At 35.9% G+C, this 72,089-nt stretch overlaps 1 long non-coding RNA gene across 1 annotated transcript; it reads right to left on the bottom strand.

Annotated features, from left to right (window-relative positions):
• Positions 1 to 14,002: 14,002 nt before the first annotated feature.
• LOC131202275 (uncharacterized) lies at positions 14,003 to 60,816 on the bottom strand. Its single transcript, XR_009156118.1, has 4 exons — positions 60,704 to 60,816; positions 20,740 to 20,896; positions 20,452 to 20,632; positions 14,003 to 14,913 (listed from the first exon to the last, which is right to left on the bottom strand). It is a non-coding gene; the product is annotated as an uncharacterized LOC131202275 (long non-coding RNA).
• Between the last annotated feature and the right edge of the window lie 11,273 nt (positions 60,817 to 72,089).

The raw sequence follows: 72,089 nt of genomic DNA, 5'->3' as shown, positions 1-72,089 counted from the left end.
AAAAAGGATTCTGCACTTGAAATGGAAGAATAAACAGGTATTCACTTTTTTAATTCAGCAGCTGATTTTTAAATTATGTTGCTAATTGTTCCTGACATAAGAGCCATCAATATGAGTAATTTTTTTATAAATGCTTGTTGGATATATATATTTTTTATAAATGCTTGTTGGATATATACCATGTCATAATATTATTTAGACCTTACATTAATCTGGCACAATTCTTCCCATTCCTGCAGGTATGTTTTACCAATTCCATTAGGCAGTATACTTAGTGTTAATGCCACTGTGATATTATGTGCCACTAAAATTTATTAAAGCAAATTATGGAAGACAAAATCAAGGGTTATATGAATGGTATTATATATCATGCATCAACATTATTTGGCATGAATGTTAATTGTCCAGGATTGATGTTCGGTTTTTTAAAGCAGAATGACACTGAAAAAGAATTACAAACATTACTAATACTTTGTGATGTATGGACAGTGCCTTATAATATAGAAAATATTTTTAAATTTATGATTAGCACTATTATTTGTAATTGATAAAGTAATGTCCTATATAAACTGCCTATTTTCATAATCATCAATAAATATTCCATCAGTAATTGTGATTTTTTTTTAAAGGTGTATTTGAGCTTGGAAAAAACTTTCTGAAGTAAATGAACACTTTAAAAATTTATGTGAACAAGATTTTTTTAAAAAAAGGAAATGTATAGTTTTATAATCTACTAGGAACTATGTGTTTTCATCCATTGCCATCATATAATGCAACTAAATCAAACTTGATCAGCAACTTGATTGTTATTTTAGATGAATCTCTGTTGGCTGGAAGTAGAAGCCCTTAGCACCCAGTCTTTATATCTTGGCCATTGAAAAAAATAGGACTTGATGTCATTAAATTCATTAGTCTGAAGAAATTTACTATACCTATGTGTTGAATTGTAAGTATTGTTTGTTTCAGCCAATGAGGCATTAAAAAGAAACCAAAGTTCATTGGTTTGAAACAATCTATCTTATCTCTTTTGTATTATGCTAAAACATATTTTTATCTGACAAACAATTCTTAATCATTGAGTTTTTAAAATGTAAATTATGCAATCCACATTCATACATCTTGCTAATATGATATTTTAGTCCTCTAAATCATAACAGTCATGAAAAATATAAATATAATTCCTGAATTATTACATCTTATTAAGAATCTATATTTCTATACTAAATGAGAACATATGCAGTGTATCTTTAGGTAACAATTCAATTGCTTTCAAAATTCAATAGATTCACTGCATGCTATAGCCATATAACTGCCTCAAGAGATTTTTCAAAGCACTTCTAATTATGTGTACATTGCAATGTACTAGAATACAGTAAATTCTACGATCGCTTTTGTTATCTATTGATTAAAAAGTCTAACAGCTGATCCAATGTTCATCGTGTATATCCATAAACATATAAACAATAAATCCTTTTCAAAACTGACTTCACATTTGACAGTAAGGTCATATGAAAAAATAATTACCTTAGTTTTAGCGAAGCCTACGTTAGCTTCACAATAAATAAATAGCCTAAACTTAATTAAATAATAATTCCTTAGGTGCTTTTGAGGTCTATCGATACTGAATAATTTGAAAAAACAAAACATCTTTTAAATCTGATATCTATCCTATTTAAGGGCTGATTTACATCCAATCTAATTTGTTTTCTAAATTATTACAGTTGAACATACAATAATGCTTGCATTCTTATGCCAAGGACTGTTGTCCAGGCCCTTCTATCTGATTCCAACCTCTATTATTAAGTTTTAGTCTCTTTTGCTGTATCCAATATTTACCCGTTCACAATATTTTCTTCTTATTTAAAGAATGTATCTCTGTTATTTTTTCATAAAAACATTTTCAAAGAATGTCACTTATTCAATATGCTACCAAGGGTAGACCAAATGAGCTGCAAAATTTGTAAAAATAAAATCTATACACTACGTAGGCCTTTCTAAGATATAAGATTCACAAAGGCTTAACCACCCTTAAGCGTTTAGTGTTTACAAATTCTGAGTAGGAGGTTATACTGTATATCTTTGTTAGTCTATGGTGCCCCCCCCCCCAAAAAATCAAGAGTCTGGTAGTACCTTTTCCAACTAACACATTTTATTAAAAGGCATAACCTTTAATGAACTGCAGTTTATTTATCAGTCCAATAATTGGGCTGAAGTAGGATTTAAATTGGGAGGGAAGGAGAGAAGGCAAGTTGGTTATGCAGATGCAAATTATATGTACTACCAGTAGTACCATATAGTCACTCTTTTACTGAGACAATTTATCTAAATTCAGATCTAACATTTCATATCCATTCCATTCACATATCTAACGGCAAATCTTTCTGATTCTTCCAATTCTATTAACTTTTGAGAAATTCTTTTGTAGCATTATTATTCTTTATATTTAAAGTACAGCTAGAGGCCAAGATTATTATTTTGTCTTCTTTCTAGAGTTTTAAAATTAAGATCCACCTTGTTTTGGGAGTTTGGGAGATTGAAGTACTGCTGTTCATTCCACCATTTATTCTGCATAAACTAAAGCAACATATCCATTATAACAGAATATGAATTCATTCCAAACAGTTAATTTTAATGTTATGCTGTAGCTAATATCTGAAGCAGTTTCTTCTCTATATATCTCTATATATCTATATCTCAAAATACTTCACAAGCATTTTCTTATATAAAGATTATGGGATAACTCAGTGAAGTGCTTACTTAAACTAATACATCATCTAGTTTATGATTTGGCAGTGCTTGATTCAAATAGCAATGGTTATTAATAACGCATTTTCACTGTGTTCAGAATACCCAAAAGATTGCAAGCAATTAAAGAATTTTTAGTTTTCATGTAGTGCCTTCTCTAAAATAAGATGGTTTACTGAGGGTGCCATGACTTCAACTCAGTCATTAAGTGAATTGACTCTAGCAGAAACAGCTGTTCCTTTAATACTCACAACAGGCTTACTAGGAAGCAAGTCCAAACACACTAAATTTGGATGCTGAGCATTACATTCTTGAACACGTCAACATCTCCCAAGATTTATTTTATCTATTCATTTTTCCATGTCTATACTTTTAAATAAACTTATGGATACCTTAAAATACACTTTATATCTACCTGACATCATTAGAAGGATTCCGAAGCAGAAATACAAAGTCCAATTTAATTCAATATCTGTATCTTGAATAAGGGTTGGAAAAATGGAAGCTCATTCACCAATAGATTAACCTGGGGAAATATCAGTGTTTTTGTTATTTTTCAGCAGAATGGGATGAAATTATTGTTATGAGTGTATGGTGTGATATATGAGTTTCTGAACATAATGCAAGAGGGTCTCAGTGTGTCCCATGTGATAGAGATGATTATGAGGTCTGAGGCAATCAGCTTTGCTTTCCCACAAATAAATCAGTCACTGGGAGTTTTCAGCTACTAAAACAACTCACAAAACATTGCACAATCACTCAGGGTGAAATACTAGCTGGCACTGAGGAAATGGTAAAATTAAGGATGTTTTTCAATTGGGATCTTTCTACTTTCAAGACACTGTGGTTGGGATGTTTAATGCTGACCTAATCACAAGAATTACTGTCATTCCACCTACCTCCTGTCCTCACAATGGCAATAAGATAAATGATCCCCCTCCACACCTCAAACCCATTTCTGGCAAAACTGGCATTCTTAGCACAACACAGCTGCAGTAAAGCAAATGAAAAATGAAGTTGCATGGAAGCTCATGCCTGGAATGGAATAAGTTCAGACCTAGTTAATGGAAATTATCACCATAATGTTGTCTGAGCTTTGGAGGATATGTAGCATTAATAAAAATTCACGCTGCAAGTCTTCCTTCAAGCATTTTAAATGTATAAATGCACTACTATTGTTCAAGAAAGAACCAGTTTGGTGTTGTTAAAGATGGTTAAAAATATCAAGCTAGAATTGTAGGTACAAGTCTCCTGCTTTAGGCAGAGAGCAAGGCTAAGTGACCTTGAGTATGATGGTCAAACTGTTTCTGAAAAATGTATCATATATATTTATGTGGATAAGCCAAGACTTCAGGTTTCAAAATATACTCATTGAATGGGGTTCCATTTATCACACTTGGAATACTACATTCAGGTTTGGTCGCCACGATATAAAAAAGATGTGGAGATTCTAGAAAGAGTGCAGAGAAGAGCAACAAAGATGATTAGGGGACTGGAGACTAGAACACACGAGGAATGGCTGCAGGAACTGGGTATGTCCAGTTTAATGAAAAGAAGGACTAGGGGAGACATGAAAGCAGTGTTCCAATATCTCAGGGGTTTCCACAAAGAAGAGGGAGTCAAACTATTCTCCAAAGCACCTGAGGGTAGAACAAGAAGCAATGGGTGGAAACTAATCAAGGAGAGAAGCAACTTAGAACTAAGGAGAAATTTCCTGACAGAACAATTAATCAATGGACAACTTGCCTCCAGAAGTTGTGAATGCTCAACACTGGCAGTTTTTAAGAAGATGTTGGATAACCATTTGCCTGAAGTGGTGTAGGGTTTTCTGCCTGGGCAGGGGGTTGGACTAGAAAATCTCCAGAGTCCCTTCCAACTCTGTTATTTTATTCTATTTGCAGATGAGCTTATCTGCAAGTATATATGGTAACACATTTTTAAAAAGTACCTCTACATTACTATCTCTAAAGTATCTCTTATCTGATCTCATATAAACTCATTAAAATACAGAATAATAAAGTTGAAAGGATCTTGAAGGTTTTCTAGTCCAACCCCCTGCTCAGGCAGGAGACCCACTACCATTTTACACAGGTGGCTGCTCAGTGACTTCTTAAAAGCTTCCAGCAGTGATGTATCCAGAATTTCTGAACGCAAGCTGTTCCACTGGTTAATTGTTCTCACTGTTAGGAAATGTCTCCTTAATTCTAGTTTGCTTCTCTCCTTGATTAGTTTCCATCCATTGGTTCTTGTCTTGCCTTCTGGTGTGCATGTATGTAGGTAACTTTGTAAAATGGCAAAATTAATCTCATAATATAATGCTGCAGAAGAGTGAGAAAAAAATTAAAATCTCTAAAGGGATACATAACTGAGTTCTAATTTCAGAATTACCCAAACTGGATTTAAATGGATTGAAAAGCCAATATTGCACAAGAAACATGGATTAAAATAATAATGTTTCAAAAGAAAGGAAATCCGTTAAATCAAGAAGAAACAAGAGATGAGAAAACAGCCAATAGATAACTTGTATAGCACAGGAACTGGACCCAAACAGTTGATTATATAGATGTTGTATTAAATTCTCTCTGTCTTAAATAATCCTAGGTTTAGAAAACTTGGAACTCCGTCGCCTTCGACAAGACTTAAGTTTAACTCATAGAATCAACTATTGTAATGTCCTTCCTGTTAAAGACTACTTCAGTTTTAATTGCAATAATACAAGAGCAACCAATAGATTTAAACTTAATGTTAACTGCTTTAATCTAGATTGCAGAAAACACGACTTCAGTAACAGAATCATCAGTGCTTGGAATACTTTACCTGACTCTGTGGTCTCTTCCCATAATCCCAAAAGCTTTAACCAAAAACTTTCTAATATTGATCTCACCCCATTCCTAAGAGGACCATAAGAGGCGTGCATAAGAGCACAAACGTGCCTACTGTTCTTGTCTTATTGTTTTGCTTTTTCTTCTTCTTATATATATATATATGCTTATTCCTCCTATTATTTACTCATATATATGTTTATACACTGTATAATCTTTTCTGTATGATACTTATATATATTGTTGTGACAAAATAAATAAATAAATAAGTAAGTAAATAAATAAATAAATAAAACTTATCTGGAAACTGAGGTGGCCACTAGAGGGGAAAAAATCCACCCAAAACAAATCTCTTAATATGGAATATAATCTCATTTTCCTTTGCTTTCAGGAACGTTTATGCAGAAATATTCTTTTTTCCCAACATGGCATCTTCAAATGCCTTGAATTACAGATCATATATATTTATTTAAAACGTTTATATGGTCACCCATTTTAAGCAACCCTCGGCAGTTTACAAGAACCATAAAACCAATAAATAAAATAATCGTAAAAACAATAAAATAATAAAAACCCTGCACTGTAATTATCCCCCTTGGGGTGTCCCACTGCAGGCTCAGCAGCTCACTCTCAGTCTCTTTCCATGCCTTCTCCACATCCAATCCCAAAGCCTCAGTAAAAAGCCAGATCTTAATGGCTTCTAAAAAAACCTAGAACGCTAATTGGCCATAGCATTGGCCATGCTGATTGCCATTAATGGGAACTGGAGTCCCATACATCTGGAAGGCATCACTTGGAGAAAACTATTTAGTGCTATAAGTAGTATAAGGAATGAAGGGTTGTTCAATCAACTTCTTTTCTAGGGCTGGGCCAAAGAATTGTCTTAGTACTCACAGTAGCATTCAGCATGAAATGATGTACCAGATTTTATAGGAACTTCTCTTTTGGCTTGCATCATGTGTCTCTTTTCTGCACTCCAAGGTCTTTTTGCTTGTAATATCCTATGATTTGAATTTGGTAATTTATAAGATGCTAATGGATTGATGATTATTTTTATATGCACTGAAGTTGAATAACGTGACCTATGGTCCTCTTTTGCAGTTCTATTATCCTTTTAATGTCAGTGTTGCTTTGGTCTGAATGAGTTGTATAATGACTGGTGCAGCATTCCCAGTTCTTTGATTGATCTACATAGTGGTAGCAATTTCTCATTTCCTGAGCAACAAATAGACAGCAGAATTTGAGAAAAAATAGCACACTGAAAAGGATTTCAAGGACATAAATGCTTAATTTGAAAGAGAAGACTCTTAAATATAAATAATGTTTGTCGACTTGGCATTTAAATTTCTCTTTGCCTGTGCTCTGCTGGAAGGGAAGTATTTCTGTAGAATTAATGACAGGTCATTATTTTAAAAAACTTTTAAAATGTCTCTTGAGCGCCTCTAAGTAGCAAGTTAGGCAAGTTACACAAAGTATCATTACATAGATGATAAATCATTGAGAATGGCTGAATTGTTTTTTACTAAAATTACCTTTGCTTGCCAGATTTGAACTTTGTTCAAAACTGTAAAGACTGCAGTGAAAATGCTCTTTAAAATAGCCCTTGCTTACACTATTGGACTTACATCTGTACCTCATATTGAAGCATAAATTTACATTATTCACTGAAGGTTAATCCTACTATTATGTCTATGCCTTTGTGTCATAGCGCTTTAGCTGAGATCCAATTACTTTAACTTCACTCTTTGTACTGCTCATTCTTTGTATTGTTTCACCCTGAGGAAAAAATAATGCAGCTTTAAAGAGATGTTATGCTTGTTCTCCCATGCATTGGGAAGTATCAGTTTGAATTATTTCCAAAGAGCTGCATAATTTTAATACTTATTTGCAATGAGAAGCATAAGCATTAATCTCCTTCAATATTAAAATAACGATCAAATCAACAATTTTGGATATTTCAGAAAAAGTTTAATAATAGTTGGTTACCATTTCCTTGGTATTAGAAATGATGTTCAGGAACATTAAGTTATGTGATCCAGACTTGTTTCATAATTTCCTAAATTTGGGTCTTAAATCCACAAGACTGAAATATAAATAATATTGCATTTTTAAAATGTTTATATTCTTTGATTATGCATATCCCAGCATTTGGCATCTATCAAGAATGGTGAAGTTTACATCCATGGGGTTGACCAAAATAATTATGAGACAGTAAATGATTTGCAGTAATATATTGCTGACTTGTGCTTTTTGTATTGGCTTTTTGTCCTTTCCTTTCCTTTTCCTTTTGATACAATGACAAGGAAGAGAATGTTTTAGCTATTTGACTTCTAACTTTAGAGTTTACATAAGATAAGCCCATGGAATTGATAAGACGGAAGCAGACATGTTTCTGGACATATTTGGACTTATGAGTTAATAAAACAGAAACTAGAGTCATAAATTGTATTGACTCATTATAGGCATTATTTCTCTCTTAGAGTAAACATATTAAAAACAAGAAAAAAGTCAAGGAAACAGTTGGTCCATTGCTGGGAGAAATTGGCAAGAAGGTGACAAGCAGCAGGGAGAAAGCAGAATTACTTAATTCGTTTTTTGCATCTGTCTTTACACAAAGGGAAAAAACAGTCCAACCTATCAAAAACAGCACCACAAAAAACAGATTAGGAACACAAGTTAAAATAGAGAAGAAAATGTAAGTGAACATCAGTCTACCCTAGATGAATTCAAATCACCAGGACCGGATGGATTACATGCCAAGGTTCTGAAGGAATTGACAGATGAGACCTCAGAACCACTGAATCAGATCTTTCAAAGATCCTGGAGCACAGGGGAACTGCCAGAGGACTGGAAAAGACTGGAAAAGAATATGTAGTTCCCATATTCAAGAAAGGAAAAAAAAATAGATCCAGGAAACTTCAGACCTATCAGCCTGACCTCAATACCAGGGAAGATTCTGGAAAACATAATCAAGCAATGAATCACCAAACACCTAGAAGCAAACAAAGTAATAACCAAAAGCCAACATAGGTTTGTCAAAAACAGATCATGCCAGACTAATCTTATTGCATTCTTTGACAAAGTGACAAAATTAGTGGACCAGAGGAATGCTGTCAATATAATTTACTTGCACTTCAGTAAGGCAGTTGATAAAGTAGACCATAACCCACTACTAGATAAAGTAGAAAACTGTGGGTTAGACAGCATCATCACCAAATGGATTTGTAACTGGCTGATCAACCGCACTCAACATGTAGTCCTCAATGGAACTGCATCTACATGGAGTACCACGGGGGAGAACGCTACCCCTCCCCATTTTGGGCCTAGTTGGCCTCCCTGCAGCTTCCTGGGAGCAAAAATGGGCCGCGGGGGGCACCACACACACTCTGTGCCTCATTTTGGGCCTAGTAGGGCTTCCTGCACTTACCTGGGGGCCAAAACGGGGTACGTGGTAACTCCTGGAAAGGGGAGGGGCAGGGGCAGCCAGCAATTTAACAACCAGTTGTCCCAAACTGGCCCAAACCTACCACTGACTAGGGGAGACATGATAGCAGTGTTCCAATATCTCAGGGGCTGCCACAAAGAAGAGGGAGTCAAGCTATTCTCCAAAGCACCTGAGGGTAGGACAAGAAGCAATGGGTGGAAACTAATCAAGGAGAGAAGCAACTTAGAACTAAGGAGAAATATCCTGACAGTTAGAACAATTAATCAGTGGACAACTTGCCTCCAGAAGTTGTGAATGCTCCAACACTGAAAGTTTTAAAAAAGATGTTGGATAATAGACCATTTGTCTGAAGTGGCGTAGGGTTTCCTGCCTAAAGAGGGGATTGGACTAGAAGACTTCCAAGGTCCCTTCCAACTCTGTTATTCTAAAAAGAAGTACATTATTAAAAAAGTAGTTCAAATTAACATTTTTGTGAATCATAGTTTATAGCATGATTTAGACAGATTTAAAGAAAAGCAAGAAGGAAAAGAAAAGAAAAGTCTTCATACTCACACAACTAGGTAATTATTCTCCTTTCCATTATTTGAAAATGCCTATCTAGTTGATAAGATCTTGATGGCCTCACATTTGCATTTCAGTTTTAAGAATACTGTTAATGTTTGGTACTTTCTTTGCTCTTGCTATATATGGATGTAGTAAATACTGTATATCATATTGGGGAATTAAACTTTTAGGTTATCCCAAGATCACATTATGTAGGCTGAATTGTTAGATGTAGCTTTGTCTTCATTGTCTGTTTTTACCAATCGGAATTCTACAATTATATGCACTCCAATTGCTTTTCATTACCTGTACATTACATTTTATTCAATGTATTCCAAAGATGCATCAGTGTCAAAATGGTGAAAACCAATGACCTCCAAATACCAGCTGGCACCTTCTCCCCTGGACCATTAAGTTGTCTACATAAATACCAAGCATCAAATCATTTGCTTTTCCCATTGACAACAGTGGACCATAGAAAATTGAAGTTAAAGATTGTGATTAGCCTTCCAGATATTATAGGCATACACATATAACCATTCAAGCATTCATTTGTTTAGAAAATGCCAGCAACCAAGTGTTAAAAACATTTTCGTTAGAAATGTTCATATGGCTCAATTCTTCCATCATTATTGAGTGATGTAGGTTTGCCTTTCAGATGTAATCGCCTTCATACTTTGTATGGTTACATTGGGAAATTTTATTTAAGCCACAGTAATTCCTTTATATGTATGTATGTGTGTGTGTATTAGCATTGTAAATAACTATGTAAACAAAACAACAACTATTATTATTATTATTATTATTATTATTATTATTATTATTATTATTATTATTATTATTATTATTATTATTATTATTATTATTATTATTATTGACATAGCAGTACCAGGAGATGCCAGAGTCGAAGAAAAAGAACTGGGAAAATCACAAAATATCATGACCTGGCCATCGAAACTATGTGATTATGGATGAAACATGTAACAGTGATATCCATTGTCTTCGGGGCACTTGGTACCATGTCCAAGAATTTTATGAGATATATCAACAAAGTGCAGCTTCCTGCAATAACACCAGCAGAACTGCAAAAAACTGCGCTGCCTGGAACATCGTACATCTTAAGAAGGTACTTGGTTGATACCTAGGAAGCTGGAAGCAACCCGTATCAACCATTAGCACCAGTCAATGGTATTTGTGATGCATTTTAATGCCTTTCCAATCTTGATGAGATGTGGTTTTCTCCTACATAGTTCCTAACAAAAAAAGTTGGTTCATTAAGAGAAAAAAAATGATTTATCTAACCCAGTGGTAGTCAACCTGGTTCCTACCGCCCACTAGTGGCAGTTCCATCTTTCATGGTGGGCGGTAGGGGTTTTGTCCGATACTGAAGCACTATCCCATTTTTTAATTTAATTGACTTTTTAAAAAAATTTCATAACATTATTTAAAAACATTTTCATTAGGTTTTCATAAAATTCCCCGTGACAATTTAAATTTCTGAAAATATATTATTTGTATTGCCCACACATAAGTTTAGTATACGTTACGTAAGTAAAACTAAATGGTGCTATAGTGCGACCGCAAACAAAAGAGCTTCATCCCAGAATAGCTCATGCATCTCCCCCCACACCACCCAGCTGTAACATATAAGCAGAAATGGTAGCCGGCGCCCCCCCCCCCAACCCAATCAACAATGTGCAAGAGGCATGCGCAGATGACGTAACATGGCGCATTACTGTGGAACCGGTGGGTGGTTAGAAAATGTTACTACTAACAGAGATACAAAAGCAAGTAGGTAGGTATAAAAAGGTTGACTACCCCTGATCAAACCTGTAAATACTTGTTTCCATCCTTATATCTGAAAGTGGCAAAGCAGGAATCATATGCACTACAATAGGGTAGTGGAGGTATAGAATTTGAGATTGTGTGAAGTCCCTGAAAACCTTGATTGCAGTTCTCAGGATATTTCTAAAAATGCCAGTAAATAGCAATTTAAATGTAACAGGAGGAATGGATTAAATGTAACCATACAAACCAGGTGCTTCTTAACGATTCCTTTAACTGATTTCCAAGAAAGTGTTAAAATGAAGTATTATTGCACATATTCATAATGTGTGCAAGTTCATGGCTTGACAGCTCCTTGGTACAGGACATTTCTTTAATCAGTTTTCATATTGTGTGGAATCTCTTGAAGCACAGCTGGCAGCAATGAGAAACAATATCTTACAGTAGAAGTAATCTGTCAAATTGTATTGAATCTTTGCCATCTGTTGAACCCCAACTGCTTTCTTTCAGTCTTTCAAGTGATCTTTCTACAATTGCAGAAGAAAACCCCAATAGTGGAGTATTTGTAAAGTTTAATGAAAGCAAAGCTCAAGAGTTAAAATGTACATCCAAGTTACTTCACAATCCAAGCTAGTGTGAGTGACGGAAAAGATTGTTATTCCAACTTTCAGTCATATACTTTAAAAACAAGTGAGAGGACATGTGCAATAGTTATTTCATGGCATTAGCAAATGTCAGTTTAAGACATTTTATCTCTAAACACAAACTAGTCAAATGGTTGTAACTCTTCTGGAAATTTTTAATATAATTCCTAAAACTATATGGAAGTTTTCACAAAAAATTCAAGTATAAAAATAAAGACAGTTCGGACTAGTTGCTAAGGTGAGGATTAGGCTTAGGGTTGGGCTAGAAAACAGAAAACCATGATTTTAAATTCTCCCTTAGCCATGATGAAAGCCATCTGTGTGGTATTTGTCAGTCACTATTTCTCAGCCCAACCTACCTCACAGGGTTGTTGTTGTGGGAAAAATAGGAGGAGGAAGGTGTGTTGGATATTTCGCCTTGTTATTTGTAAAATACAAAATGAATGAATGAATGAATAAATAAATAAATATCACATCATTTCCTCATTTTTCCTCATATTCTTCTTCAATTCTTTCCCTCCCCCCAAAAAACTGGAAGCAATCTCTGTTTGGATATTCCACTTTCATTTTAAGCATGAGATATACTATAGATTTTTGAATAAAGATCTTCACAGAAGTGACTATACCTACTTGAATGTTTAATAATAGGATTGAAGTGAAAATATAACAGAAGGACAATGCAGAAGGGAGAAGGGTATGATTGAAGGAACAACTGCTCTACCACCTCTTCCTCTACTGTTGGCCCCAAGTCAGCTTTTGCCCTAACTGTGGTCTTTTGCAATGGCTGCTTCAACTGGAAGAACTGACTTTAGCAGCCCTGGCACTTTCCCTGGCATCACTGCTGGTTACATTTTTGTCTCCTACCTCCTGTCTATGGAGGCATAAAAGGAAGGGGAATATATTACATGTGCCTATTGAATATGCAATTTTTTTATACTTCACAGATACCCCATTTTAATAAATGTATTTGACTAGAGTATAAAATAATCCTAGTCTCTTGAATAGGGCAAACTTGTGTAACTTGCAGAAGAACACAATATTAATATTATATTAATATTAATGTTATATTCATATTAATGGCTAGGTAAGTCATTTTACACTTGGGCTCATCATTCTGGCTGAGAGATGTCAGGAGAAAGACACAGGAATGGTTTTCTACAGATACCTTTGGAATCGCCTACCTCACAAAGTTCTGCTTATATAATTAAGCTTAACAATAATACATTGTCTGTATTTAATAGAAATATTATTTATTGTAATAATACACTGGCTGGATTTCATAAAAATACATTTATTTCAAAGTTATAAGTTATTACATAATTAAAGATAATGGGAGAAAATAGTTTACAATTCAAAAGTCAACAATAGCTGCATTTATTAAATAAATAAGAGAACAGACAGTATTTTAGAGAAGAGAATTTAGAAAACTGAAAAACAACCTGAGCTTTAAAACCTGGCTCACAAGAGAGGGATCTAGGCTTTGAATATTATGCATTTTTTTCCAATCACAAGTAGTACATATTAGAGATGTTTCCTTAATTGGTATAATACCTATAATATCCATTTACAACAGCTTATAGTAATTGTGGTAATTTGGGCTTTCTTCATAATTCTAAAACCTTTTTTTCAAAATAATATTATCTCATATAGCTTGGCCGAATTAAAACTCCTTGCATTTCTTGAATATAGGTAGAGTTGATGGCTTTGCATTTGCATTTATTTCTTCAAAAAGAATATTGCTCGCACTCTCTCAGTCCTTCAAGGTCATTGCACAGCTAAGTTCCATGGTCATAAATTATTGTGATTCACTATGATATTAAATAACAAGTGAATAGTGCTATAAAGTATGGTTCCTTGTTATACCTGCTATTCTCAGAACAGATTGTACTGCTGTATTTCACTTACTGGTGTTCCTGACTTACACTTATTCAGTTTAAACAAACAAACTGCAGGATAAGTTATACTCATGATGCAATGTTGAAATTTAAGCCTTTTCAACTAATTTCCTTTTGAAAGCATGCACATCCTTAGAGCACTTCCAGAGAGTATCTCCTGATAAAATACCATAGTTGCAAATTCTGTTCTAAACCATACAGAAGGAATTTTAACTATATGCACAGATGTTATAAGGGAAAAGAAGAAAATGAAAAAATGAAAAATGACTCTGATTTCAGAAGAGTCTTTACTAAAATATAATAGTAATATACTATTATTGATATTAATATATAATAAACTATAGTTTTAGCTGTGGGAGGGTAAGTCAAGCAGACATTTGCCAAGTGTTCAGAACAAGGCACAGTGGAAACTAGTCATCTGTGCTGCTTTATACCTGGCTCTCAATGCCTCATTGAGAAGAAGTATTTGGAGCAAGGAATTTCAGCCTGGAAAAGGATGAAAGGAATATCACTGCCTAGTTTGTCATTCTAGAACAAAACACTGACCTTAGCAGAGAGTGTGGGAGGAACCTGTTAGCAAATGCCAGTCTGCTGCTGGCTGGTAGATAAACCAAGTAAACAAATGATCTTGGTTTTGGAGCTATCTAGCTATCCCCATCCTTCCTCACAATCACCTGAAATGATCAGATCAATCAGTCTAATGGCAAGGCCCGTCCTGGTTCCTCCCATCATTCTATGCAACTATAAAAAGTAATAAATTAGTGGATGGCCACGAAAACCTCTGTGGTGGTGATTTTCTGTTATGCATTCCAGAAATTACTTTGATGGCATATAAATTGCATGGTATCTTTATCTTCAGGTGAATTAAACAGTTTCAAAGATGAAAGGCAACATGGTGAAGTAAAGATGTGTCCTTGAATATTGTGCAGCATAACTCTTAATACTGACAAAAGTAGACAGTTCATCTGTAATTTGATACCTAGTTCACTTAACTGGAGCAATTCCGTCTCAGGTTTTGTTGAGAGTCAATGGATCTAAATTAAAAAGAGAGAAAAGAAAAAAAAAAGAGCTTGAGAATATTCACAGGTAAATTGAGACGGAGAAGCTTCTATTATTTCTTCATGCAAATACTTGCATTCTTCTATGCTAAAATCTTCCTATTTCTCTGAATTATACTTTGGCTGTCGAAACAGAAAGGATAATGGCTGCTTAATTTCCACTATTGTGTAACTGGAATAGAATCAACTGGTTACAAAGTCACTTTTGCTTCACAGAAAATGACAGCATTAGGGCACTTTAGTCCTAAAAGACTTACAGCCACACTTCTAAACAGTTTTACAATTATTGTGAATTATGTCCCTTTTCCTCATTTCTAATATGCACACATGAAAATAGCAGTAAATTGTTCATATGTTTCGCTTCAAGCAATTGTTCTACCAGTAGTTTAATTCAAATTAAATTGTGCATATTACTGCATTTAAAATACAATGTACTTAATTTGCTTAAGTTTGTTTCATTAAATATATATTCACCTTAGCAAAACTTATTTGAAACTAAATAGGAAATTGTTGGGAGATGCACTTAATTGGGCTTTAGTATTCTTTCTTCATCACAAAATAAACCATTTTCCCAATGAAAATTATGGTCCTAAAGCTACAGAACATTTATTTGGAAGAAAAATGATAAGGAATACTCAGGATACTTTCTTTTCTATGAGAACTAGTACCATAGGTACCAATCCATTAGGAAAAGATTATTATCATTATCATTATCATATTAGAACACAGTAGCCTGCAATTACTGCAGGTTCAAACCCGGCCCAAGGTTGACAGCCTTCCACCCTTTATAAGGTAGGACCCAGATTGTTGGGGGGGCAATAAGTTGACTTTGTAAAAAATATACAAATAGAACGAGACTATTGCCTTATACACTGTAAGCCGCCCTGAGTCTTCGGAGAAGGGCGGGATATAAATGTAAACAAAAAAAATATCATTCAATAAAGAAAAATATTTGTAGTTCAGAGTTAAAATGAGGGGTCCTTGAAGCTTTCTGACCTTAGTTCTTTTCTTGCAGATATTTCACTACCTAAACTAGGTAACCTTACTATTATCAATATAATCAGTATATAACCCTCATTATTATCATCATCATCATCATCATCATCATCACCACACACACACACACGCACACACACACAGGTACTAAGATCCTGTATTTCAGCGGCACACTGGGTCAACTATACGGTGTTATATACAAAGAATGCAAATGTAAATATATACATGTATTCAGGCTCCCATTTTAAATGTCCTAACTAAGGAGTAGGTCTCATTGAAATCAAGGTGATACTCTCAGAAAATATTATGTTAATAATTGCAAAATTTGATTCTAAACTGTTTTGTGTTATGCAATACAAAATATATTTCAATTCAGGATATTCAATTCATCAAAACAATTGACTATAGAAAGACATGTGGAAATAAAATTGATGAGTTTTTTAATTGTGGGGAGTAATAGGATATGGAGATACTTTTAAAATTCAGTCCTACAGCTTCTGTAGGTATGACAAAAGGTAGGTGTAAAAAAGATGTGGAGGTGGGTTCTATACACATAACAAGACAGATTACTGTATCTAAATGTATCCTAGTCAGTACATAGAAACAGAATCACATATATCACACACATGATGATATTGTTTGCATTGAGCATATGATAAGGAACATGTAAGATATCCTCTTTTAATAAACTGTCCAAGCATGATTTCAGCAATGTTGGAGAAAGTGTGGAACGGTTATTTCAAATGTCATTCAAATCATGCGCTCAAAGAAGTGCAAGCATAATGAAGTGGCTGCACTTTACTTCCTATACAATTGTTCTACTGTTCCCAAACCACTGCTTCCCAGAATAAATATAGTGCCAGAAAGAGTAGAGTCTGAATTTGGGGGGGGGAAATCATGTCAATACACCATGCTGTAATTGTTGCTTCAGTTCAGGATCATTTCCGGACTATGGGAGTAAAGAAACCTGGACCTGATAAATACCATTAATGGCTTATTTGATCAAAAGAATACATAATTCAGTGTTTCATGCACAGTGTTCATTTAAATCACCAAAATTAAATATGTATTAAAATATGAAACGTTGATGCTGACTTAAAAATGAATTATTTTATTACAAACTATTTCCCTATCTTTCCAACTCTAAGAATGAAGCAATAAAGAAACAGTGCAAACATAAAAGGCAACAAAACAAATACTCCATTTTCCAATAATCGTTAGCAGTTCTAGTCCTATAATGATTCTATTCTGATGGCTCATCTTAGTTGATGATTTTTCACAATGTATTTCATGGCTTCCATCCCTACATGAGACTTTATTACTATCACATAGGAATAAAAAGCCATAAAACACTAGAGTGAATTTATCTTGATCAGATGCCATACTGATTTTCTTCACATGATTTCACAATCATTTCCAAACTAACTGAGAATTTCATGCTACATTATTCAACATTTCAAAACTATATTGCAGTTGTTTAAAAAGCACTCTGTCACAAATTAACAGCAATTTAGGCTTCAGAGAGATTGCTAACTGAACAGATAGGGGGACAGTCACCACACACAACCACTGAATTCACTGAATAGACAGGACACCACAAAAAATAGCACTAGAACAGACATACAAAAGACAAAACAACTACAAACATATCCTTGGAAACTTGTAAGCATCCTCAATTTTTCCTCTTTAGTTTCCTTAAATGGACACTGCAACTCAATGGAACATTTGAGTCAGAGGGTGCTACTCAGACAACAATCTTATAGATACACTAAAGAGGCTTTTCTAATGTGGAGCTCTCCAAAGGTCTTTTGTCTGTGGCTTCCAAATTGCCAGTCAGTATAACCAATGGTCTTGCTGGCTCAAATTTCACACACTTGGAATCAAAAAAGCTGAACTAAAGCACTTCTGATTTACACAGAGGTGATAATGCTGAGATGAAAATATATTACTTTCAAACATACTACATGGCACCTTCATCTGTATCCAAATCCATGAAAATTCTAGCACCTACCTATCCTGCTAGACAATAAAGAAATAAAGCTGTTGTTTTCAAAATCAAGCTATGACTTCATAAATTCTGAAATAAAGTACTTCAAAGAATCAATGTGTTTTTCCTGCTAATAGTCCAATGACATACTGTAGGTCTCTATGTTCATTGAAAAGAAACGGTCTTACGTTCAATAACTTTGGAGATAATTTTCTTCCTGCCTTTCTATACAGCATGTGCTAAAGAATATCTAAAATGCTTCAAAGAGTCTATATTACTTTAAATAAAATTCAGAACTGATACTAACCTTAGCAAAATAATTTTGTTGTTAATAATTACAATGGAAAATCTACTCCATTTTATTGTTTTCTTACTCTTCTCTGGCTGCCTATCAAATCTACTTCTTGTCTAGCATAATATGATTAATACAAGTGAGAACAGGAAATTCATAAATGAAAGGTAGTGCATAAATAAATTAAATTATCATGCATAAAACATGCAAATGATTTAAAGACTGCATATGAAACCTTATTTCATTTTCATTCAACTGCATTTTGGCAGTCACTGATTAGGTCCAGATTAATGCACTCCCAAAAATGTTCATATGTTTTAAATATGGACAAAGACTTCATCTTTCTGTATATTATTTTATTTTTTGGGGGATGCTAATAACAAACTACAAACTTACTGTACTCAATGCTAGATGCTAGACGCTCTCCAAGGTTCTTGCCATTTTGCTCTCCAAAATAGAATAGAATAGAATAGAATTTTATTGGCCAAGTGTGATTGGACACACAGGAATTTGTTTTGGTGCAAAAAATTGCTGTTTACAATTCTATTATGTTTTAAAAGCAGAAGTTCTTTAGCAACTGCTGAATTACTAATCTAGCAGATCAATGGCATTAGATATAAGGAACTACTGTGTAGTTTACATAAGGGAAGGCCCATATTTTTTTTATCCTTGTTTTATAGGATAAAGGTTAAAAAAAGGTAAAGATTTCTCCCATCTAGTCATCTCTTACTCCAGGGGGCAGTGCTCATCTCTTAGCTAAGGGAGCCAGTGTTGTCTGAAGATGCTTCTGTGGTCATATGGAACGCTGCTACCTTCCCACCAATATGGTACTTATTTATCTAATTGCATTTTCATGCTTTCCAAACTGCTAGGTGGGCAGGAGCTAGATGAGGAACATTTATTCCCGATAAACCAATTATTTATAATATTGGATTATTGGATTATCATTGTTCTTTTAATGTTCTAAAATGTTATTTTTATTTCATTTTAAGCACCGTATGTAGTTTATGAAAGTTAGCCCACTGTTAGATCTATGTTGGTGATACTATTTTTTTTAAATTATCAATCATATTTTACAATACAACGTCATAAGATTCATAAAAAATGTCAGGAAATAAATCTAATTTAAGTATTTATAAATTCATGAACTTCAGTACAGAGACTTAAGCTCATTTTAAACATTTTCATGGAAATCAGCAGGAAAAAGAACTGCCCAGTGTTCTCATTCCAGCTTGGGTTTCCTTCTTCTAAAGATTAATCCTAGGTTGGCATGGTGATATTACATGGCTTAGATAGATTCAATAAACTTTTTTTTTTTACTTTGGCAAGAGAAGGAAAAGAGATAACTTTTGTGAGTTTTGTACTTCAGTTCAGCCAAACAAAATTCCGATCCAAAAGTTGGATTTAACCAATTCAATTGTTTTATTCTTGGGATCATTTGAGAAATATAGCCCTGGGTTAAAGTTTTATTTCAATACTTTTACGCTGCAATGTCAGCCTTTTATAAGGGTAGGAAGGAAATTATTTCTCTTAACTGCAGCCTGAAATGAAAAGGAGGACACAAAAACCTATAGGACATTAACCATAAAAAGCAGCTTTATTTATTTATTTACTAAGGACGAATAGGCTGCATATTTCACAAAAAATAAAAGTAATATCTTCCAAATAGGATGTCAAAAAGCTTGCTCTGATTATGTAGACAAAAATAAAGCATTTGTGGGGGGGGGGATCAGTGCAATTTTCTGGCTTCACTGAAAACTGATTTAATATATTGTCAGATATGTCATTTACATGTCCTTACTACACATGTGTTAAAGATTAAAATTCCGTCTCAAAGCTCAACTTATATATGCACTTGTGTATTTCACTTGTTTTAGGGAAACTTGAAGCTAGAATATAAGTCTAAGTCTCCTTTTGAAAAATGTAGTCTGTAAACGACACAAACATTACCACAAAGAAGCAAAGACATGTACAAAGACAGATACACACAGGCACACACATTTATTAAGTCTCTCACTCTGAGAACCTTCTGAGGGCTACTTGTGCACATTTGCATATATTAAATTAGTTGCCATAAAACAACATAAGGATGATATCTCCCTGTCAACACAGTGACAAATGTTCTGACAGCCTTTTAGTCTAGAAATATGCTGGTGTAAATATGCTTAAATTCTTAGCTCCTAAAAAAGAAAGCTATTGTCGGATTTCAATGCCACAAGTAACCTCTAAGAATATTCACCTTGTGAGACCATTTCTGAACCAGATCTTTGACACTTTACAGATCTATGTGCCTTTTTTTCATTTTCTGCTTTGTGGGTAATTCTTTCATCATACTTGAGCCTGGCAATTTCTTCAAAGCTTCTTTTTAGGTGTGGCAGAGTCTGGAGTGGATCTTTTGTTTCAGGAATATATTGCTGAAGCTGTCAGAGAGAGAGAAAAAATCTGTGATAAAGTGAACTTTCTAAGTCTGTATGTAAACATATTTTAGACCATTATATATTGCTGATGGATGAAGCAGCCTGTTTACCTTGGAAATAATAGTCTTTTCTTCTTCAAATCATCATTCAGACCTGAATGTCATCCAGAAGTGATTTCTGCCTTCTTCAACTTATCCAGCATCTGGGGCCATGAGATAACTCTCATGGCACACTGGCTCTTTTACTGACTCCTTCATTATTAGCCTCCTAGTGAGCGAGACAGAATACAATGAATGTAATAACCATACTTCACACAACAGGCCTTCTCTCGCTTTTAAATTGAAAATCCCCTTATTACAAAACAAGGGGTGTTCTTTTTCTTCTACCTTTAGATAGGTCTGCCACATTCATAGGATTTTACAAAAACGCAGCTGCTGTTTAAACTAGAGAGAAATTGCATCCGCTAGACAGTAATTCTTCTTAGCCTGAATTGTACTGTTTTCTAAGTAGTTGGTCAGGGATTGTCTCTCTCCTAATGTATGTTCTGTTCTCTGTTAGTGTATTGGTGTGTGGGAAAAACAGAAATATACACATATTTTGAATTCAGCATATCAATGGATTTGGCTATCCTTGTGTTTTACATAATAAATGACTGTGGAAATTGAGAAGATATCAGAAAGTGCAAGTAATGAATAATCCTTCAAAAATTTTGAGGGTTTTAAAAAAAATCTTTCTCTCTGTGTGTATATGGAGATTATAAACACTACAAGGACATTTCAAATGATGAATGCATTTCTTAGCTGGAGCATATAATGATCATAATGAATACAAGAACTGGAGCAAAATCAGACTGCTTACTATAGCAGTATCCTAAAATATTTTCTTAACTCAAATTCAGACTATTGTTTGTCTTTCTGCTTGTTCTAATGAGAGTAAACTGTTTCTTACAATGGGTTTGTTGCCTGCATCTTTCAGTGCATCATTGTAAACAGATACATAGCAAAAGACAATAAGATGCAATACTGTAACTATAGATATTACTTAGAAAAAGCTTGCATTTTTTAAAGAAAATTTTCTGAGTATTGTTTGTAAACAGTATGCTTCTTTAGGTTCTGTATGCTAATATTAGGTGGCATCTCTAGCTTTCTAACTGAAGGTATGTATTCACTGTAATAACAGTGCTAATAGGATGCTGAAGTAGGATGCTGGTTTATTTTTCTGGCTGCAAGATGCTGTAGCGGACTATATCATAAATGCTAATTCCATACGGAGTTTCTTAATAACATCATACTTGGAGAAATGGCAAAATGTTTGACTTTACATATTTGCAAATTGTACATAAACAAAACCTTGTGCCACTGTCTGAACAAATGACATTGTTTTCTACTGAAGTGGCAAAAAAATAGAATTCATTTTTTATAATCCTGGTTTATAAGATTATAATGTGAATCTAGTTAAATGTAGCTTAGTCAATAAAACATAATTTAAGTTGTTTTGTACTGTAGACCAATGGCTCAGACGTTAAAAACATTAAGCTTATCATCTGAAAAGCTGACAGCCCAGGATTCAAGACTTGAATACATGCGATGGGGTGAACTCCGGTCCTTGCTCCAGCTCCTACTCACCTAGCAGTTTGAAAGCATGCAAATGCGAGTAGATAAATAGGTACCATTTTGGTGGGAAGGAAACAGGATTCCATGCGCATCAGCATATAGTCATGCTGGCCATATGACTACAGAAGTGTTTTCAGACAATGCTGGCTCCCTTGGCTAAGAGATGGAGATAAGCACTGCCCCTTAGAGTCAGAAACAACTGGACAGGGGAAATCTTTACCTAAGATGTATTGCACTTTTTATATCTAAAATCTTTATTCTTTTTTTGTTAGGATTGCTGTGGACTGTATAGCACTTTTTTAAATTTAATGTAACACTCAAAATGACACCGTTGTTACAAATAACCTCTGATAACCTGTTCAGATGTATCTGTAGTCCAGAAATCTTTTAAATATAATTGCAAAGGACTGAACCCTGGAGCCTATATGAACTATGTTTTCTACGATTGAACAATAGATGTTCCCCAGATATGATGGTACAAAACTATGATTACCATTCTAACTCACAATACACAGAAATCATTAGGTTTAAGGAAGAGGTTTTTCTCAGGCTATCTCTTAACATACTATTTCACACACTGGTAGATGAAAGTATGACTGGTTACCTCTGAATACAAAGTCTGGATTTGAAGTCCTCAAAAAGGGACCATGAGTTTCAATGAACTCAGCAGCCCCATCTTAGTTCTCTGTGGGAACCCTACACTGTCTTTTTTTTATTTTTCAAAAACACGTTTAATTAAAATAAATAAATAGGAAGCTATAATAATGTAAAGAAAAGTCATATCTCAAGTATAATATTTATTTCCAAGGATGCCTCTGGGCCAAAAATTGTGAAAGTTGCAGCCTCGTCTTTTTGGAATTAAGTCTATTTTAAGTCTAAGTTCCAAGATAGACTCCAGGCACTAGGCTACAACTTCAACAGTGTCCTGTCACTTGGCAGCCCAAGGTCAAGATGTTTACTGATGATAGCTGACTCCAAATTGAGGAATGATCTCATCCAGCATTTTCATGTAGATGTTAAGAAGGAGGAAGAATATGGAATCTTGCAGCACCCCACAACTGCAATTTCTCCCCACTGTCAACACTACTGAAACTGGCCACAGATTAAGACCACCACCACAAAGTGGGACCTCCTACTTCCAATCTCTGAAACTGGTCTAAAGATTACTGTGGCTGTCAGTATTGAAAGCAATTGAAAAAATGAGCACCAGGATGAATGTATCATTACAGTACCATCTAATTCCAGCTTCATTACAGATCACGAACAAGCATGGCCAATACTGTCTCCATACTAAATCCTGGCCTGAAACCCAGATAAATCTTTTAACTAAAATAATCTGCTTTGTAAAGGGATATTTGGAATGAAAGCCTGACTATCTTCTTTATAATCTCCCCTAATAAGGGAAATCTGGAGTTTGGACAATAATTGTTCAGGGCTATTGGGTCCAGGAAAAGAAATATCACAGCCTCTCTGAAAACCAAAGGGATCACCTTCTCACTTAAGGAAACCAACACCACCACACAGACCCAATCATAGGTCATTCCCCAGGTGGCTTTCATCATCCAGGACAGAGTTGATCTAACAGGCCCTTGGGCCAACAGGCTAAACAGACCTAGCCACTTCCTTAGGAGTCACAAATAATTCCCAAGATCTTGCTTCAGGCCACTCATTTAGACTTGAAAGTCTAAATTGCACACAAATCTGAGCAGCCTTCATCTCACAAATAGTAAGAATATTCCTCACAGAAGATCTGCTACCTGTCCCTTCCCAACAGGATTTGGGTTACTTTTAATAATGCCAGAAGCTGTTAGCAGGTGCAATACAGTCATAACATTAAACAACAATAACATTATTACTGTGATGTAATACCTAATATAGGTTCTTATTTGTACTCAGTTGGATTAATTTTTTATCTTTCTTCAATAGTACTCCAGATGTGTCTTCCTACACTTCATCTCCCAGAGGCTTCAGAAGTCCAAGATTTCTGCTGGGATTGATGGAGAAGGCTCAATATGCATGGGGCAATCCAATTAAAGGTCATCTCTACCTGTCTGTTACAGGTTGTATCTAAGGCCTCAGCTGAAATGTCCCCTGGACCCTTTGGGATAACTCCATGTTTCTTCTACATTGCAGATGGGTTCATCGTTTGTCTGGGCTGGACCCTTAGGGTAGTGATAAACAAAAAACAATTGGAAAGTGATCTGTCCACAGCAAAGGATTGCTACAAATGCTCTCCAAAACCAGATCATTCTCAATTGTCTTATAAGAGCACAAAAGTGCCTACCGTTCCTCTCCTATTGTTCCTTTTATTATATCTAATTAATATAGCTAATGCATATTCTTTACTTATATATATATATATATATATATATGTTTTCTGAGGTTTTCGCGGGTGTTTGTATGTAGGTCTTTGGTTATTCGGGTTTTCTCCCGCGGGAGAAAACCCAAATAACCAAAGACCTACATATATATATATATATATATTTAATTTTTTTTTTTTTTTTTTTTTTTTTTTGTTCAAAAAGTTTTTATTAGTCAAAAAAGGTTTATACAAATACATATCAGGTATGGTAAATTTTCATTTTCTTATCTAAAATAAAATTTTACTCAAATTTTTAACACATACAACAGCCATAAGGCAAGCAGGTGACACAGTAGCAAAGTTTGCAAATTTTAAATACGTAATAAAGAAGAGTCAAGAATAAACAGAATATCGTACAAAGAGAATAAGGAAAACCAACACAATCCCAAATATCTTTATCACTTCCTAGTTTTGGATCTCAGAACTCTGGGTTCAGCCTGACCCAACTCCAGGGCCGCAACAGCGGCAGCCGCTTCAGCCCCATGATCTATAACCTCCCCTTCTTCAATTCCTGGGTCATCTGATTCCAGGAAGGCTTTGTGTTCCTCCACATAGGCCGTAGCCTCCATAATTGTACTGATTTTTTCGTAATGCCCTCCCGGAAAATCATCAATCCCTCTGGCATCAGCCATCTGAAGCCCACTCCTTCTGGTACAATTTGCTTGACAAAAATAATATTTCTTTCTTTTTCACGTACCTGTCTGGGAATCTGCCTCAGAATGGCTATCTCCCTGCCCCTGTAAATCAGTGCCCCACTCCTATGTTTTCTAAAATTTCATCTCGTCTCTCTTCTCACAAATTTGACATGAACCTCTCTGGGAACTGCATGCGTGCGTGCATATTGCGAATTAACTCTATAAACTCGATCCACATCCCAATTCATGAAATCAACACTTCTCCCAAGAAATTCTCCCAACAATTTAGTCACAACATCTCTCAAGTTTTCTTGGTCCACTTCTTCCAAATTTTGAAACCTAAGAAAATAAGACATTTTATCCATCTGTGGTCAAGCACAGCATTGCCTGTCGTCTCCTCTCTTTTCTGCACTGCCGCATTTCACCCTCAGACCTTCCACTTTCTGCTTGTTTTCTGCTGAGACTTGTTGAGTATCCTTTAAATCCTTTTGGATAGTCACAATTTCTTCTCTTATTTCCGTTTGGCCTCTTTGCAAATCATCCAGTTTCTTGTCCATATTGGATAACTTTTCCAGAATTCTCTCCATCTCTCCAGCAGTTGGTCTCTGACCTTTTGCCATTTGAAAAAAAGAATCAAAATCCTCAGGCAAGCACAGTATCCTTGTAATTTCCTCCGGATCCACCAGGGGCACTCACAGGAACAACGAGTCCAGAGTACAGTTAGTCAACCAGGAAACCGAAGGAAGTGATGTCATCAAAATTCTCATAGTGAAGGCGGAAGCTGGGCGCCACCACTGTTCCCCAGAAGGAGGGGCCTCAAACCTTCCCTCCTAAATTTCTCCATCACCTCTTCTCTCCAGAGCTCCACAAAACCGGTAATCTTCTTATTTTAAGTTCTCCTCTCTCCAAAATAACTCGTGCTCCTTCCAACCGCAGGGGAGAAAACCCCCGCACTCCGGGCACTCCACTCACGTTTACCGATATTCCCTTCCCTTCTCCTCCTCAATTCTTCTCCGTGCCCTGTTCACCACCAGGCTGCTGCAGTTATAAATCCAATGCCCCGGTGTCACCGGGCACAGCGGCCCAGGCGACGACCAAAATAATGGCCGCGGCCTATGGCCTCCGAACCCCGCCAAGCCTAGGACGCGCCAGCATCGGTCCCCACAGTCCTGTATGTCGGCTGGGAGACCCCTGGCGAGCCGTCCGTACGGCAGGTGTCCTTTTCGGAACACCTGGCCCCTGAGGGCCTCGGCGGCGGCCGGATTCGGGCGCTGGAGGCAGGAGAAACCTTCCAGACGTCCGTTGCCACTGGATACCGGAAGTCGTCTCTATATATATTTAATTTTATTTAATATATTTTATTTATTTAATTTAATTTAATTTATTTAATTTTGTCATAACAGTATACATAAACATTGTCATAAGTAAAAAACATATCATGAATATATATATATATATATATATATATATATATATATATATACATATATATATATATATTCATGATATGTTTTTTACTTATGACAATGTTTATGTATACTGTTATGACAAAATTAAATAAATAAAAAATAAATAAACATGAAATTAAAAAAATAATAATATAGGTCTAACTTTGAACTTCCCAATATGCATTGGGCCAACAATGACTTGGGCCAGATTCATAATTGCCATAGAGGCCACAAATCATAGTACTTTTATGATACTGATTTGTTATTATCATTTGAAAATTGTCACAGATTGGCTTGTTAGAAGGGCTAAGATATAAGCTTGACAATTCTATAAAGAAAAGAAGCATCACCATGTATTTTATCTATAAATCACTGTACTGTAATTGAATCAGACACTTCCTGTTTATTTTTGAAAAATATTAATATTCAATAGGAAGTCTTAAAGGTTATTTATACAAGGAAAGTTTACTTTTTTTGCAGGGCAAGAGAAGAATAACTTCAATTAATATGGTGACATTTGCACCCTCAGTACCTCAAAATGTGAACGACATTGCCTATTGGAAAAGTGAGGAAAAAACGCTGTATCTTACCTGATACCGTCTTACATATCTTATTAATAAAACAAAGAAAGTTGTACAATGAACTTACACTATGAGCCCATCATTGGGAACATAATATCTGTCTTTCTGAATTCTTCAATTTGGATCCAGTTTTCGATCACATGCAGTAACTATATGTAAAAACTCTACAGCTGAATGAAGATCCCATTTGCATTAAACACTGCAAATATATTGTTATCCCGGCCCAAAACCTGCAAGCACATATACATTATGCTCTGAATATCAGCCAGTTCTCAAGATGCCCTCACCAGCAAGAATTTTAGCCCACATGCCTAGGAAGACCCTTCTTTTTCTTTAGCTGGAATTGTTAATATCAAGCTCTCTTGATCAATAGGTTCACTGGTAACTGCATATGAACATAATAAGTGGCAGAGTCATGCCATAACAGAAATGACGGCTTATTATTTTAATAGGCTACAACTGTTGGACAAATCCTGTATCACACTTGCTTACTGATCTTAGCAACCTTGGTATTAAGTGAGGCTAGACTTATTTTGTGTTGATCTATCTCTGCATAATCCATATATAGCAGAGTTTCAGCCTACCAATAATCCATTTTCTTCCAAAATTACAAATGTCACAAATTCAGTTATACTTATACTGTTTCTTTGTTATGCATTTTTCATGATTTAAAGTTTAATGAAATACTGAATGAAATTTACATTTTAAGAGAATCCTGGATTTTCTCATTTCCAATCCTTTAAGAACAGCTGTTACACTGGAAACAATGTACAAAACAACGTCTGGCTTGTGTTATGATTTCATAGCTAGGACTGCAATAGCACAGTGAAGTTGGAATTGCAAAAGTTATGAATGAAGAGATACACTGAATTGAAATCTTTGAAATACTTGACAGGATTGTAGCTATTTTTATGGCCAATATATTATTGGTGCTTCAATTTCAAAGATAGGGATGGAAGAGTTGGTTGTTCTGCTTTTGTCTGACTTATTTTGTCAACTACAAAATCCGCCACATTGTTTCTACATCTGTTTAAAATATTCTGCAAGATCACAGAAATATCTACATTCATTTTCCTGCATTTTTCCATAATAAAATGCATTTACATATACAATGTACACATTTTTATCTGCATTCCATATAACATACATTTTTATGTTTATTATGTTCTGTGTTTAAACATTCAAAAAGTAAATATTTGACAATGAATTTGCATTTTAGTTTCTCATGCAAAGCCCAAAATAATTCCTTCAAAACAATTCATATCTTATCCATTCCTAGACAGAATTAAACTGATGTGATTGAAAATAAAACAGTGCTAATGAGATATGTCTTATCAACTATGAGAAGTAGGTTGAATTCTAGTTTCATAAAGCAGAAATTAATACAAAACGATTCTAAAGTAGTATGAGTAATTTCATATATACTGTATGTTTGATACTTATATTGAAACTGCCTTTTTCTCATAAAAAATCAGTGCTTCTGAATGTTTGAGAAATGAAGATTCTGCCATTCCTTTCATATAAGATACGATATAAGATATATGCAGACACATGATTTTTTCCTCCAAAAATATAAACATGGATTCCAAGAGTCCAGATTACATTATAGTTGTGTACAACTAGAAGCCACAGATTAGATGTACAATAAATATCAATCTAACTCAGAAGATTTAAGAAAATTTGTGTCAGCACTGAATTGGATAAGCATCCAAACAAGCATTGGTTATATATTTGGATGAGTATCTAAAGGGTTATTTTTTTCATTGATCTCTTTTCTTACACTGAGATTCAAAAATATTTACTATGTAGAATAAAAAGAACTATATTGTCTTTTAAGTCTACATTGAATTTCTGTAGTTCTATTTAGTAAATTGTATTTAATTTCATTTTTCTTACAAAAAGAAGAAATTTGACTAACATCCATTTGTGTGTCTCGTTTTGGTGATTCACTTACCCATTGAAGCATTGTGTCAATTACATTTGAACTCCCAAAATAGTAATTAAAGAAAAATAAATGTAACATACATAACTTTAAACTCCTCTTATTCCCTCTCCCCTTTCTTAATTTTCTGGAAAGTGTAAATGGAAAACTACAGAATGAAAGGAATTATATAAAATGAAAGAAAGCAAGTGAAGCATAAATCATGCAGGCTGGTGAAAGCTATGGTATAAGGTGAAGATGAAATCTAAAAGCATTTAGATTCAACAAGCGTTTCTGCACCCCAAACAAAAGCATACCATCATAATTTCCCATGCTAAAATAATTTTTAGGGGAGTGGAATAAATAGTGGAAGGTTCATAGTTGAAGCTTTCAGACCAGCAAAATCTGAGAGGCGTAAAGAAACAAAAACAGACACACACACCAAAATTAGATGCATGGATTGCGGTATGAAAAAGGCACCAAGGCTATAAAGAAAAAAAAAAAGAAAAGATTTTCAGTGAGCTAAAATTGAAACCTACCAGCAGGAGAAAAAGATTAAACTGTATTACCTCTAGTCACTGAGAAGTTCCCCAGACAGTTTGGATGTAATTTGAAAAGATCGGGCGGGGGGAGGGGGGACCTTTTTCTGCATTACAGCTATATGGTTTAAGGGTGTGCATTCTGAGGTGGCAGCCCTAATCACTTTTATTGACTTGCTATTGAAAGATAGAGATGAGACATGGCAGATAGATAAAATACCTCATGCTGTATTTTTTCAGATGCTTCATAATTTCGTTGAAAATACTGTGAATATTAAAGATTATTTTAAAATACAAATGACATATACCCAATGATATAAGTTTAAGATTAAGATATAAGTAAAATTCACGTGTATAACTGTTTCTCTGTATGAAATTTTAAAATAAATGGGATGGACCTTTGAATTTTAAAAATAGAAACCTGGTATTTTCTGATTCATTTACATATGTCACTGTTTTTAACATAGCCACTTTCATTAATATATTCTATGTAATAAGTATACTTGACCTTTTTAAAGGAAAAGTATTTTAATTTATACATGATTCTAGTTCAATAAATCCAGTGGCATATATTCAATATAGAAGTATTATGTTTACATATAATTTAAACGAAGTAAGATTTAGTACACATAAATTGCATTACCCAGCTAAGCCTTGATGAAGATTAATTAATATAAGATTTTCTTTCACTAAGAAGACATTTGTCTTGCAATTGTAACACAAAATCAGTATTCACGGTTTAATTGTTCCAAGATATTTTAATAGACTTTATAAAGTAAGGTTCTGACTTCATCTGCTGCATTGTTATGAAATGTGACTAAAAGGTCACTAATCATTTTTCATATGAATATGGAAAAGATTTCAGGTTTTCAGATTTCAGGTCTTAAATCTTAAATAAAATAACAACAAAGAAAAAAAAGAATTAGGCTTGCTTTCAAAACAATAAACTGCATGTATGTGTACATGCATTCATATTCATTTTATTATAATGAAAATTTAAACAAGCATCCCATCCAGTTGTCCAACAAAATATCACATTATGTCAGAGGTGAAATGCTCCTGGTTTGGACCGGATCACCCGATCCGGTAGCAATGGCGGTGGGTGGTTTGGAGAACCAGTAGCAAAAATCCCTCCCGTCCACAAGCCCAGCTGAGCCGCACGATCATCAGAGGTTATTGTTGTTTTTACTTTTAAAAGCATTTTTTCTTCAGCCGAAAAAATGCTTTTAAAAGTAAAAAAAAAAAGGCTTTGATGATCCTGCGGCTCACCTGGGATCATCAGAGTCTTTTAAAAGCAATTTTTCAGCCGAAGAGGTTGTAGAAAAAATGCTTTTAAAAGGCTCCTCTGACAATCCCAGCTGAGTTGCCTGATCATCAGAGGCTTGTCTTTTCTTTTAAAGGCAAAAAAAATGCTTTTAAAAGAAAAGAAAAGCCTCTGACGATCAGTCAACTTAGCTGGGATCGTCAGAGGAGCCTTTTAAAACCACTTTTTTACAACCTCTTTAGCCAGAGGTTGTAGAAAAAATGCTTTTAAAAGTAAAAAAAAAAGTTGGCCACGCACACCCAGTCACATTCCTCCCAAGCCATGCCCACAGAACTGGTAGTAACAAATTTTACATTTCACCACTGGATTATGTATATGTTGTATAGTATCCACAATAAATTTTTATGCAGATTTCATCAATCATGCTATTGTCTCTAGCTATTGTTTTCAGATAACATACTCAATACAGTTTATTGGGAACATGTTTGAAAGCATATTATGGATCCATCACATGATTCACCAGGAACCAATGCTGTTTATTTAAAATTTGTTTTGGTGTTGTCAAATCACCTGTCAGAAACATTAATCTGATGCTATCCTAGTCTCTGAGAGGACATAAGAACCATACAATAAACCTTACCTAAACCAGTGGTATCTCTTGGTAAGCTCTACAGAGCTACAGAGAAGAGTAACCACAGGCAATTATGGACATGACTGTTGAGTCATCCTTTAATTTAAAACTCACCTTTCATTTGAGTATGCAATGCAGTTTACATAAGAGTGTCCCTTCTTAATCAGCATAACAGCAAATCCTGTGTGGGACAGACTGAGTTGGAAATTGGAATAGAAGGGGCGTTGGTCTTACCTGAGATGCACCTTCTCATTGGGTGGAGACAGCAGCCAGGAATGGGTTGTACTCCATCTGTTCAGTTGAAGGACTGAGTCTGTCAAAGTTGCAAGTCCCGCCCTTGTTGCTAGGATCTCCAGCTTTTGGCGAAGACCAAGAAGCAGACTCAATGTGTTGGAAGAAAAGTTGCCCTGCCTAAAGAAGATCAGACCTAAGGGTGGGGCTGGCTGCTGTCTCCACCAAATGAGAAGGTGCGTCTCAGGTAAGACCAATGCCCCTTCTCCATAGTGGTGGAGACAGCAGCCAAGAATGGGACATACCAAAGCTGACTGTCTCTGAAATTATGGGCAGGCCCCAGTCTGGTCAGAAAATTTGTCTAACTTACAGTATAATGTTTAATAAATGACAAAGGCTAAGTCCAAGTAGCCGCCCTGCAGATTTCCATCAGGGACGGTCCACGCTGCTGATGTGGCCACACTGTGGGTCGAATGTGCTATCACACGTGCGGGCTTTGCTAGAGAACACAGTTCATACTCTTTGACAATAGTTTACAAAGCCATCTGCCAATGGTGGAAGGCGTGACTCTGCAACTTAAAGAAGCTGGGATAAAGGATATAAACAACAACTCCGTCTTCCTCAAATCAACAGTCCGTTTAAGATATTTACGGAGGGCCCACTGATCATCCAAAGTATGCCAACGCCTTTCTAAGGAGTGAGCACAGTTAGGACAGAAATTGTGTAGGATCAGTTCCTGCATCCTGTGAAAGGGTGTGTTGATCTTTGGAATGAAAGTGGGGTCGAGGCGAAACACCATGCGATCAGTGTGAAACACCAGAGGTCACTTCGCAGTGAGAGGGTGGCAATCTCCAAAATTCACCTGGCAGAGATAAATGCCACCAAAAAGGCAACTTTACAGGACAAAAGACAGAGGCTGGCAGTCTGTAAGGGCTTATATGGAGCCCCCATTAGAGATCTCAGCACAATAGACAGATCCCAGGTAGGATACCTGTGTACCACGGGGGGACATAAATTAGTGGCACCCTTCAGGAATCTCTGTATGGTGGGATGCTGAGATAACGAAGTAAGGGACCCACAAGTCAGGACAGATGAGAGAGCTGTCACCTGCCTCCGAATGGTGTTAGGCAATAGCCCACTATCTAGTCCATCCTGGAGAAATTCCAGGATCTGGTCTATCAAGGTCTGGAGGGGGAGATACCTGCATGGTCACACCAAGTACAAGTGGCGGAATAAATACGCTCCATGGAAGGCCTCCAAGAAGCCTGAATAGTCCTGATGACTCTGGAAGAGGAGTTGTCCCCACTCAGAGCACGCTGCTCAAGTGCCAGGCGGTCAGTTGGAGCTAGTGTGGGTCCGGGTGGACCAACGCCCCTTGGCTGAGCGAAGCAACACCCTGAGGGATCCTCCAGGGTGAAGCCACCAACAATGTCTTGAGGTCGGTGAACCAAGGCCTCCTGAGCCAATGAGGCACGAGAAGTAGGACCTCTGCCCATTCCTCCAGAATCTTTTGCACCATCCTCGGAAGGAGGGGAAGAGGAGGAAACATGTAAAGGAGCCCCTGTGGCCATGGGCTGAGGAAAGTGTCTACCCCTCTGCCCTTGTAGTTGGAAATCGTGCATAAAAATGTGGGAGTTGCGCATTCTCTGGAGTAGCAAACAAATCTACTCCGGGAGGCCAAAAAGGTCTGTCAGGTCCCGGAAGATGGACAGGTGAGGGCACCACTGCATGTGGTCGATGACTGTCCAGCTGAGCCAGTCCACCTGCATGTTGGACATCCCAGAGATGTGCTCCACTGGCAAGGAGCACAGATGACGCTCTGTCCAGAGGCCTAGCCTATTGGCCTCCAACATGAGATCTGGTGCCCCCCTCGCAGTTTATGTGCGACTTCATGGCCACATTTGTCCATGAACAACCATTGAAAATGCAGGAAGGCTAAATAAACTACTCGCAGCTCCAGCCAATTGATGTTTCATTGTAGGTCGCAGCCCTACCATCTGCCTTGAGCCACCTGTGACTGGAGATGCACCCCCCCAACCGAAGAGGCTGGCATCCGTCGTCAGCACCAGATGATGAGGCTCGTGGAACAGCCGCCCCTTCAATATGGCAAGAGACCTCCACCAGTTGAGAGATCTGGTGACGCTGAGGGGAACTTGGATCCTGGCTGGCAAATTGCCTCTGCCCACCTTCTGAAAGGGCAAAAGAAACCATTGAAGGTCTCTTGCATGAAGGCGTGCCCACGGGGTGATATGAATGGCTGACACCATTTTGCCTAGGAGCTTTGACAGCAGCACCAAGGAAACTCTACGGTCTTTCTGAACTCTACCAACTAGCTCTCTGAGGCTGGCCTGCCACTCCTGAGACAAGTATACCTTACCTTCTAGCGAATCTATCACTACCCTAAAATGGAGGAAGCGAGTCGAAGGGGTTAAGTGGCTTTTCTCCATGTTAATAGAGAAGCCATGACGTTTGAGGCAATGAATAGTTACTTGGAGATCCTCTATGGAAAGTTGCCTAGAAGAGGACTGAATTAAAATGTCATCCCAGTAACATTGGACACAGATAGGTATGGCTCTAAGGTGGGCCGCCAAAGCAGCTAATACCTTAGTAAAGGTACAGGGTGCAGAAGAAAGCCCAAAGGGTAACGCTCGATACTGGTAATGAATAGTGGCTTAATAAATTCTAAGAAATCTAAGAAATCTGCGATGCAGGGAGAAAATCAGAATGTGTAAATATGCCTCAGTGAGGTCAATAGAGGTGAGGAAGTCACCCTTCCTGATGCCAGCCACAATAGATTGAAGAGACTGCATTTTGAACCGTTTATACACAAGATATCGGTTCAGCCTTTTAAGGTCCAGAATAGATCTCCACTCACCTGAGGATTTAGGAATGAAAAATAAGAGAGAGTAGAACCCCAGCCCTGCCTGATCCTTCTGTACCTTCTGGATAGCTCTAATGCCCAGAAGATGTTGCATGGCCAAATCCATAAGGACCTTTTTGTTTCTATCTTTAGAGACAGGGCAGCGGATAAAGAACCTTGGGGAGGGAGGGTGAAGGAGAGGAATTCAAGGGATGGACCAGATCTTACATCCCTGGCCCAGGCAACCAACGTAAGTTCATCCCATCAGTCGGCAAAGAGAGCTAGTCTGCCTCCGATGGGAGGGTCAGGTATGCAGTTATCTGTGGCATCGGAATGAACAACTTCCTCCCCCTCAAAAGGGGAGGAAAGGTCTACCTCGAGGCAGCCTGTCCTGGTGTCCCCGCTGTCAAAGCCTGAAAGACCTCTGAGAATGGGAGGTGCCATCACCCCAATCGGAGCCCCGAAAGGGAGGCCTGCAGAAAAACAGGGAATAACGGAAATCGCCCTATCACTGAGATGTAGGTAGCATCTTACACTTATCCTTCATTTCCACCAGCAAGGGATCCAATGCCGACCCAAACAACTTGTCCCCCATAAAGGAAGCAGAGGCGAGGCACAACTTGTGACGGGCGTCCACCTGCTAATGCCTAAGCCAGAGCAGATGACACACCGCCACTGTGGAGGCCATGGATTTTGAGGCGAAATGGGCAAAATTGAGCATAGCATTGGCCGAGAATTGAACCACAGCTATGATCTTATTAAGATCCTGCTGCAGTCTGGTGTCATTTTGTAGCTGTCGCAGCCAAAGCAAGGTTGCCCTATTGAAGAACAACACCGTGGTGGCTGATCAAATTGCCAAGGTTGCCTCCTGGTGCGCTCATTGAAGAGACTGGTCTGACCATCGCTCTTTGGGGCACAATCCCTCGTCTGGTTCACCAGGATGGAGGTTTTAGGTAATAGGACTGCTTTTGGGGCATCCACCGATGGTACCTGGAGCAATGCCGCCAACTCCGGTTCTACATTAAAGAACCGTCTGTCTGTGGAAGAAGGTATCAGGGCCAACCCAGGAGTTGCCCACTTTTGCTGAATGACATCGAGGAACAGTCGAGGCGCAGAAATGGCGTCCACAATCCTACTTGGTTCCGAGAATAGAGGATCCGACGCCTCCCAGGAAGGGATATCCGCTGCAGGAGGGGAACCGAGGTGGGCCACATTGGTTGCTTTGAGCAGCAATGATTTAAAAATGGCAGGTGGAAAGAGCCCAGTAAATGCTAGCTGCTTGGGCAATAAGCCGTCATCGTCCGAAAGATCTGGATCCTGGTGGTCTACCTCCTTGAAGAGTGATGGATGGCTCCCATGGGAAGAGGCCGGGGACCCCAGATCCCAAAAGGAGTGGACGAGCTGCCTCCGGGGTTGTGCCAACTCCCCGACCTCCTGACCTTCAAACGCGAACTTAAGACTTTATTGTTTCATCGTTCGGGACTGGCCTAAGCGAAATTTTAAATGAAATTTTAATGGGTTTTATTCGGTCTATGACCGTTTTAGTGTTTCGACCTACTGTAAATTGGTTTTTAATTGGTTTTAAATATATGTGTTTGTATTTTATGTTGGTTTTAACATGGCTGTAAACCACCCTGAGTCCTTCGGGAGAAGGGCGGTATAAAAATTAAATTACAAATAAATAAAATAAAATAAATAAATAAGGTCCTCCAGACAATGATCAACAGGTGAATCAGATGCGAGTGACATTTCAGAGAACGCTCTGTTGGGTTGCTGAAATCCAGCTGAGAGAGATTGCTGTATGATTCTGGAAATAATGTCCTGAATATTGGACGGAAGGGCAAAGCTGATCCTGTGCAGAACAGTCCCTGACATCTGCTGCAATGGCTGCATCGTGAGGCGCCAGAGTGAGGTTTCAGGCAGAGGCTGCATCATCAGCAGGCTGTGGCAAGGGTGGAATTGCAGGTCCCCAAAAGCCAGCCATCAAAATCAGCAAGGAGCAGTCACAGAGAGAGATCTGGTCTAGAGAAGCTGCAGGGGACCTTTTGTGGGAGAGAGGCACTACCAATGCAGAGGGATCCTCTCTAGTTATTGAGGTAGAGGCCACCTTTTTACTGGCCCTGCTGCAGATCTTTTTGAAGGCCTGATCCCTGCGTCTCTCATCCCAGATAGAAGCTTTACTATGATGGCCTGCCCTATGGTAAGAACGGGAGCCATTGCCCTCCTCGGCCTCATCCTCTGGAGCTGAGGCCTTAGACATCCCTGGATATGTGTCCATTGGGACCAAGGCAGCCATTTTGGCTGCTGCAGCTTTCTGTCCTTTGATTTGCTCAGTGCTTTAGGCATTGTTAGAGCTATAGATACACAGATCTTTCTGGTTTTGTGTGTGTGTTTTTTCCTTTAAAAAAGCTGCCACGTAGTTGTCAGCACCCAAGAGTCGAACCAGCAGCTGTCCTCTCGAATAATGGAAGCATCCGAAACACATCTGGCTCCAGATAAAGCCTCCTAAAATGGCCACTCCTCATGAGTGCTGTGCTGTCAATTAAGGGCTCAAGGCCCTACCACTCCAGCTGCTTGAAGACACAAGTCCGGAGACTAAATAAGAGAAGGCTCAAAGAGTCCTTTCAAATATATCTAACAGGCAGCAAGGGCCAAATTCTCATGCAACTTGTGGGGCTCTCGTTCTGACACGTAGCTGCAGCTAAAATTTGAGCGCAAAACTCAAAATGGCAGCTCATCAGTGTGCAAGGGAGCGTGAAGCTCCAATAGCAGCTAGGATGGAAACAAAGTTAAGCCAAAGTTAAGCTGAGAATGCAGCTTAACTCCAAAGGCACCATAGCCGCTGCCAAGTCAGGGAAATGCTGGGCTATCGCCTAAGGTGCAGGTAGACGAAAAAGGGAGTGCGAAGCTCCTCCGATAACACTAAATGTTGGGGGGCTTCTTGAGTTGTTCAAATGCAAATGATCACCTGACCAGCCCGTTTGGGAGCGTGAAGCTCCACCAAGCACTGTCCCAACAGAAATTATTGTGAAAAGCTCCTGCAGACACCGTTCCCAACTCCCACAGGAGCGTGCAGCTCCACCGTGACTCCGGAACACGTGTGGTTCAATGGAACCACCAGGTTTCTCTAATTAAAGAAAATACCTGCTAGGGAGCTGAGATCGCCTTGCCAGCCGGCAGAACCAAGGCTCAGCCACTAGGAAAGGACACAGCTCAACCTGAATAGGAAGTCAGCCTTGTAACTCACAGTTCCAACAATTGAATGTCCAAATATTCTCTAAAGGGAGAAGCAGCAATCAGGAATTTGAAGAGAGAAATCCGACATCTGCCCAGTCTGAAGGATTGAATCAAAAGCTGAAGATCCTAGCAACAAGGGCGGGACTTGCAACTTTGACAGACTCAGTCCTTCAACTGAACAAACGGAGTGCAACCCATTCCTGGCTGCTGTCTCCACCACTATGGAGAATAGCCTAGCTCATCCATGACTTCTATAGTTCAACATGAATTACCTCATCAGAATCCAGCACTTTAATTACTGTGCTCTAATTGCTTTAATACATTTCTTTGCTACTACAGTCTACATGTCAGGAAAAATAGCAAATCATAATATCTAAATCTTCTAGAAATACCCAGGAATACTATGCTAATTAATGCCTGAATCAATGCCTATGTTATACTCTTAATATACTTGCTATTTAAGATCCAGATGATGAATGCCAAATCCTTTTCCTTGTTCCTCCTCCCCTCCCCCAAAAGTAATTTCAATAAAAGAATGAGCTTTTCAGGCTACAGAACCCTAGGTAGAAAAGCTTCCTGTGTCAAGTCAGTATCAGTCTGCTATTCCTCAAGGCCATTAGCCATGTTTTAGCATTTTCCAGAAAAGTGCAGTGGGATAATGCTGAGAAATATTAAATACGGACAGATGAGAGCTTTAGTATAGGAGATCTGTTGGTTAGAAAGGGGACTGCTTTTTAATGAGAAGCTTACAGTGAAGGGGCTAGAACGCGGTGGGAAGGAAAAGAAGGAAAAGACAAGAGAAATAGCAAACATAAAGAACAGTCCATTAAGGGTTAGGGTGGTTGCGGTGGCCGGAGGAACCAGGACCTGGAAAGCAACTGAGTGAAATCAAGAAGGGGAATCTGGATAAGTCTGGCAAAAAGAAAAAAAAAAGTCCCTGCATTCTCCTAGAGGAAAATCCCCCCTAGAGGAGGTTGGGAGAAGGAAGAAGGCTGAAAGAGCAAAATGGTGTCCTGTCAACAGAAGATGAGGGACTGCTGTGCCTACTGAGACCCACTGACCTCAGGTTCAGATGCTTATTGAGAAAAGTAAAGCAAGTGACTTTGGGGAAAGAAATAGGAGAGGAAGAGGGGATATGATAAATGTCTTTAGATTGAAGCTGTAGGGCAATAAACGAAACAAGAAGGTGTTAACAGACATAAATAATAAAGGAGAGCAACACTAAGCACTAAAGCTTAGTGATCAGGCAGAGAACCCAGTATAGTTTGTACATAAATATGTAATAAAGCCCTTCCTGTAATAAAAGCCTGATCTCCCTCCCGAATTGCCATCATCCCTTATAAAACAACCTAAGACACTTAACCAAGAGGCTTCTATTACTCCCTTAATATCTCTCAGGCACCAAGGGAAAACTTCTTTATTCAGCCAAACATTTTGATTTCCATGATGCATGTTTGCTATTTTTATTTGTTTTTTATAGCAGAAAAATTGGAAGCTGCTTTCTACCAAGGTGACTCGTATCATAAATTACTGAACTCTGATGCTAATTTTCTGATGTAGGCAGAAATAAATTAACAATATCCTAAATTGATAGCTCTCTCCTTTCCCCCTCTTCCATTCTTTTTGTGAAGTTGGAGGGAGAGAGAATAAAAGTGGGCACAAAGAAAAAAGATAAAATTCACAGGAACAGAGAAACATGGCTATTTTTTCTTTTCTTTTCTCCATTTAAATCATAAGGGCCCTGATTCCTTCTTTAACAAAAGGAAAGAAAAAGTGAATGAGGCAAACTGAGATGGTCACTTTGAAAATGAATATGACTGCAAGAATCTGGATAATCACTATATGACAGCAAGGCTTCCTGTATCTTTTTTGCCATATATAATGACCTCAAGTTTTCTGTGGCCTTATTTTGATAACTAAAAAATGAATAGAGCAATATTTGTTTTAAAACAGAAAAAAGGTAAATACAAAAAAGGTAGGAAAGAATCCTTGTTTGTAGGAAATAAATAATCTATAAACTCTAGGAGCATTATTTATCCTACCTAATCCAAACTTTTTAATGATTTAATGTGCATATTTTTTTTTACTCTTTTCACTGTATGTTTTGTAAACCACTAAATATCATCAAAGGAGTGGGTATCAAATAAATTTAATAAATATGTAATTTTAAATAATTACCTTTAAATAAATAGAAAAAAATTAAGATGTACAAAAAAGTGACGAGAATATTTTTTAAAAATACAAACTGCATCATCCTCTAGAGAGGGCTAATTAATGGGATCAAGATAAAAAATGAATTTAACTGTTTGCCCTTTGCTGTAATATTGAAGAAAAATTAGCTTCTAAAAGTAGCAATTACATTTCATATACTTTTGGGGATAAATTGCTGTTTACAGCACTTGAAAATTTAGGCTGTACTTAATCCTTTAAGGATATCTTTTAAATATCACTGCATATATAGGTTAGTTTTCCACCTTTTCTTCAACAAATTCTGTTATAATAAAGGGACAGGTTGAAAATGAGAATAAGAATAGATACTATATTAACAAAAGTGAAAGTATTTGTATTCGATCTGCTTGCTAATAAAATATATTATATAATCTCATGAAGAACTGGCTCTTCTGAAGTAAAAGAACACAGCAGAAATAGAAAAGTTTTTAACAATGTGTAATAGTGTGCTTTGAGGCAAGAAAAAGGTCAGGCATTAATGGTTAGTACCTGAATAAAGTGGACTGCAAACAATGTTGGAGGACATGTTGACATTTCCTATAGAAAGTCTTCCTAACAGATAGTGAAGATAGTGAATTGGTATCTTCTTTTCTCAGGATTGGGTTATAAAAGCTTTGTTCCAGAAGAACTTGAAATATTCCATGGCAGAGGAAGGGTCCTTTTGTTTCTGTTTGGAAGTTATCCTAATACTGTATTATAGTTGAATTAATGCTGAATAATGCTTTTGATATGCCAAGCTAGCTTTTCTAGTCTTAGCATATGAATAGCTGATCAACTGGATAATAAATTGTTGATTTGTAATTAAAATGATAATTGAATATAATATGAAGATATTCTGCAGTGATACGCATTACCATCAATATTTCCAGATTTAATTATTAGCAAAAATCTTCATTAAATAATTCAAAAAACTATTTAACAGTATGGATTGAAATAAAAAACAAAAACAAAAGAATCATTATTGGGGGCTTTGAAGAAAATGTATGATTCACTAACAGATTGCATGTTTGTATATTTTAGCATCAATTTTCCAACTAAAAAGCCCACTTATATTTGAAGCCAGTTAATACAAAGTCTTGCAAAACAGTTGCATAAATATTTTATTTTACCAAATCTTTTGTGATTTAGATGCAGGCGTTTGTATCGGGTAAATAAGTTTTTAAAAACCATATTTGGTGACATTTTCTGTGCCACCAAATGTATTAGTATTTAATTTATCTTGAAAGAGAAAATATAATCATTTGCCACTCAATTACAGTTGGTATATTAACATTTCATTCAAAATATCAATGCTTGCAAATCAATATAATATAAATAAATATAAATATAATATAATATAAATATAATATAATATAAATATAATAATATAAATATAATATAATATAAATATACAATATAAATATAAATATACAATATAAATCTTTCAAGTAAACCATTAAGTTTTTGAGAAGAATGAAGCCAATACAGTACATTAAATATTTTTCTTGACTTTTTTCTAAATCTTCAATGTCAATTGAATGTAATCTAAACAACAAACACTAGAAGGCTGAAACTGCCCGAATTTATTATTTCATAGGAAAATATAAGAGATTTAGACAGAAATCACAGTTACTTATAGCTATCTATTGATCGACTGATTGAGTGACTTACCAACCTATCTATTTTTAAGCAATTAAAAATAAAACTTCAGAAACAAGACTGACAAAGCTATACAAACTTATACCAGCAAAGGAATGATAAAAGATAAGAATATTGATAGTATCTCTCCATCCACACAACCTGATTATCCCAAATTGACTTTCTTCATTTCACTTAAAATATAATCAACTGCTTAGAAACAAATCCAAGTATCTGCTAAGACTAAGAAAAAAACCCTCAGGTTGCTATGGTTTTGATGCTTATGGATGAATTTTATACAACAACTTTATACTTTTGAAATGGATCTCTTTATCTATTAAATTACACCTTTTAACATTTTTCAGTGGCATCACTGTTGTAAACATGAGTTGACAGTGTATACACAAAAAGTACAGAAATTTCTTGAGTTTATAAAAAGGGAAAGGTAAATGACAATACATAAATAAATAAATTGCATAGGCTTTATTCTTAGACCAATCTTATATCTTACCATATAATTGGCCTATGAGGCCAATCTTGTGATAAGATATAAAATAAAAACAAGTCAGACTATGAAATTATTGGATTTAAATAATCCAAGGTATTTACAGTATATTTATATTTGAGAAAGTGCATCTAGATGCCAATTTTTCCAGTGATCATATTTCTTTTGTCACAGATTTCCAAATCTACTGGACTATCAAAAAGCTGTATTCTGAATTATCACATACTATTAATTATTACAACTTTATTTTTTTTAAAATGCTACTTAAGTTTTACATTTAGTTTCGTTATTTCATTAGTAGTACTGATACACCATCTGAAAGGCTTTGTTGTTTTGTAAATAGGTTCTATAACCAATTTGAGTTTCCCAATAAAAACCCTATTATTATATCTACACATACATACATACATACATACATACATACATACATACATACATACATATATGCATTTATGTATGCAGGTATGCATGCATGGAGGATTGTGTGCGTGTTAATAAAGAATTCAGATCAGGGACTATTGTTTTTGTATTATTTAACATTATGTAAACAAATGAGATTGTGAACATATAGAGCAAACCAGTGGTGGGATTCAAGTAATTTAACAACCGGTTCTCTGCCATAAAGATTTCTTCCAACAACCAGTTTGCCAAACTGCCCAGAAAGTTAACAACCGGTTCTCCCGAAGTGGTACGAACTGGCTGAATCCCACCACTGGAGCAAACTATCATTCCTGAAAATTCGAAGAAAGTATCCAATTATTATACATGAGAATGAAATTTGTATGCATGCTCAATTCAAGATTTGTAGTTATTGCTATTTATTTTAAAAAATAAAGTAGATAATACCAGATCCAACTGGGCTCTTCTTCAATTAAAAAATCAAAAATAGTTTATTGATAAACTTTCTGTATCCATCCAAGATTCCAAATATGTTGATGAAAGTCAATTGAGCACACACTTATTCCTTAAATTCTCCTTTTCACAAATGATATTAAAGTACTAAAAATAAAATTCAAGAACCTAATATTATTCGATTATACTTTACAAAAACATAAAAGACAACATCAGTTTTTTTTTCTTTTTACAACCTTGTAGTCCCTTAATTCGGGGTAGAGTGATGCTATAAAATAACTATTATGATATCTTTCAGCAGCATCATAAAAGATGTACTGTAAGACTTCCAAACTCAGAGACAAACCTACAGAAAATATAAGAAATGGCGAGAAAAAATATTGGATTTGTCACTCACTGACTATGATCAGGTTAAAACCAATTAACCTTAGAATGGCAGAATTTGTCGTTATGTAGTAGTACACTTCACTATTACGTTAATTAGCTACAAACAGATTGTATACATTTATGTTCATTTTTTAAATTTTTTGGCTTGTTTTCTAAATACACTAACCAAAGACTTCAGCGTAGATTTACTTGATCAAGGCCAATTGCACTAGTCCAATCTTCTCCAACTATAGATACTCTTTGCTTTACGCTGGAAATTGGGATCAGAATTTCTGTCGCTAAGCAATGTGGTCACATAACCGCATCACTTACTGACGGCAATCCTGACAGTCCCTGTTGCTGTCATTAAGCAAGGAATGGGAGTCATTAAGCAAGGACCTCATGTGACTGCAACTTGCAAGTTGCTGCCAGACTCCAACAAGAAGTCAATGGGAAGTTGGCAGGAAGTCAGAAATCCTTGAGCTTGAGTGTAGCTGGAAGAGGGGTGTTGTGATGTGCCACAAGCATGGCCAAGGGTGTGCAAGTGGCTGCTATGGTGTGGCACAAGTGCAGTCAAGTGGGGATGCCTGTTGCAGATTGTGAAATGCATGCAGGTAGGAGCTGCAACATGAGCACAGCCAGATAGGGAATGACTTGTTGCAGTGAACAGGAGGGCGTACACTATGGATTGTAGGCAGGGCAAAAGAGGCACATGCTTTGAAGATGGAAATCCCAGGGACTCACACTCCATAGCTGAGCTCCTTGGGATAAAAAGCAGCAGGAATTACTTTCAGGAGTAACTTGCAACCTTCTCTGCTGGCTTCCTCTTTGACTTTGCTTATGGGGAGGTTGCAAATAGCAACCATTTGAGCACAAGATGCTGCAACTATTGTAAATACAAGCTGGGTGCAAAGCACCTCCTAGATCACTGGGTGCTGGGCAGCAGGAACATCAAGGACTGGTAATTTTAAACAGCTACTGAATGAGTGGTCATTAACAAAATACTATCTTTAGATGTACTGTACTTTTTATTATACAGGCTGTGTTAACTGGGAGCGATATCAATATATATGAGGACACCAGCTTGAGGACAATTAAGTAACTATTTACTTGCAGGGGTTTAATGCAGGGCATTATGATCTTATAATGCCAGTACATTACTCTCCAATCCTTTGCACTTGATTAATTCATTCAGTTCAAACAAAAGTACTAAGTATAATCTCAATGATTTTATATTCTAACATTTTTTAATGATTTGAGGGGGCTCCTCTAGATAAGAGTACAGCAGTTGCTTTGGGTTGCAGAATTTTTTTTAAAGAGCAAAACAGCTCTTAAAGTCTTAATTTCTTATGCCTAGTTGTTGTGACCTAATTGTTAATGTGCCATTAAAGTGCTATGAATGACCACATAGTCAGATATTGTCCAGAATGATCTGTTCCCATTCTGGCTGTCCAGGACTTCCAATGATGCATGTATTGTCACAGTAGTTGAGTTCATCCCTATTTCTGCCAGTTATCCTCTTTTTCCCCCTTTTATTCCAGTTTTTCTAGCAGTCTTTTCAAGTTGCAAGCATCTTTGCAATATGTATCCAAAATATAATAATTTCAGCCTGGTAATTTGTGCTTCAAATCTCTGGATTGCTTTGTTCTATGATAAATTTATTTGATGATTTGGCTACTCATGATATTTTCAGAATATCTGACAAGAGACTTTAAAAGCATCAGAACTCTTTCTAACCAGCTTCTTTTAAGTTTTCTTCCTTAGAGTATCATAGGAAAAACTTCGTAATTCTGATCCGTGTAGTATAGACCAGCCTGGCATCTGGATATCAGTTCCATTGCATTCACTGCTATTCTATTAAGTGTTTGAACAAGCTATTTAATGACTGTTTGAAGTTACAAATGCACCCCAAAAGCGCAGTTACAACAGGGGTTCAAAATGTGACCAACATCTCCTGGATTCAGTAACTCCTGAAGCGGCAGTTGTTTTTAATCTTTTGACCTCCCTGTGGGACCTGGAAATCACTCATGGTTATGACAGGCAATTTCCGAAATCCATATTTTTTTTGTCCTGGAAAGTTTGCAGCCGGTGCACTTTTCTTTTCTCCTCATTGCTGCTATATGGAAAACTAGAGGAATGAATCTCATTGCTACAGTATCCTTGTTGCTTCTTTCATTGATGTTGCTGTTGCCTTCAGGCCTGGAGTATTGTAGTTACCTTCTACTACTAAGTACTTTACAATTTTCTTTGTAATTATATTGTGTTTGTAAGTATTTTACAAACTACTGTACTTGTTTGTAAACACTTTACAAATTACTGTGCTTATTTGTAAAGGGTGGTTTTTTTTCATTACAATAGCTTGCAGAAATATTAGTCATATAGAAAGCAGATTCAATACTGTAAAGTTCCTTTGCATTCTGTTGTACTGTGTATGTTGTTTTTGCTTTGAAGATTAGTGTATGCTACTGTAAACTGCTTGTAGAACAGCTTATTGGTGGTCAGAGTGGTTCCTTCTGGAGACTCCACAGTGGGACCTGCAATTTCACCCCTGCACACCCCAATTTAAATGGCCCCCCCTGCCTAGAGGCACTGTAGTTCAGAGGCAGAGGGCTACCTCACCTTGCCAGAACAGCTGATGGCTGGGTGACAACAATTCCCTGCAGAGGCTCAACAGAGAGCCCTGCAAATTCACGAGACTTTCAGTTCACTTAGCAATCACGGAGGTCATTTAACGAACCGAAGCAAACGGCAAGCCTAATCTTTGTTCACTTAAACAACCGGTTGATTCATTTAATAAGCATGCTAAAAAATACTGTAAAGATGAGTCAACTCGTTTAATGACAGTTTTGACTTAGCTCCATTTGTGTGTACCTTGATGACTATCTATAGCGTACAGCATATTTCTTGACTATTGGTTCCTTGACTGTTGATTGTCAATACTAAAAGGGAGAATTCATTCTCTGTTATTATACCTTGGCTTTGAAAAAAATAAGCTGACTAAACACTTTTCAAAATTTAAACACATGACAGTAATCCATATTGGATTTAACAAAAATGTGTGAAAATTATTGACCCAGCAGTGCCACTCTAGATGCTAATGATATCTAAGTACTTTATGAAAAAATTGACTCCAGAAGCATTCCCCAATGGAAAACCTGATTTTTTGAGGCACACACAAATCAGGCCAAAAATCTAATTCTAAACCAGTTTCCTATAAATAATAATCTGTCTATGTTGTCTGAGATAAAAGCTTAGTTTTTTCATCCAGTCCTAACAGCAAACCAATAATAAAGATACAGAACTGAATGCCATTCTTGGAGCATTATTTCTAGCTTTCGGTTTTAACTTTTTCATAATTTATTACATTTGATTTATTTCTTCTCTGAAAATGTCCAACATTCAATTAGATATAATTGAAATATTTCATTATTATTAAATAATTAATAAATTTCAGAAAGTAACATAAATAATCTAAATAAAATTATAAAAATAAATGCTATATGTCTGGACAATTAATTCCAATTGTCCTATGTAGATATAAAGTAATATGGAAAATAAAATAGAACTTGACAAAAGTCAATCTCAGTGTTCTATTGATTATGCTGATGGACAGCACTAACCTGGTAATGAAATAATTGCATGATTTTGCTGCCTTTCCTTGATATTTCTTGGTATTATCCGTGACATTATTTGCATTAATTCTGTTTTATTCTATTGTGAGATATTTCATTTTCTATTGTCAAGTAATTAAAATATTCAGTCAAATATAAAATAAATATAATAAACTAAATGTCATGATTGTAAGAATCATGGTAATTGTAAGAATACTCAGCAAGAACGTACTCATTCCTGTTAGGAAAATCTAACACAATGGCCATGAATTTTTATTCTCCTAGGACTATATTTGTTGGATTATATAATTTTTGCATTTGTTTAGAGTAATCAAGTTCTAGACAGGAATTACTTCTTAAATTGAAAATTTTGAAAAACGTATTTGCCAGTACTGAGCAAATTCAGGGATCATACGTGCAACCTGTGGAAGAAGAGCTTCTTTCTACATATGCCCAATTTGGTTTGTCCAAACAAACTAACAAAGGATTCAACAAATCATATTTAATTTAGACAACCATTATTAAAATTAATGGTATAATAATAAATTACTCTTACCATATTTTCTATCACTTTATTACTGCCGTATTGCAAAGAAAAAGGGTGTGGATAGCATAATGCAAAACTATTACTTGCCACATTCAACTAAACAAAGTCAACAATACTCAATGGTATCCTTGTAGTGTAGCGAGGACCACTGCTGATAATTGCTGTGCTCATTGTAATGTGCATAGTTCTTCTTTCCCTATGTAGTATTCCAACTGCTACCAATAGTTGAATCTAGACACTCTTATAATAGTCATCAATGGCTCTGATCCATATGAATGATACTAGTATCTGAATATGTTCAGAAACTAAATTAAATGAATTCATAAATAAGTTTCTTTTGTGCATCCATAGTATTACTAAGATTAGAAAATCATGTAACTAGTAGAACATGAGTTCATTAGTCTCTTTTATTGTAATATTGAGTTACTCATAGGCAACCCTGAATTCTTCATACTGTTGAAAGATCTAGAAATAATTTTCAAAATACCACAAATATCTTCACAAAGCAGCACTATATAACACAAAATGCATATAAATACTGCAGTTCTAAGCAGTGCATTATGAAGTACAACCAAATATTATTTGGTGTTCAGGATCAAATGTCTGGATTTCACAAAGCAGTATTCATATACAATTTGAACTATGGTGCTGGAAAAGACTCCTGCGAGTCTCTTGGACTGCAAGGCAATCAAACTGGTCAGTGTTAGAGGAGATCAAACCTGACTGCTCTTTAGAAGGCCAGATCCTGAAGATGAAACTCAAATACTTTGGCCATTTAATGAGAAGGAAGGACTCACTGGAGAGGAGCCTAATGTTGGGAACACTGAGGGCAAAAGAATGGGACGACAGAAAATGAGGTGGATGGATGGAGTCACTGAAGCAGTCAGCATGAGCTTAAATGGACTCCAGGACAAAAAGGCCTGGAGGAATGTTGTCCATGGTGTCACAATGAGTCGGACACAACTTCATGACTAACAACAACATTCATATACAGTAGTATGATATCAACATGACATAATTAGGATATTTGATTTAATCTAATTTAAATAAATTTTTACATCAAAAGGATTTCTTTAAAATCAATAACTTTATCAATAACTTTTTTGCATGACTTTAATGGGTTTCCTTCGATGTGTAATAAACAGGAAAGGTATTTCTCAGATAGAGAACCAGTTAATTGTGGTGATTAAGGGTCCAAACTAGAAACCAGAAACTGGAATTCTAGTTCAAGTTTAGGTAGGAAGCCAGCTGGATGACCTTGGGCCAGTCTCTCTTTCTCAGACTTAGGAAGAAGGCAATAGCAAAGCACTTCTAAAATCTTGAAAAACAAAACCTGGAGGGACATAATAATAATAATAATAATAATAATAATAATAATAATAATAATAATAATAACAACAACAACAACAACAACAACAACAACAACAACAACAACAACAACAACTTGTCCAGGTAGTCAGTCAGAGTCCACACTCACTCAAAGGCACAATACAAAGAAACAAAAAAAAGATACTTTCAGAATTACTAAAAGTATTAAGGATACAAGATTTGCAAATGTAGAAAAATAATTTGTTTAATTTTTCAGAGTATCAAACATACAATGGACTGTTCTCTATTTTATGCATGAACATGCACAGTGGCAAACATATACAGCGTCTACATTATCAATATAAGAGTAGTCACATTAATACGACGAGAAGCCCAGCCAACATCCCATCTGCTCTCATGAATTATGTTTAAGAAATCATATGTAATATAGACATTTTTCTCTGCATATCATAAAGCCCTGACACATCCAAGCTTTCATTAAAAAGGCCTTGGGATGTGACTTGAATAACAATGTGTCTCAGCTAATTAGTATTTTCAGTTCAGCATATTCACTTTTAGACGTATTGCTGTTTGCACATAGTAATTTAGGTAAACAGATCCCTTCCACAGCTGCATCAATTAACACTGCTAATCAAAACTGAATTCAGGTAATTAGGCACATTTATGCAAAAAGTCTGCAATTTGGGGAGAAAAGCTAGATTTTATAGTAATAGTTCACAAAGAAGGAATCTCTTTTTTTCAAATAAGATGTAAAACAAAGGTAATTTAGCCAAAATGTAAACGAACTGCATATTCAGAAAAAGTATATAAATTATATATTAACAATTATCTGGCCTCTATTCTCAGAAACTTTTATGAATTTTAATATAATTATTTGCAGTATTATGAGATTCACATAAGAACAAAGATGTTCTTATTAGCAACAAGAACATTCAAGGTTTATGTACCTACATCAGGGGGGTCAAACTCAAGGCCTGTGGGCCAGATCCAGCCCATGGGACGCTTAGATCTGGCCCATGGGGCCACCCTGTAACAGCGAAGGACCGGCTCACAGTGATTCTGCCAGCGAAAACGGAGCTTGGGAGGACCGCACATGGCCCTCCCGAGCTGTGTTTTCACTGGCAGAGTACTAGCAAAACAAACTAGTAGCAAAAGTGGATCCTCCCCAGCCCCATCCAGGCCACCAAAGGTGCCCCCAATATGAGTGATATTGAGCTGGCCATGCTCTCCTTGGCCATGCCCCCGGCACCCCCAAGATCAAACACAACCCTGACGCAGCCCTCAATGAAATCGAGTTTGACAACCCTGACTTACATTTAATAAAATATACCTATTTTATCAATTCATCCCACCTAGTCAACCAGGAAGAGTGTGTTGTGAATTTTGACTGGTGCGGTCTAGGAAGAGAGACCTCTCTGTCACTGTCCTGACCCTCTTGAGGCAAGACAGACCCTCCATTCTTCTGGCTTTCTGAAACAATGTGGCTCTGCTAACTGGCAGAGGGATCTCAGAGTGGCAAGATATATAGTGGCAATATTTTTAGTACCAAGAAAAACATTCAAGATTAATGTAACTACAATAAATAAATATTGATCTGTACTTTATTGATACAATTTAGTCCACTCCATTCAATTGTTCTGAACACATCTGCAGAAGAATATTTAATATTCATGTATTTATTAAGTTTATTTATTTATTTGATTTTTATACCGCCCTTCTCCCGTCTCTTCTTATATCCTCATTCAGAAGTTCAAGGTGGTAAACCTGATGCTCTTTTCTCCATTTCTTGCCACAACAACCATCCTGATGGATGGGTTAGATTAATAGTGAATAAGGGTTTAGGATACACCAAAACTGTTTCTCCCACAATGCCAGCCCAATACTTTAACAATTACACCACTGCGTATTTGTTATTTATATGATTTTTCCCTTAATCAAAATTTATGTGTCCCCATGCATTAAAAAAAGAGAGCAATGATTCAAGATCTGGAAGGAAATAAAAATCAACCAGTTCTGGAGGACTAGCAGAAGAAAATTGGTTAAATACATAAAGAGCAACAGAGTCTCCTTTTCATTATTATTTTCCCTTCCTAAATAAACTAAGGAGTATTATTAAATTGCAATTATACTTTTAATTATACAATTAGACAATCAACTCAGTCATTAAGTGAAGCAGTCACGAAATAAAATCATCGCTGTGCTTATGATCTCCCTTCATTTTCCTTTGCTTTATAGACTTGAAAAGGTTGCAAATGCAAGGATTGGTCACTTTTTATCATTGTCATAATTGCAAATGGTTGCTAAATGAGGCAGATGCTAAATAAGGACTACTGATGGATTTCCTTTTAGCTCAACTACATGGAAGCTCATTATAAGCCCTTTTAGACAAACCAGATCAAGAAATCAACTCCCCAAAAAGGTTAAAACCAGTGTTGAAATCCAATTTTTTTTACTACCGGTTCTGTGGGCATGGCTTGGTGGGCGTGGCAGGGGAAGGATACTGCAAAATCTCCATTCCACCCCAGTCCAGAGGAAAGATACTGCAAAATCCCCATTCCCTCCCCACTCCTGGGGGAAGGATATTGCAAAATCTCCATTCCCACCCCATTCCGGGGCCAGCCAGAGGTGGTTTTTGTCGGTTCTCCGAACTGCTCAAAATTTCCACTACCGGTTCTCCAGAACCTGTCAGAACTTGCTGGATTTCACCCCTATTAAAACTACTTTTATCTATTTTATTATCTACTTTTCGGCAATAATAACCAAGTCTCATTGTGATTTACTTCCACTCCTTTCTTATACTCCAGTGAATCAGAGAGGTATTTACCTGAGCTGCTTCCAAAATATTATTTCTCATGATTTAAAAAATGTTTTAGCTATAATTTAAACTATAAAATTCCTATATGGACAAGTCCTCGGCACGCAATAGAGAATATAAATATAGAACAGGAACAAGAATTGATTACTTATAAAGATCTTTTATACAATGAGAGGGGAAATTTACAATTAAAATCTTTGTATACATTAAAGAAGAAGGGAGGAATTATACTTGGTTTCAATATGGACAGTTAAAGGCTAGATGGAAAGAAGATCAGAAAATTGGTATTATTCAAAATGAAGAAAACTTGGTTAAACAAATTAGAAATCAAACCCAGGGGCATATAAAGAGATTGTATAATGTGTTGATAGAACTAGACTCTGAAAGAGATTTAATAAAGGATTGTATGATAAAATGGGCACAGAATATTCAGGAACCAATAATGTTGGACACATGGGAGAAAATTTGGGTTAGAAATGTTACATTTACTCAAGCGCAGAATTTAAGGGAAAATTTTTATAAGATGTTTTATAGATGGCATTTAGATCCTAAGAAATTATCATGTATGTATCCAGATATGCAAGCGAAATGTTGGAGATGTAATTACGATGATGCTACATATTTTCATGCATGGTGGACTTGTAAGAAAATCAAGTCTTTCTGGATAAGAATCTGGTGGATTATGGAAAATGTTTTGAAGAAGAAGATAAAAGTTCCTGCCGCAATATTTCCTTTTGGGAATAACAACAGACTGTACAGTGACTGAGACGAAATTGATTTTGAACTTAATAACAGCAGCAAGACTGTTAATTGGACAGTATTGGAAGAAAAAAGAAGTACCCACAATAGAAGAATGGATATTGAAAGTTTCTAATTTGGCTGAGATGGCTAAAATCTCAGCCTTCTTGAAAGATAGTACTCAAGAAAAATATCTAAATGGATTGGATTGATTATATTCAAAATAGATATCAGATTAAGAAATTTCAGATTGCCTTTGAATGAAGGATGTTGTTTTTGATCTTAATGGAAGAAGTCAGGTTATGTGAAAGAGGATTATAATTGTGTTAGATTTTAAAAATTTAATGTATGACTGTTTGTTTGTCGAACTATACCTTGTGTTTGTTCCGGGAAGTCAGGGGTGGGGACGGGGGGTTGGAGGGGGGGGGAGGGAGGGGGGGGATGGGAGGGGAAAAAGTTAATTGTTTTTGTAAAACTTTAGAAGTTTTGAAGTCATCCGCATAGTTTTATAAACATTCAAAGAAAAGCCTGATTAACTGTTGTCCCTTGAATCCAAGGATTAGAAGTTGTTGAACATTTTACCTCTTATTACAAAACACCTGTTTATAATGCAATACTGACCTAATCTTTAAGACAGAGGTTTCAGCAACCATTGTCAACTAGCCAATTTGTCACCTGGCCTTCTTTAAATATATTCATCAACAAGGAAAGGGTGTCAAACTCACAGCATCATGTGGCCCCACCTGACGTATCCAGACGTGGTATTCAGCCGGTTCATACTGGTTCGGCCAAACCAGTAGTGGAGATCACAAATGGGCCTACCCACCCGCCCCGGCTCTATGCCATCCTATTTAGGCATGTTTTTGAGGTCAGGCACATGCGCAGAAGGCGCACAAGTAGGAAAAGTGCATGTGCGGAAGGCCGGGTGCATGTGCAGAAGGAGCACACGCAAAGCGAGTACACGGCGAACTGATGGTAAGAATACTGGAAACCTACCGCTGGACGTATCAGGACTTTTTCCCCCTTTGCTAAACTGGGTGTGGGCATGGCCAGCACGTGACACATCTGGCCCATGAGCTATCAGGTGGACAGCCCTGCTATAAGGGATAGATAATGACCTTATGCTGCATCTTTATTATAAACAATGCTATGTAGTTCATAATTCCTGCTGACAAGATCTATTTTATTTATTCTGGGAAGGATGTTGTCCACAGTGAGTGCAGCCATGAAGAAAGCATGGTGGAAAGCATAGTATGATATGCATCTTTAATTATTCCACTTTCATTGGTGTAAGTATATACTAGACTAATTGTTAGGCTACTCCATTGACATTTTACACATGATGACATATTGCAAGTGGAAGTCTTTCTAGTCCTGTTACAACTTTGTGGCAAGTTTGTAGTAATTCACTTATCTTTTGATCGTACAGAAAGATAATCTCTGCAATGATAAAAAAATGCTTAAGATTTCCATTCAGGAACATTTTATACAGTAGGTTGCTGGGGAAAAAAATACTCCTATCTATTTCAGATATACAGTAGCTTGACTGTTTGGTATTAAAAGCTCATATGTAGGATTAACTCTGTTTAACCAAAATTGTAACTAAGGCATGGAATGCTGCTATTAAAAGTTTTCACATTTCTTAACCCCATCAAATAGTGGGTTACTACAGGTGAAAATAAATATAATTATCTTCAGCCTTTTCTGCACAAGATTTTACAGTATTTACACATGGTATTATAATGTTTATCTAACAAAAGCAGGGCACTTTTTCCTGAGGATACCTAAACTTAAGTAGAGTGATTCTGATGTCAATGCAGCTCACCAAAGTCATCTACTTACTATTAAAATGAAAAGGCAAAAGAATAGTACCAAAATATAAATATTTATGTTATATTATACTATACTAAGAAACCACTTTACTTAAGTGCAGCTTATTGGCTTATAATGATCAGCAAGCAAAGATAGAGTATAAGAGAGAAAGATACAGAGTGTCATCAGGGGAGTTAAAAAAAACAACACTAACATGGCACCACAATTTGCAATCATAGGAATTTTTTTGCGTTGCCAGAAAGTGGGAGAACTTCAACTGCATGACTGTAGTGGTCATTTTGACTTTTTACACATATATACCCCCCACACCTTTGGAAAGGTAGAAAATAAGTTTAGCAAAGAAAGAATATCTACTCATACTTCTGGCTAATATAGTTAGAAATAAAAACACTATTCAAACAACCTCTGATTTCAACTTTCTATTTTTATTCATTACAATAAAATTGCATGGATTGCAATAAATGAAATTTTTAGCACATTGAATTACGTTCATGTATTAGGTCCAAAAATTAGGGAATAATGGGAGTAGGAACCTGTCAATGACTAATACCTTTGTCAGACTGTAGCCAGAATTCCACAGGGAAAATTCATGAAAAGTATTACTGATTTTTTAAAGAACAAATGTTTAAAACAACTGCAGTAGTGTAACTATCCCTGGTAAATTCCTGTTCTTATAATAAATCAATATAAGCTTGAACTGATTTCTTTGTAAAACAGCATGTCATTTTTTTCATTAGCTGCATATAATCTGTATTTATTATTCTCCTTTTAGTTTTCAAATTCTTATTTATTTTCTTAAACTGTTCTCCTGAAAACTGGTAAGAAAATGTTTCAAGCATATTATTATTTATGCACTAGCAATGGTATATATGCTCTCAATCTTCCTTTACATGGGATGGGCTTTTTTCTTTTCTGAATAAACAACCATGATTTTACACACTAGAGAAATCTTAGATGTTTCATCCTCCCCTTAAATCTAGCATTCTCCTTTTTCATCCTCTTTTTATAAGTATAAAATTTGGCATTCAGCAATAACGGAATTATAGCTTTTTTCGAACAGCAAAAATTTAAATAAATGAAGCAACCTGATCAAATCACAGGAACCTTTTGTCAACCAATCATGAAAGTTCCAGACCTGCATGGAATTGCACAAAACATATAGTTCCCTCAAAATGCATGCCAGCTTCTGGAAAGCGGTAGAGTGAACATTCCTGCTTTAGATGAACCTGATGTATGAAGATAGAACTGAGTCGTGCAACAAAATAAAAACATTATTTAGACTCCATCAAAAAGTAGTAATTTGTTTGTTTGTTTACAGGGCTTGTCAGCCATGCCAGCCAGTTTTGTTTTTTTAATTTATTTCTTTGGAAAGCCAACTTCTATCCAAATTTAGACACTTAAAAAGCCAACTTTTTAAGCACTTTTGGGATAAGATTTGAATAAGAATTTGACTTGAATATCAAGTTAAATGATAATTCACATATGGAATTACATATAAATATTGTCCTACGATATCATACCACATTACAGAATTCATGAAACAGCTGCCATACCTTTAGCATACTTTACTAGGAAATTATTCTTTTCAGGAAATCACAAATGTATGTTCGTTTTGGATCTCTTCTATCATCCCTTTGAAATTGGCCAGGTCAGGAAACAGATTCCACAAAGACTATTGGAATTCTGTTTTATTACTGTAGAGTACAATAGAATTTTGAAAGCCTGACAGTTCTCTCCCATCTCTTATATGAAAAAGAATAAAGCAGGGAAATCTTGAGTTTCTTTCTAACCCCTCCTTCTCTTTCAGAGCTAGGAGGATATTTACATAATGTTTTTGCATACCTTCAAGTTTTTCTCTGTATTACTCTACTCCTTTGCAACATACAATTCCATCAAACCATGGTATTCTTAGAACTACCTGCAAGGGATAGAATATGAAGATATGTATTTCAGTTGCATTATAGGGGATAGAATGATATGAGCCCTTATTTGCTGCAATGTGGGGTATCTACTACACAGCCATCTCTCCTACCTTATACGATATCTGTATATTTATTTACTTACTTATATTTCAATTTTTATGGCTGTCTATCTCAAATTCACGATTCTGAATAGTTAACAGCAGCGAAAAGCACCATATAAAAGCACATAAGATTAATACATAATTTGCATACATAATTTACATAACACATACATAGTAAACAGGCAAGATGAAAACCAAAACAACCAGCAAATAAATCAATACAAGTATTGCACCGGCTCTGTCACACATCTGGATTTTCAAGCTTGGTGACACAGCCCTGTTTTAAAAGTCTTGTGGAAAGCCAGCAGGATTGGGACTAATGTAATCTACAGGGAATTGTGCTCCAAAAGGTGGCCATAAGAGAAAAATGTTTCCTAGATCTTGCCAAATGACACTGATAGATGGGTCCTGTAGCATGGCTGTCCTGATGGACCTAATGGAACAGATAGACACAATCGGCCCTATGTCAGGAATTATCGTTCCTTACAATTACCAGCATGATGAACTGAATCCAGAAGTACACTGTACACTGGTGTATTATGTGCTGAATGCCTACTGCTGCAGCTTCTAAATGCAATTCAAGTGCAGCCCCAGGTAAAGCATTCTGCAGTTTAGGAGATAATTAAGGTGTGAGTAACTGTAAGCCCAGCCTCCCACTCCAGGGACAGATGCAATTGGAGTATAATATGAAGTTGTGCAAAAGCCCTTCTGGCCATGATTGCGATCTGCTCCTCAAACAGGAGCCATGAGTCCAGACAACCTGCAAACTACACTGCATCTGCTTGATACTACAACCCCAGCTAGAAATAAAGATGGAAAATTCCTGGTGGCTCCCAATATGCAGAGCTACTCAATCTTGCTCAGGCTAAGTTGAAGCCTGTTCTTCCTATTCAAACTACCCCAGCCTCAATATACTAAAACAGAACCTGCATGCAATTATTTGAGTGATCAGGAGCAAAAATTTAAAGTTCAGTTCCATAAATATACTGAAATTGCTGTGAAACTCTGGCTTCCCAGCAATTTCAGTTTGGGTTAGATTCCATTTACATGATTAAATGACTTGATTAAATGAAATATGTGTCCTGCAGGTAAGTTAATGGAACTATATTGGCCCTCAATTCATATGATTTTTTTCTCTTTTTACATTTTTATAAGCTACAACTGTACTTACGTAACTCATTAGCATTTACTTATTAACTTAATATTCCCTTTTTCTTTCAGAAAGTCAAGGCAGTATATAAACTGCTCTGTCCTCCTAATTTTCTCCTTAGCAGCAACTCTATAAGGCAGGTTGGGCTTTGATAGAGTCATTGGCTCAAAGTTACCCAGTGAGTTTCCATGGCTGATGTTAGATTAGAACTTGGGTCTCTCCTGAAGCCAGTCCAACACCTTCAATATTATGTCACACTGGCCTTCAGTCGGGATGAAATGCTACTGGTTTGGATTCGTTCAGCCAAACCAGTAGCGATGGCGGCAGGTGGTTTGGAGAACCAGTAGCGATGGCAGCACAAGACTCTGCCCACCTGCCCAGTCATCGTTACTTCCTGGTTTTAACCAGGAAGAAACCTGTTTTTTACCCTCTGCATGCGCGTGCACTTCCGAACTGGTAGGGAAGGTAAGTAGATTTCACCCCTGCCTTCTGTCATAATATTTTAAGCAAAATGTGGTACTTTTAGAAAAAAGTTATAAAAATTGGAAGTAAATAAACAATGTTATACACTTTTATGAGTCAGGTTATATAATACAAATCCATGTGCTGAAGACAGTATGCATGAGACGATAAACGAGGATAATCATGCTAGGATAGGCAGGAAATTATCAAAGTGCAATGATACTTTCATACTAAATTAAATACAGTATAAGAACAATTTTGAGTAGAATGGTATAAGTGGTTAAAACTGTTAGAGTATATACACAAAAAATATATAATTTTCTAATTTAGATGTAATTTCTCAAGATTTTTAAAATAAAAAGTAAACACTTGGGGAAAAACAACCAAAATTAAAAGACGGTTATATATGGTATTGGGTAAATGGGTAAAAAATAATATCAACGGTTTTACTCATATCTCTCAGAAATAAGCTTGCAGAATTCAGTGAATATTTTTCAAGAAAACAAGCACAAGCAATACAGTTTAATTAACCAGGAACCTGATTATTTGGATTAATTGTGCAACCTATGCCCTTCTGCACTTCCACAAGCCACTGGATTCAGTGATGCTACTTTCTAGACCAATAGACCTCATGTTAAAATATGATGCTAATACAAACTTCAAAGTATATATTTTTTCTTATTTCAGTATCCTGAAATCTCCCCCCCCCCCCGCCATGCAGTTTCCTTCCTCTGTCATATTTCATGGAATCCTGTAAGAAGATTTTTTTTCCTCCTGAGAAGGTATTTTAAGAGTGAATAGAAGGGCTAGGTAGAAGATAGCTGCCACCTCAGGCTGTTTAACATTTATACGATAATACCAAGTATTTCTCTACCTTGATAGTAGTTGGGAATTCAACTTTGATGAAAGGGAGAAATAAATTGGAAAGGGCAGAAGACTGCATATTTATTACCATTTTAATAACATTCATATATTTAAAAAGATAGAAACTAAGTATTCAGTGAAGTTAACACTGATATTAAAGTTGGCTCACAACTGCTCTTTTTAACCTTTAAAATAGGGATCTTTATTTTGTAATATACATAAAGAGCAGAATTTTCTGTAATCAATGAGAAAATTAGTTGAACTGAACAGGCCTATTTCATGGATCTATAAATTTCTTCCTCCAATATTTAGGATTTATTTTATGGATTGAACATGCATTTTCAGCTGAAGGTAGAAGGGTCAATCTATAGACATTAAAGTTATTGTGATTTAATAATTTTCTTTTTTAAAAAAAATTAACAATCCTTGCACATTGAAAAATGAAGTTTCAATTAGCGCGTTTTTTTAAATCTAGCTTTCTTCTGGTTTGTTTCTCGTTTTCCATTCTAGGTGCTCTTACACTGCTTTTCTATCAATCCAAAAACAGAAGTTAAACTGTAGCTTCTTACAGTACTTAATGTTTCACTCTATAACTGTATATAAAAATGCTATTTTGCTCTGAGCAAGAAAAGGTTTGTTCTGAAGCGATCCAATTCAACAAAGTTTTTTCTATAATTTTATTTTAAAACTTCCTTTTTGTGGACTTAATGCTGAATTTGTTATTCCAGATGATATACAGTAATTAGAACTTTTCATTTCTTAGTTGTATACCACATTTTTCTTTCAAAAAATAAAGAAGTAATCAAAACACTTCAGAATTTAAAACTACAAGGAATAAAGCTAACTAATTCAGGAGCAATTCATCAGTAATACTGCAGCATGTTGCACAAGTAGTAATTAGAGGTTTAGAGATTATAAGAATGTATATATAAAGAGTTTAGAGTACTCTTGAAAAAATTTTAAAACTTGTTTTATTTGAACTTGAAATAATTTTCAAGCATTTTACTATTTTGAAAAAGCATTAGATTTAGAAAAAATGTGAAATAATAATACAAAAATACTGGTTTTTTTAAAAGTGAAGTACAGCAAAAATCTGGTTAGTGAGTTTTACACACAACATGATCACCTCCTTATATCTTTAACATCCAGTTTACTTTAAATTGAAAACTTGGAAAGTGGGCATAAATTCATGTTTCAAGACATTATAAATTCCATCTAAGAATCATTCCAAAGTTAATAAATAATGTTTTGACTGATATTAATAAATGAATAAATTTTACTGATTTGATTAAAAATCTGATAAGTAAATAGGTAACAAATCCAATATAATGCAGAGTGAATGAATGAAATGGAAATATTATAGTGATATTGCTGCAAAACAAATAAGGTTCTTCATATAAGATAACTCTTCCTATTAAAAATATAAAGTGCTAAAATATATTGTCAATGTCTCAAAACCTCAAAAATTCTGTAATTTATACAGAATTGTATAAATATAATTAATACAAAATTATTGCATTTCTTCCTGGCCTTTATATATAAATAACAAAAATCAATGTACACATATGCGTATCAGGGAAATCTTATATATGCTTTTTTTAAATCCCTCTAAATTCAATAGTATTTTTTCATGTAAATATAAAACTACAATTTTAAATTGGGACATAGTTCTATTTATGCTACATTCTGGTATAATGTAATAGCTTCAGAGACTGATATTAAAACAGATTAAATTATATATTTTCTTTTTTAGGCTATCAATAATGAATAATACAAGAACACAGTCTAAAAAGTAATACTCTTTTTCTTACCTATTTTTTAAATCATTTCAGCCACAGTTCTGAAATTCCTTTGCAGGTATATTTTCCCACTGAATTCTAGAAAGCAATTTTGGTGTTCAAAGTAACGCAGCTCAGACTGTTTCATAGTCCTTTGTATTATACCATCTTCTTATTGAAATAAAGAAGAAAAAAAGAAAATTAAAATATCTTTAAAATTTTGATCATAAACATTTGTTTCTTGTATTTGAAAATTATATTGAGCTCATTTCTTTAGAATTGGGTTTTAATTTCTGAAAGCTTAATGAAAGGTTCATCAAACTTTAATCACCAATGAAAATTGCAGATTCTGTCACCTGGGGAACATTTATTATTTCAATGCTGAATAGTACATTGCTAGTCTGCTAATCTGTATCTTAGCACACTCCCCGATAACATATTGCTAGAAGTTATTACTTCCTCTGAAACTATTACAAGGAGTTCGCTGCCATATAGACCCCAAACAGCCCTATTTAATTCAGAAATATTTATGGTGAAATACACTCGTATTTATTTATTTAAAACATTTATATAGCCTCCCATCTTATATCAAACTCTGTACAGTTCTCTATCAGCAATTAAAAGAGTATCAATAATAAAACTACATAATATATACGCATATTAAAACCATAAACATTAAAAAAAACTGACACCAAAGTTAAACTTCCAACATACAGTCCCTCATAATATCCTACCACCCACCTCCCTTTTTAATATTCCTTTTATAATCCATACAATTATTTGGTTTTCCAGCTGAGTTTTAACAACATACTAAATTTCAATTACATGAAATATTATGGGAGTGCTGATTAAAGTAACGATATACTTATTCTAGCTACTTATGTTTTTCCTTCTATTTGAAATTTGCATCACTAATCTGTTTTCCCTTATTCTATTTATACAATACTTTAGTCCAGGCAGAACAAAGTATTGATTTGTTTAAACCAAAGCCAAACAATAAAAATGTCAAGGAAGGTTAAAATTATTGTTTAATGATGATATGAAAGAATACTTCTAACAAGCAAATTTTTTTTAAAAAGGCTGAGAAAAGGAAAACTGCTAGGCATCACGTTTAATTATTTTCTTTATAAATTTGATTAAACATAAATGTAAATGTAAAATTATCTCTTAATTTTACTTAAAGATACTTTTATATTTTAATGTTTTTAAAATATTGAATTGGCTATATATATTCCATAGCAACTTCTATTTTTTATTAAGAACAGAGTAAACAAAGTATAAAAAAGAATAATTTTCAGATATATGTTTGTTATGAGAACTATCTTCCATCACACTGATTATTACATATTTAGTTAAACTGTATCCTTATAGGAACATGTTCCATTAAATATATAATTTAATTCTAACGATAATAATTCACAATTATCAGTCAGCCAAATCAAGATTTCTTTTTCCATGTGTTTCATTAAATCTAATGTGCAGGAAAATGCATAGGATTTAAATGTTTTTCTATTATTATTTTCCATGTGCTGTTCCAGAAGCCAGCTATTGTTTCCTTTGTCTTTTTTTCTACAATTCCACATTCTTTATCTTTTTCTTTGTTATATGTGGCATGTGCATACACATCACTATAAATATTCCCTGTCATATATTGGAATGGCAATATCACAGGTACTCCAGGGACAACCGTGTTAGCAAATAAAGCTTACAAAGAAAAAAAAAAGGGTGCACACACACACATACACACCAACAAAGAAAGAACACAGTGAAATATTTGTTTCACTAGTAAAACATATAAAGATTTCAGATCAAGTAATGAGATGGCTGGATATTCCCTAAATGATCTGAGGAATTTAGAGTCAGGATTGTAAATCAGATATTGCTAGAAACTTCTATAACCATAGTCAAGTATCTAAATATATATACCAGAGAACATCCCTTAGCATACTACAAATAGGCACCGACTATATTTTCATGTTTATTTTATGTTACTTTTTTTGCATGACACATTCTAAGAAAACGTGGACACCCTAGAGAATATGCTTGTAATTGGAGGGGGGTAGAATAACCATGGCAACAATTACTACATTCACAACTGTTTTTAAAAAATAATTTCACAACATAATTAACAATGGTAATTGTGCAGACAGTAAACATCAAGAAAGCATCAAATACTAATGGAGTTATATCAAATGACATCTTGAAAATGAAAACTAAAATCTGTCTCTATATGGACAATGCAGTTCAGAAACAAAGCACATACCATTATCCATTCAGGTGCTCTACTTCTTATTCTGCCCACATAGTTCTGCAGCTCCATTAGTCCAAAAGTCGACTTTGCCCTGCTTCTGATCTTTATGGGTAACAACAGCATCACACTGTTGGCAATTTTTTTCGATTAAACTTCTCAGACACGGTAGCAACTTTGTTAATTATGATATTAGGCAGCTGGCGGGCACGATCAATCATCCACTATAAGAAAGCGAGACAACGAGACATCTAATCATTGCAACCAGAGCAGATAAATTTTGTTCCTTTCTTATACGTGTCAGAGATTCTATCCCTCCTGACCCCTGAACACTGCCATCGACTGTCAAATTTAGATTCAGCAAGCTCCCAGCTTTTCTTTATCCCTGCCTTAGATCTGAAAGTCCTGGTTATCAGGAAGACAAGCGTCACCAGCTGTCTCAGAGCAGGAAGGCAATCAGGTGAATAGTACTTATTATCTTTCATTGCTTGCTAAGGAATGACAAGATTGATTTGGGACCAAGAGCACATCCATATCTCAAAAACAGACTTCAAGTTCAAACTATGATGCATATGTAAACCTCTACTGAGAGATTTCAAGGCTAACCTTATTAATAAAACACACTTAAAAATTAGAAATTAGACAGAACCTCTTGAGCAGCTAGACAATTACCCTTTAAATTATGACACAAGCTGTTCCCGTGGATAAAATAGGTGTTCCAACTTCTACACGGAGGTTGCCTTTCACAAATAGATTGGAGCCACAGAAGCAATAGGTTTCCATTAATGTCTTCTCCGTAGGTACCTTCCATCTTAACTAGACTGATCGTCTGTGAATTCTTACAAATGCAACAGGCACTACAATTCTATCAGTTACATTCCTAAATGGATGTGATGTGTTAGGTAATATTTTATTTTTACTCCTGAAGCTACAAAATATATTGCTTACTTCAAATAGGAAGGAAGGTAAATATTGTAAGGTTCTAATGGGAAAATTATCAAAAAAATTAAATATACATTCAGTAAACTAGAAATTAATTTTAAAATGTAGTTAAAATTGGATTAACAATACCTAGTGATCACAGAAAAGGACGTGAAAGACCTATTTCACAGACAAAAGCTCCCGGCCCAGACAAGATAATTCATTCTTGCCCAAAAGTTTGTGCTGACCAATTGGCCCCCATCTTCACCCATATCTTCAATAAATCACTAGAGATGTGCTATGTTCCTTCTTGCTTCAAACACTCTATTACAGTGGTAGTCAACCTGTTCCCTACCGCCCACTAGTGGGCGTTCCAGCTTTCATGGTGGGCGGTAGGGATTTTGTCTGATACTGAAGCACTTTCCATTTTTTTAATTTAATTGACTTTTTAAAAAATGTCATAGCATTATTTAAAAACATTTTCATTAGATTTTCATAAAATTCCCCATGACAATTTAAATTTCTAAAAATATACTACTTGTATCGCCCACACATAAGTTTAATTCACGTTACGTAAGTGAAACTAAATAGCGCTATAGTGCGACCGCAAACAAAAGAGCCTTGTCCCAGAATAGCTCATGCATCTCCCCCCACACCACCCAGCTGTAACAGACAAGCACAGCTGGTAGCCGGCGCCCACCCCCAACCCAATCCACGATGCGCGAGAGGCATGCGCCGACGACGTAACATGGCGCATTACTGTGGAACCAGTGGGCGGTTAGAAAATTTTACTACTAACAGAGATACAAAAGTGGGCAGTAGGTATAAAAAGGTTGACTATTATCATCCCAGGGCTGAAGAAGCCCATTATCAAGGAACTGAATGACTACAGACCAGCTGCTCTAACATCTGTAATCATGAAAACCTTTGAAAGGCTAGTGCTGTCCCACTTGAAAACCATCACGGATCCACTGTTAGACCCCTTGCAATTTGCATAGCAAGCAAACAGATCAACAGATGATGTTGTTAATACGGCTCTGCACTACATCCTACAACATCTTGAATCTCCAAAGACCTATCAAGGTCCTCTTTGTAGACTTTAGTTCAGCATTCAATAACATCATTCCAGACACTCTTCTAACTAAGCTAAACCAGCTACAGGTACTGGAACACACTTGTAAGTGGATCGTAAGCTTCCTAACAAACAGGAAGCAACAGGTGAAGTTAAGCAGAATCATATCAGATACCTGTACAATTAGCACAGGGGCCCCCCAAGGCTGTGTGCTCTCCCTACTTCTCTTCTCTCTGTATACCAATGACTGCATCTCTAACGATCCATCTCTTAAACTATTGAAGTTCGCAGATGACACAATAGTGATCAGTCTCATTCGAGACAATGATGAATCTGCATACAAATGGGAGGTTGAATAACTAGCCTCGTGGTGCGATCGGAACAATCTGGAACTGAACACACTCAAAACCGTAGAAATGGTGGTAGACTTTAGGAGAAACCCTTCCATACTTCCACCTCTTACAATACTAGACAACACAGTATCAACAGTAGAAACCTTCAAATTTCTAGGCTCTACCATATCACAAGATCTAAAATTGACAACTAACATCAAAAACATCATCAAAAAATGACAACAAAGTATGTTCTTTCTGCGCCAACTCAGAAAGCTCAAACTGCCCAAGGAGCTGCTGATCCAGTTTTACAGAGGAATTATTGAGTCTGTCATTTGCACCTCTATAACTGTTTGGTTTGGTTCTGCAACCCAACAAGACAGACACAGACTTCAGAGGATAATTAGACCTGCAGAAAAAACAATTGCTACCAACCTGCCTTCCATTGAGGACCTGTATACTGCACGAATCAAGAAGAGGGCCGTGAAAATATTTACAGACCCCTCACATCATGGATATAAACTGTTTCAACTCCTACCCTCAAAACGACGCTATAGAGCACTGCACACCAGAAAAACTAGACACAAGAACAGTTTTTTCCCAAATGCTATCACTCTGCTAAACAAATAATTCCCTCAACACTGTCAAACTATTTTACTAAGTCTGCACTACTATTAATCTTCTCATTGTTCCCATCACCCATTTCTTTCCACTTATAACTATATGACTGTAAATTTGTTGCTTGTATTCTTATGATTTATATTGATATTGATCGTTTCCTGATTGCTTATTTGTACCCTATGACTATCATTAAGTACCTTATGATTCTGGATGAACGTATCTTTTCTTTTATGTACATTGAGAGCATATGCACCAAGACAAATTCTGTCGTGTCCCACTCCTCCGCTGACGGCCGGGTCAGGGAAATCCGAATCAGGCTTGCCTCTGCAGCTCTGCCCAAAGTCCTAGCAAAGTCCTCAGAGCAGGCAGGAGACCAGTAAGTGACTTCAGCAAGATAAGTTCGACTTTTGCCTGACTCAGAGACTGCCAGAAAGCAGATCCTTTATATAGGCCATGGGGTGTGGCTCCATGACTCAGCACTCATTAAGGCCTGCCCCTCCCTTCCTTCTGTTGCCTCCGCCTATCCAATCTTCTGATGCGAGGGTCACTCCAATCAGCTGTTGGTAATAAACCCTCCTCAGGCTCACATGCTGTGGAGGAGGGGGAGGGGTCTAGCTGCTCCGTTTGCCTGGGCATGGAGTCAGGGCTGGGGCCGGGAGGTGCTCCTTCTTCTGCAGTTTGTCTGGGCATGGAGCCAGGACTGGGGCCGGGAGGCATACATTCCTCCGTGTTCGGGAGCAGATAAGAAGGCCCCGGCTGCTCTGAAGGCGGGCAAGACACAACAAATTCCTTGTGTATCCAATCACACTTGGCCAATAAAAAATTCTATTCTATTCTAAAATATAAAGAACCAACCATAAAAAGATTACACTAGGTTATTTAAAAGAACTAAAAACAAAACACCTTGAATAAGCAGGATGATTTTACAATATAGTACAAATTTTTCTTTTTGCTAATTAATATTAGCAGTTGTTAGAGGTGTTATGAAAAAAGTGACAATGTGAAGCTCCACTTTAACATGTCATTATTGCAACAATAATTCACATTTTTGAATCAAAATATTCCTCAGTACTATATTTTCTCTTAAATAATTGTAGGGTTATGAGACAAACCATTTACTTAGAGTTGTCATAGAACTATTAAATTTATTATACTTTTCTTGAAAATAATTAGAAGGTAGGACACGACTAAAAGAAGGAAGAAAGGAAAGATACTTCCTGTATCTAATACCTGTTACTTCTTACTCAGGTGCTTTGGAGAATAAATCGAGTGGGATTCTCTTCTCTGTGACAGCCCCTAAGTACTAGATCAACCCTAGTCTTTATCTTCATTAGATATTAGACGTATCTAGTTCCCTCAATTATTCATCATAAGGTTTACCCTCCAGGCCCCTCATCATCTTTGTTGCTCCTCTCTGCATTCTTTCTAGGGTCTCAACATCTTTTTTTGTACCGTGATGATCAGAATTGGATGCAATATTCCAAGTGTGGCCTTGTGCTAAAGCATTACTATCATTTCAGTGAAACCATCTCTCTGTTGATGCATCCTAGGGTTTCATAGGCCTTTTTGTCAGCTGCCACATACCACTGGCTCCTACTTTATTTTTTATTTATTTTTTATTTATTTTTTATTTATTTATTTTTGTCACAACATTATATACAAGCACATATATTGTGGAAACAGCTATCCAAAACAAATATAACCCCCCCAAGCACATCCTAGATCTGACCAACCACTGCCTATTCAACACATACTTCATCTATAACGGACAAAAATACAAACAAATAGAAGGAGCACCCATGGGATCACCCCTCTCACCTGTCATTGCCAACCTCTACATGGAACACTTTGAAACCCAAGCTCTAGAAAAATCTGATCACAAACCCAAACTCTGGCTCAGATATGAAGACGACACCTTCATAATCTGGCCACACGGGAAAGAAAAACTTGACAACTTCCTCACACACCTCAATAGCCTACACCCCAAAATACAGTTCACCATGGAAACAGAAGTTAACAACCAACTTCCCTTCCTAGATGTCTTAGTCTACAGGAAACCCAATGGCTCCCTAGGACACACCATCTACCAGAAGAAAACACACACAAACCGCTATCTGCACACACTCTCACACCACCACCCAGCACAGATCAACTCCGTAGCCAAGACACTCATCTCCAGAACAAAACGCTTAGCTGACGAACAACACTTAAAAACCGAACTACACACTCTCACTAAGGTACTAACATCCAATGGATTCCAGAGAAATAAGATTACCAAATTAATCCAAAAAGAACCCCCCACTAAAATCCAAGACAGAGAACAAGAAAATGGCACAGCCCTCCTCCCATATATAAAAGGCACCACAGACAGAATCAGCAAGATCCTCCACAAACACAACATCAAGACAGCATTCTGCACAAACCGAAAAATATCCACCATCCTAAGAAACCCCAAAGACAAAATTGAGTTAGAAAATCAAGGAATATATGAAATCCCATGCACCGCCTGCCCCACCACATACAATGGACAAACCAACAGAAGAATAAAAGAAAGGAATTCTTAAAAGAATTCTTATATTATAAATTAGACATAACATACAAGTACAAAATAGCTTGTTTCATCCCTAATTAATTACCCATTGGTAATTATTAAACATAAGAATATTTATCTAATTTTTAAAAGTACATTAAATAAATTCAGAATAGACAATAGGCCATGTAAACAGTAATATTAATTTGAATTGAGTAACTTGATTAAACTGTCCATTATGGATAAAACTGCACCCTAACTATGCCAAATATCAATGTTTATTCATGTTAAGCCTCACTGAGTTTGCTGTCTGGTAAATAGGCTGTATTTTATTTTTAAAATTATACAGAACAACACACTGCTTTCAAGAAAATACTGTTCTGTGTTTATGCTACTATAGTATTTTTTTAAAATCTATTCACTCATCAATGTTTGTCATCATTTCTTCCCAATGTTTTAACATATTCAGTTTATAACACTGTAGCTCACATGACAGCAGAACATATTTTACAAAAATCATTGCCACATACACCCTATATAGAATGAAGAAGAACTCACTGAAATCTTTACTGCTGAAATATATACATAATCAAATACATATGGGAAAAAAGAAATAGTATCTCCAAGAAAGGGAAAATATTTTAACAATAGAAGTCTTGAAAAGAATTACACATAAAGGAGAAAGGATGGTATTACATTTCCAATGTTATGTCTCTATCTTCCACAGGTGAAAAGCTAGTGCCTCATAATTAGTATACAGGGAATTAAATAATGGATTACTTATTTAATGTAAATTATGTAAATAATCTGTAATCTTATATTACATTCTTTCCCAATTTGTAGCCTTCCATACAGATTTCAATATAGTTCCCATAATACCCAGCTAGATATTTTATTAATAATAAACACTTTACATGATAAGTTCTTGAGGTGTTTTTGTTGTTGTTGTTGTTGTTTTTTTGCACAAAAAGAAACCTCCATACATGGTGTCTAAGGAAAGGCCCAGGAAGAAAAAATGATATCCAGGCATAAATGTATAAGGACAAGAACTGTGTCATGTGCATGTCATCATCTTGATTAAATTTTGCTTTGCTGTGGACAATTGTTCTTCCATGATATACTAGAGATCTGTCAATATTGACTGCCATTTCTCCGGGGTTATAATATGAAATATTGCTAAAATTCTTATTAGGATAACTGACACAATTGAGCCCTCTGTCAAAATATCAGGTTGTAATGCAATTTGTGCATTGATTGTTTGATTTCTGTGAATTACAAGTGTCACAATTCTGTGATAACACAGTGGAACTATGCATTTATCTCTATTAAATATAGGATGCAAACCCTGATAATTAAGTGAAAATCCAACTTTCATTCATGATTCACAATAATCATTGTCAAATATTGAGCCGAGTACGATAAGGTTCAGTCCAATACTATTCTACATTTTTAACAATTTTCATTGCAAAATTATACTGGAAAGTTAGATGAATCGGTTGAAAACAACAGAATAACATTTGACATAAACAGTATAGTTCTGCATTTAGGAAACAAAGTGAAATATACAGGTATAGTTTGAGAGATGCTAGATTAGTAAATAAGATCTTGGAACAGCAGTTGGTTTCATACAGAGAATGAGTTAAATATATGATATGACTGAAAAAAACAGGTTGCATCAACAGAAATATTAAGAGTTGTATCTCATAATGAATACTAGAAACAAAATGCTCTGAAAAAAGATAAAAGGAATTAGGAATGTTTAGCTTTGAAAAGAAAAGCAGGCAAAGGTGTATGTTGATAACACTTTCCAAATATCTGAAAGGATGTCACAGTTGAAATTCAAAAAGTGTTGCTATTGTTGCAAAGTGAAAGACACAATAATGGATTTAAATATAGAAAAGCAGTTCTATTTCAGTGTTAGAAAAATTCCCAAACAGTAAAACACTTGAAAAACAGAACCAATTACTCTGAGAATGATTGGTTCCTTCACTTGATTTATTCAAGCAGAACCTTGATAGTATTGATGGCAATGCTTTAGTTTCAACTCCAGCACTAAGAAAATTGGATTCAGTGATATAAAAAGTCCATTCTCACTCTGTGATTCTATAATTCTTCTAATCTGTATTTAACAACTGACATTCAGTATGCAATACTATAGTATTTTTAAATACAACATAAATTGCTTACTAACAGGAGAAGGCAAAGCCCCCAAACCCCATTAGAAAGTCCTATAAGAGAAAAAACAACGTTACAGAGGAGCTGAGAGAGGGATTCCATTTTTCTGGAATTCTCAGTTGCATTCATTGCATGGAAATACTGGTTTCCAAAATGTGCATTCAGGGGTTTGAATGGGATCACACATTTATTCAACATTACAGCCATGTTAGAAACTGCTCACTAGCTTAATGCATCCATAGCAAGTAGAATCATCCCATATACATTATTCTTGTAATTGAAACAATGTATTTAATTTTATGTAACCAAATTGCCAAACTCAGAGCTCAAACAACAGCCTAATTACCAAACCAAGCTACTAATATTCAAACACATTTCAATATATTTAATTATATTGAATTTAGGCTTTTAATCTGAAAATTCTATTTTAAAAAAATCTTAATAATCAATTAATTTATATTTGCAATGTAGAGATTGATGCTTCAAAATATCTCACAATGGTTATCCAAGGAGCTGTAAATGTCAATTCACTATTTATTATAATGAATATTACTAAAAAATACTCTAAGACAAATGCCAGCATAAACCAAATAATCAGTATGTTATAGTATATAATTATACTAGGATCTGAAATATTTATTTTTCAGCATATTTGACATTTAAATCTCATATAAAAGGTAATGGCAAACCACTTTGGCAAAACTTTGGCAAAAAAACTGCAGGGACTTATCCAAACATTTTCCAATATTCAGACACAACTGAATAGAAGAAGAAGAAGAAACAATCCAACCATATTTCAACTGCAGAAAATTACCAGTTCATTCTGATAATCTGCTTCGATAAACATGTGTGAAATAGTTGTATCTATCCATTTGCTTTGTTCATAATTTTGATTTTATGTAGTTATATTGCATGTATCAGCTACATTCTTTAATCTATTATTTTGGCATGAATGGAAAGAGACTTCTACTTGTTTACCAATCCATACTGGTTTGCATTGAAAATATAGAAAGGAAGTGTACTATAGTGGTAATGATGTTGGAGTGTAATTGGAGATATCAGGTAGAAGTCCTTTCTTGGCCATGGAAGGTCACTGATCACTTTAAACCAGTAGCTGTCTCTCTGATCAAATTATCTTTTAGAGTTATTGTAATGGTGAAACCTAGAAGAGGGAAGTTTAAACTTCTTCCTTAAGGCAGGATGAAAATATAAGAAACAAATTAAAACTCATTTTTGAGAGAGATTTTAAATATGTTCAAAAGTGTTACCATAGGATTTAACTCTAAATTCTTATTGTAAGCTTTACTTTCACATACCTATTTATAAGATTGTAGCAAGAAGGAAGAAAAGTTCTACTGTTGATAATATTTCATAACTTATTCTACTACATGGACCCTTCTGCTGCAACTACAAGTATATTTTATTCAAAAACAGAATGACGTGTCCTTGAGCTGAAGTTCTAATGCAAATCTAAAAAGAGACATCTGGAAATTTTGCTATAAAGTTCTGCCCCCAGCCCT

This window comes from Ahaetulla prasina, chromosome 7 (assembly GCF_028640845.1).
Source record: "Ahaetulla prasina isolate Xishuangbanna chromosome 7, ASM2864084v1, whole genome shotgun sequence".
NCBI classification, from domain to species: Eukaryota; Metazoa; Chordata; class Lepidosauria; order Squamata; family Colubridae; genus Ahaetulla; species Ahaetulla prasina.
Note: the sequence above shows the minus strand (reverse complement) of the source record. Positions and strands in the feature narration are given on the sequence as shown.